The 72,089-nt window shown below is 41.2% G+C and overlaps 1 protein-coding gene across 1 annotated transcript; it reads left to right on the top strand.

The window, feature by feature from the left end:
- The first annotated feature begins 23,010 nt into the window (after positions 1-23,010).
- Positions 23,011-70,104, top strand: MMP14 (matrix metallopeptidase 14). Its single transcript, XM_077469035.1, has 10 exons — positions 23,011-23,358; positions 58,039-58,187; positions 58,809-58,931; positions 59,018-59,325; positions 59,434-59,601; positions 60,196-60,371; positions 60,450-60,588; positions 60,745-60,895; positions 62,885-63,000; positions 65,611-70,104. The coding sequence occupies exons 1-10, from the start codon at positions 23,278-23,280 to the stop codon at positions 65,940-65,942; spliced, it is 1,743 nt and encodes a 580-aa protein (XP_077325161.1). The 5' UTR covers positions 23,011-23,277; the 3' UTR covers positions 65,943-70,104.
- The last annotated feature ends 1,985 nt before the right edge of the window (positions 70,105-72,089 follow it).

The raw sequence follows: 72,089 nt of genomic DNA, 5'->3' as shown, positions 1-72,089 counted from the left end.
GCTGATCTCCATAGAAAAAAAAGGATTTACCCTTTCAGTGAGTCCCCCTCCCCACTTCAAGGGTTAACTGCTTGTTTTGCCTGGGTGACGATTGGTAAGTTATGTTATTACGTCATTCCTTGCTCCCACAAGCGTCTTCTGCTTCATGTGACCAGTGAAACCAATGAATGGCTGGGTTATATCATGAATCATGTTTTTTGAATATTATTTCACTTAACCAGGAGTGGGATGTAAGTGGGAAAAGTAAAACCAGAACAGTTAATGCGTCGGGACCACCAACCGGTGTCTGTCCCAGAGCTGTTGGAAGGTTGAGGCCCATGCAGTCCAACCAAAAAGCATTGAATGAGAAAATGGTGACAGCCCGACCACATTACAGATAGGGTCCTTTCACACGAGGCGGATCAGTTCTGATCCGCCCCGTGGATATCCGTTTGCTCAGCGGGGATCACTCCGCCGATCCCCGCTGAGCAGGGAGATGACAGCTCCGTCTCTGCACACTGCGCAGGGACGGATCTGTCACAGCGCCGCTCTCCCCTATGGGAGATCGGATGACGACGGACCGCAGTGCCCGTCGTCACCCGATCCGATCCGCAGACGGATGGAAAAATAGCTTTTTCCTCCGTTACACTTTTTCGGATCGGAGCGGGTCGGATGTCAGCGGACATGTCACCGCTGACATCCGACGCTCCATAGACCTCTATGGAGCACCCGTTCAGGTCCGCCTGAAAAACTGACAGGCGGGCCTGAACGGGACATCAGTGTGAAAGAGGCCATAGTAAGATAGTAAATAGGAGCACCAGCTGCCCAGCGAGAGTATATTTGGTAAATAAATCAACCTTTTTCATCATCATTTTCTAAGCAAAACATGCAGTTTAGAGTTTGGTTTTTCATTTTAAAACTGGAGAAAAGGAAGATTTACCCTTGCAGTTGGTCCCCCTCCTGACTACAAGGGTAACTCTTTTTTTTATCCAGAATGCAGCGTTAAAATTATAAAACCAGTCCTCGTGATATGGGGCAGACCCAACACAATGCCAGCTGTTACCTTTGTAAAGCCAGAAAGACCTATTCTGTATCCCTCTCTGATTTAGTTTCACTTTGCCAATGGAGCCTTACTTTCCTTAATTTTATGACTAAGCCCTACCAAATGTCTTTCCACATTTCAATGAAAGTGCCTCAGTTGCCAGGTATATAACCAGGGATGTAGGTGTACCCGGGTGCTGCCTTTCTTGCTCTGCTGCTCACTCGCTCGCCCCCACTTCCTCCTCTCCTCAGCAGTAAGGTCAATTGAAAAGGAAGAGGATTGGAGTGCAACTGCTCCTTCTCCCCTTCCCCGATGATGCAAGCAGGCAAAGGAGACTGAGACATGTAGTCGCCTCAGGAGCACTACTCATTGGAGACTATGGGCTCTGTACTACAGCTAACATAGAGCCCTGCCTAAAGAGGGAGAAAAGAACAGGATTTTCTCAAGCAAAAAAGTTCTTCGGGGGGTCAGTGCAGTGTGGGCAGAGGTAGTGAGAGGATCGGGCTCTCTAGACCATCCCAAAATAAAGAGAGACTGAACCACTGCAGAGCCATTGCTGTGTGGGGAAACCAGAGATCACAGAGCTGTGACCTGGGTGTGGAGGGACGGAGCCACTGCCAGAATACATATTTTTCTGTGCTACAGACCAGAGTCACCCCAGGCAACCCAGAGTGAGTGGACACCTAACCAGAGCGACCACTGCCACTGTGTCTCCAGGTTTAGTGAGAGGGCCTCGCTGCCATGACTTTTTGCTACCATTGGAGACTGAGCCCTTAGGAACTGACTACACAGCTATTTTATAGCTATATAGCTGCCTGCAGGCCTTAGTGACTGTAAGGGCAGTCTTTAGTCCTGACTCTTCAGCTGGCTAGCATTGGGGTCCAATAGCCCCGTTAATGCGCTTTATTTCCTACCATAGTCATTCCATGAGAGTGCACTCTAGCTCAGTTGTGGGGTTATTATTTACATTGCAGTTAACATTTTATGCACTGTTTATTGCTGAATTTACTGATTCATGTGTTGATTCCTGTTTAGTGGTACAGAACCCGATTCTAAGTTACTTTGGAATAGCTATTACTCTATCTAGCAGACTGTGTCCAAATTTACTTGTGTGTGTTAATTTATGTTCAACCCGCTTTTTTTTTTTTTGACCCGTATCAATATATTGAGTTCATCTACCACTAAACAGTCTTGTGTCTATTTTCTGGTAGTAACCCATAACCAGGTTAAAGATATATACAGTATAATGAATAAGAAAGGTAGTGGTGCGCTGTACACAAGGAGGATATATCTATTGATAAAAGCAGTATATAAAATTCGCAATGGGGGGATATCCAGTCAACAATACAGGTCTGGGTATGTCTATGTGACTAGTTTAAACAGCAACACTCATTTCTACTAATAGTCCACAACATAAATACATAAAATAGTGAAAATTCATATAAAATCCAAAGTGCAACGTGTTGCGATCCTGTAGTCGCATAAAAGTGCAAATATTCCAATGTGCCGCTGTGGCTGATAAAACAATAATGCTCGTTGCTATTAGTGTAAAATCTACAACATAAAACCGTGAAATAATAAAAAGAACAATAAAAAGAAGAAACAAAAAACAGAATATAACATTCAAAAAGTGCAGCGTGTTGCGATCCTAAAATCGCATAAAGTGCAGGTGTTCTGCTGTGGTGCACATAGGCAAACCTTCAAACATAAATGATAATTAAGTGACAAAAAATATAAGTGTATCAGACAAAAAGTCCGTTTTCAGTGCAAAGTGCTGCGATTATTCTCAAAATCGCATAGGATGTGACTTCTTTAACAAGATATACGATGTGGAGCTGTTGCAATGGGAAGGGCAGTGGTGCTGGTGGAAGGGGATATGGCCTTGGTGGTCCCGTATATACCAGTAATGGATGTCCCCTTACCTTACCGCTGTAAGGTAACAGTGTATATATAGAGAGCTTTTTGGGATCCTTTAGCGGAATTTTCCCTTTAATGTGGGGTGCCCAGGTCCTGACCAATGATATGGTCCGTTAAGGGGGTTTCCTCTGTGGTATTGCAGTCAGGGTTCCTCAGTGGTATGGCATATACATGGGTTTAAGCAGAGATGGAGGAAGAATACTCCATAGTGTAAAGTGCTTCAACAGGTTTATTGTTATTAAAACAGTTTAAAAATACTCACAAACAGACAGTCTGTAAAAGCAGTGTATAAACGAGCTGCGGGCTCGGTCTACGTCACTTCCTGGTCGCTGTGTCCCGACGCGTGTTCGTCACGGGTCACGTGACTTCATCAGGGGATAAACACAACAGTAGGAAGTGTCCTTAAATAGCTTAAACAGTGCTAGTATAAACTATAGTAACTAAAAAGCGGGATCAAAAAACTTACGAAAAGGAATGACCTTGTCATACGCCCAGCGGACAAAGGGGGTGGTATAGTCATACTATCTAAAGAACAATACCATCTAAGTATGAACAAGCTCCTGGAAGACCAAGAGACATACACACGGCTTCTTAGCAACCCAATGTTCAAGTGCAGGAAATCACTTGAGCAGGTTGTACATCTAGGTCTTAAAAAAGAGATCTTGAATAAAAAAGAGGCAAACTACCTTATACCACAAGCATGTAGAACCCCCATCATTTACTCTCTCCCAAAGATACATAAAGACAAAGAAAATCCACCTCCTAGGCCAATAGTAAATGGGATCGACTCGTTGACTTCATCAGGGGATAAACACAACAGTAGGAAGTGTCCTTAAATAGCTTAAACAGCGCTAGTATATGGCAGCCATTATTATGAAGACCCGGAAGTCGGCCGGCGGCCATTTTGTTGATAATGTCGCTGGAAAGGGCACCGCGGCCATTTTTTGGGTGTCTGGCATACTTATTGTGTTTTAAAACCCGGAAATGGATAGAAGGCACCCGCCCATCTATCCATTAAACAGGAAATGCGGCCGGCGCCATTGATATGGTTAGTTATATGTCACAGAATGGTTAGTGAACATACTGGATATAGAGGACCGTTTTACATATGTAAATATAAATAAAGAAATGTGAACACAGATAAAACAAGCAAGATTGCTAGTTAAGGGACGTATTGAGTTATGTGGCACTGAATAAACCATACACTGTTAAGATATGAAAAATATATAAATAAATATGTGTATGTATATACCAATAGGTATATATATAACTATAATGGAAAAATAAAAATAAAAATAAAAATACATTTAATATAATCGGAGGGGAAAGGAAAGAAATTATAAAAAATTCCTGGAGAAAATCTTTAAAATATTAGAGGAATTTTTTAAAATTAATAAAGCACTAGCGTAAAAGTCGCATAATTAATAAATATATAAAAAAAAATTAATATAGACGTACCCGGAAATGACGTATATCGCCGAGTGAATAAAACCATTCATCTAACAGTTATATTAAACCATGAGAAAGATAATGGACATAATAACAATCATTAATCATAAGAGGGGGAGGGGGAAGGGAAGATGACTATAAAAAGATGTGAAAAGCCTATCCATAGTGGGGGGAGTGCCCCGAATGTGCCTACGATTCTCCTATATTCAATAAACCACCTAAGGCAAAGTAGATTGATTTTTCTGTTATCCTGGAAAAAAACTTGCTGGTGCGATTTTAAAAGTCGCTAATAAAACAATTGAAGCCTATCCATAGTGGGGGGAGTGTCCCGAATGTGCCTACGATTCTCCTATATTCAATAAACCACCTAAGGAAGAGTAGATTGATTTTTTTTTTTTTCTGTTTTCCTGGAAAAAACTTGCTGGTGCGATTTAAAAGTCGCTAATAAAGCAATTGAGGTCAAACTCAATGTTCAATCCATTTGGCGTCAATGTATCTAATGTATATATCCATTTGGATTCGAGTTGGCTCAAGGTGCGGACCTTATGTCCACCACGCCAATGTTTCACGTAGGGCTCAATCCCCCAAAATTTTAGTTGTGACGGGTCTTTGTTGTGGTGGATTAAGAAATGTTTGGACACGTTGTGTTTGTTGAAGCCTTTTAATATGTTTTGCACGTGTTCTTTTATGCGTGTTCTTAGTGGTCTTTTAGTGCGCCCAATGTACTGTAGTCCACAACTGCACTCCAAGGCATACACGACACCCACTGTGTTGCAGCAGATGAATTCAGTGATGGTATAGGTATCACCAGTGCTTGTGGAAGTGAACTCCTTTTTCTTTTCGTTGGGGCGCTTAGTTTTTGTGCAGGCAAAACACCTCTTACAGGGGAAGAAACCCTTCCCTGTGAAAAAAGTAAGTCCTCTCCCTGGGGGATCTGGGATGCTCTTCACAATCTTGTCCCTAATGGTAGGAGCTCTTTTATAGATGAATTTAGGGCAAGTGGGTAAGATGTCGTTCAAGAGTTTATCGGCTTTTAGTATTTTCCAATTGCGCTTAATAATCCTTTCAATCTGTTTATGTTGGATGTTATAATCCAAGATAATTGGAATCGTATTCTGTGGTGTCACTTTGTTGGATTTCTCCTTTATCATGTTTTCACAACTTAGTTTTACTACTTCTGTAATCTTTTGGTCAATGAAATCTTTTTTATAGCCTTTTTCTATAAATCTTTGTCGCATGTGTGCGGCTTGGTCAAAGAAGTGGCTATCCTCAGTGCAATTGCGTCTTAACCGCATTAGTTGGCCTTTCGGGATATTGAACAGCCAGTTCTTATGATGGCAACTTTGTAGTGGGAGGTAGCTGTTCCTATCCACACTTTTGAAGTGTGTTTTAGATGAAAGTCTATTATTAATTTGTCCTATCTCCAAATCTAGGAAGGTGATCGATTCACTGCTAGTTTCCCAAGACAGTTTAATATTTCTATCGTTTCTATTCAGTTTTTCTAAGAAATCGTTGAGTTTGGTCTGTTCACCTTTCCACAGGATTATGACATCATCTATATATCTTTTATATACACGTAACTCCTCCGGGGGGTTGGTGAAAACGCTTTCTTCCTCCCACTGTGCCATAAACAGCCCTGCAACGCTGGGGGTGAATTTTGCTTCCATGGCGACGCCTGTTTTTTGGTGGTAATAATTGCGGTCGTACCAGAAGGCAAAAATCTGAGCATTTAACCAGGAATTTTCTCTGGATGCATGGTAACTTTGTGTGCTTCCTAAGTCCCCACTTTGTTGCTTCGCAGGCCTGATGGTGTCGTATTATTGTGTAAAGTGAAGCGACATCTGCCGTGGCTAGCCACCATGGCCCATCATCTATTGGTACATTGTCGATAATTTGTAGTACATGTTTTGTATCCCTAAGGTATGCCTGGGTTTCTTGTACCGCTGGTTGCAGGTAATAGTCAATATATTGGCCCATTCTTGGCGTCAACGAGTCGATCCCATTTACTATTGGCCTAGGAGGTGGATTTTCTTTGTCTTTATGTATCTTTGGGAGAGAGTAAATGCTGGGGGTTCTACATGCTTGTGGTATAAGGTAGTTTGCCTCTTTTTTATTCAAGATCTCTTTTTTAAGACCTAGATGTACAACCTGCTCAAGTGCTTTCCTGCACTTGAACATTGGGTTGCTAAGGAGCCGAGTGTATGTCTCTTGGTCTTCCAGGAGCTTGTTCATACTTAGATGGTATTGTTCTTTAGATAGTATGACTATACCACTACCTTTGTCCGCTGGGCGTATGACAAGGTCATTCCTTTTCGTAAGTTTTTTGATCCCGCTTTTTAGTTACTATAGTTTATACTAGCGCTGTTTAAGCTATTTAACTAGTAGCTGACCGCCGGCCGTCAAATGACGGCCAGGCGGCGCAGCTATTGTGGCGGGAGGCCGTCATATGACGGCCTGCCGTTTAAACAGGGAATGCGCGCGATCGTGCGCGCGCATCCCTGTTTCTTCGGTGGCGGCGTGTCACGGAGACACCGCTCGCCACCGAAGGGGGTGAACAGCCATTCGTTATGGCTGTTTACCACGTGATCGGCCGTGATGAAGTCACGGCCGATCACAGATGGTAACACCCCGAACATGCACGGCGCATGCGGGAACACTGCTCGTCACCGACGCTGGTAAACAGCCATTGGCCGGCTGTTTACCCACGTGATCGGCTGTGATCCTTTCACAGCCGATCACTCAAATGTAAACAAACCGCGGTAACGGAATGTTACCGGGTTCTCCTCCTCACACACCGATCGTGTGTGAGGAGGAGATTGCGGTAACATCTCGTTACCGCATACAGTGTACACCAAACATACTGATTGCCCCCCCCCCAATAAAGAGGACCTGTCACCACCCCTCATAGTACCTGTCAATCACAGTCCATCAGAGTACCTGTCACAGCCCATCAGAGTATTTGAGTACCTGTCACAGCCCATCAGAGTATTTGAGTACCTGTCACGGCCCATCAGAGTACCCGAGTACCTGTCCCGGCCCATCAGAGTACCCGAGTACCTGTCCCGGCCCATCAGAGTACCCGAGTACCTGTCCCGGCCCATCAGAGTACCCGAGTACCTGTCCCGGCCCATCAGAGTACCCGAGTACCCGTCCCGGCCCATCAGAGTACCCGAGTACCCGTCCCGGCCCATCAGAGTACCCGAGTACCCGTCCCGGCCCATCAGAGTACCCGAGTACCCGTCCCGGCACATCAGAGTACCCGAGTACCCGTCCCGGCACATCAGAGTACCCGAGTACCCGTCCCGGCACATCAGAGTACCCGAGTACCTGTCCCGGCACATCAGAGTATCCGAGTACCTGTCACTGCACATCAGGGTACCCGAGTACCTGTCACGGCACATCAGGGTACCCGAGTACCTGTCACGGCACATCAGGGTACCCGAGTACCTGTCACGGCACATCAGGGTACCCGAGTACCTGTCACGGCCCATCAGGGTACCCGAGTACCTGTCACAGTCCATTAGAGTACCCGAGTACCTGTCACAGTCCATTAGAGTACCAAGTACCTGTCACAGTCCATCAGGGTACCCGAGTACCTGTCACAGCCCATCTGAGTACCCGAGTACCTGTCACAGTCCATCAGGGTACCCGAGTACCTGTCACAGTCCATTAGAGTACCGAGTACCTGTCACAGTCCATTAGAGTACCGAGTACCGGTCACAGTCCATTAGAGTACCGAGTACCTGTCACAGTCCATTAGAGTACCGAGTACCTGTCACAGTCCATCAGGGTACCCGAGTACCTGTCACAGTCCATCAGGGTACCCGAGTACCTGTCACAGTCCATCTGAGTACCCGAGTACCTGTTCCAGTCCATCTGTGTACCAGAGTACCTGTCACAGTCCATCTGAGTACCCGAGTACCTGTCACAGTCCATCTGAGTACCCGAGTACCTGTCACAGTCCATATGAGTACCTGTCACCGCCCTTCAGAGTACCCAAATACCAGTCACCAAACCATCAGAGTACTTGTCACCAGGTCATCAGAGTACCTGAGTACTTGTCACCAGGCCATCAGAGTACCTGAGTACTTGTCACCAGGCCATCAGAGTACCTGAGTACTTGTCACCAGGCCATCAGAGTACCTGAGTACTTGTCACCAGGCCATCAGAGTACCCGAGTACCTGTCACCAGGCCATCAGAGTACGCGAGTACCTGTCACCAGGCCATCGGAGTACCCGTGTACCTATCACCAGGCCATCGGAGTACCCGAGTACCTATCACCAGGCCATCAGAGTACCCGAGTACCTGTCACCAGGCCATCAGAGTACCCGAGTACCTGTCACCAGGCCATCAGAGTACCCGAGTACCTGTCACCAGGCCATCAGAGTACCCGAGTACCTATCTCCAGCCCATCAGAGTACCCGAGTACCTATTTGCAGCCCATGTCTCATAGAATATACGTTGGGGTGTTTGCTTTCCAAAATGGGGTCATTTTGTGGGTAATTGCACTGTCCTGGTGGTCCAGGACCTTCAAAAGTGTGATGGGTAGGAATGAAATAAGATGTGTCATTTATGCTCCTAGAACGCCTGAACGTACTACTTCAATGTTCGGCCTCTCTATGTGGCCAGGCTGTGTAAAAGTCACACACATGTGGTATTGCCGTACTCGGGAGGAGTAGCAGAATGTATTTTGGGGTGTAATTTTTGCTATAGACATGCTATGTGTTAGAAATATCTTATAAATTGACAATTTTGTGTAAAAAAAAATGCGTTTTAATTTTTTTCCACATATTCCAAAAACTTCTGGAAAATAAATAACCATTCAAAAGACTCATTATGCCACACAGATTATACGTTGGGGTGTTTGCTTTCTAAAATGGGGTCATTTTATGGGAAATTCCATTGTCCTGGTACTCCAGGGCCTTCAAAAGTGTAATAGGTGGTTGAGAAACGAGATGCGTAATTTTTGCTCGTAGAACGTCTGAAGGTACTACATCAATGTTAGTGCTCTGTATGTGGCCAGGCTGTGTAAAAGTATCACACATGTGGTATTGCCGTACTCGGGAAGAGTAGCAGAATGTATTTTGGGATGTAATTTTTGCTATATACATGCTATGTGTTAGAAATATCTTATAAATTGACAAACTTGTGTAAAAAAAAAATGCGTTTTAATTTTTTTCCACATATTCCAAAAACTTCTGGAAAAAAATTAACCATTCAAAAGACTCATTATGCCTCACAGATTATACGTTGGGGTGTTTGCTTTCCAAAATGGGGTCATTTTTATGGGAAATTCCATTGTCCTGGTACTCCAGGGACTTCAAAAGTGTAATAGGTGGTTGAGAAATGAGATGCGTCATTTTTGCTCGTAGAACGTCTGAAGGTACTACATCAATGTTGGGCCTCTGTATGTGGCCAGGCTGTGTAAAAGTCTCACACATGTGGTATCGCCGTACTCGGGAAGAGTAGCGGAATGTATTTTGGGGTGTAATTTGTTGTATGCATATGCTGTGTGTGAGAAATAACCTGATAATATGACAATTTAGTAAAAAAAAAAAAAAAAAAAAAAAAAAATCTTCATTTTGCAAAGAATTGTGGGAAAAAATGACAACTTAAAAAAACTCACCATGCTACTTACTTAATACCTTGGGATGTCTACTTTGTAAAAAGGGGTCATTTAGGGGGTATTTGTACTTTCCTGACTTGTTAGTGTCTCAAGAAATGAGATACACCTGATGTACTGAAGGTCTGATCAGAAGTGATCAATTTTCAGTGATTGGCACCATAGTTTGTAGACTCTATAACTTTCACAAAGACCAAATAATATATACTAATGTGGGTTATTTGTAGCAAAGATATGTAGCAGTATAAATTTTGGCCAAAATTTATGAAGAAAAATTACTAATTAGCAATAATTTATGACAGAAACTAAGAAAAAGGCATTTTTTTCACAAAATTTACGTTTTATTTTATTTATAGCACAAAAAATAAAAACCCCACTAGTGATTAAATACCACTAAAAGAAAGCTCTATTTGTGTGGAAAAAAGGACGCAAGTTTCATATGGGTACAGTGTTACATGACTGAGTAATTGTCATTCAAACTGTGAGAGCGCTGAAAGCTGAAAATTGGTCTGGTCAGGAAGGGGGTGTAACTGCACTGTACTGAGGTGGTTAAGGACACTTCCTACTGTTGTGTTTATCCCCTGATGAAGTCACGTGACCCGTGACGAACACGCGTCGGGACACAGCGACCAGGAAGTGACGTAGACTGAGCCCGCAGCTCGTTTATACACTGCTTGTACAGACTGTCTGTTTGTGAGTATTTTTAAACTGTTTTAATAACAATAAACCTGTTGAAGCACTTTACACTATGGAGTATTCTTCCTCCATCTCTGCTTAAACCCATGTATATGCCATACCACTGAGGAACCCTGACTGCAATACCACAGAGGAAACCCCCTTAAAGGGACCATATCATTGGTCAGGACCTGGGCACCCCACATTAAAGGGAAAATTCCGCTAAAGGATCCCAAAAAGCTCTCTATATATACGCTGTTACCTTACAGCGGTAAGGTAAGGGGACATCCATTACTGGTATATACGGGACCACCAAGGCCATATCCCCTTCCACCAGCACCACTGCCCTTCCCATTGCAACAGCTCCACATCGTATATCTTGTTGAAGAAGTCACATCCTATGCGATTTTGAGAATAATCGCAGCACTTTGCACTGAAAACTGACTTTTTGTCTGATACACTTATATTTTTTGTCACTTAATTATCATTTATGTTTGAAGGTTTGCCTATGTGCACCACAGCAGAACACCTGCACTTTATGCGATTTTAGGATCGCAACACGCTGCACTTTTTGAATGTTATATTGTGTTTTTTCTTTCTTCTTGTTTTTATTATTTCACGGTTTTATGTTGTAGATTTTACACTAATAGCAACAAGCATTATTGTTTTATCAGCCACAGCGGCACATTGGAATATTTGCACTTTTATGCGACTACAGGATCGCAACACGTTACACTTTGGATTTTATATGAATTTTCCCTATTTTATGTATTTATGTTGTGGACTATTAGTAGAAATGAGTGTTGCTGTTTAAACTAGTCACATAGACATACCCAGACCTGTATTGTATACTGGATATCCCCCCATTGCGAATTTTATATACTGCTTTTATCAATAGATATATCCTCCTTGTCTACAGCGCACCACTACCCTTCTTACTCATTATTCCCCGGGGTTCAGATATTTCCCTTTCAGTGTGTGCAGCAGTACCCTATCTCCTTCTATTTCCCTGACGTGGCGCAGGAATACTTCTTTTCCACTGATATATACAGTATACTCATGTCCTTATATGTGTTTGCAGTGACTTTTATTCAACCAGGTGTGTCAGAGGGGCTGAGGTTGTTCTTGGAGTTGAGTTGAGGAGCAGAACAGAGAACTCAAAATTAACAAGCTGCTCCTTCACGGGTAGTGCTACACAGTTATAAAGTGGAACTAACGCAAAGGTGGAAAAAGAGGCTTTTCCAGCAAATTAATGTAACAGCTGGCTTCTTGTGGTATTGAAGTGTGGGAATACAACCGGGGCTGTAGCAACCAATACGCCTGATATTATTGTATATGTTTTCACAGATCTATTTATTGCTTACACAGTAAGTATACTTTATATGACTAAAAGCTTTTAGATTAGTGAAGGGTTAGAACCTCTGTCAGATTTTTATTGCTATCTGTGTCCTCAAAGGGGAGATTCATCCTCTGTTTGTCCTGCTGTCTTGTTCAGACTAGTAAAAGAAAAAAAATGCAACACGGCTACAAACGCGCCTTTTCTTTTTCACGTGTGTGCAAAAAGCCTTAGTACTCATTCAGATCATATCAGCACTTTTTTGTACCAGATAAACGCAGATTTATTTAATAAAATCTGGTACAGTTGTACATAGTAGTCAATCAGCTTCTAATTTCAGCTTGTTCAATTAAACTTTGGCAAAAAAAAAATGGAATGCACCAGATTTTGCACTCTCCAGTTTTAGAAAATCAACCCCATAGTGACACTTTATTCAGGTCATTGCACAGCAGCATGGTGTGCGGTGCGTGGTACCTCTGTGTGGCCATCCAGTGCCGTGTGGAAAAATGCTGGCATGCTGCATTTTTCTGCACTGCAATGTGTCTCCCTTGTGCCCCAGCAGTGAACTGCGTTTATCTAGTGCGGAAACGCTCAGGTCACCACAGATAGTGTAAACGAGCTCTTTACTTCTTTTCCCTGTTATGGATTTCCTCATGGAACGCTTTCAAAGCGCATCACATGACTTAGTTGAAGTCACTATTCGCCAAATATGGCAATCGATGGCTCCATAATCGCAATAGGCATCAGCTGCTCTGGGCCCTTTCACATCTCCACCATCTGAGTCTGTCAGCTGCATTTCCCTGCGATTTCGCTTGGAAAGAAAAGTCTGGCTTCAAGCCCTCCTCATCTGGCCATATACAATATGCGGTCAGCGTAGATGTGCACAGAAGACGGGAGAGAGAGGCTATAGGAAGGGCAAAGACGGAGACACAAAGAAAATGAAAGGGGGGATGAAAGTAAGGAGGGGTGTGGGAGGAAAAGTAGGCCGGAGTTTTCAGGAAATGGGGATCATAAGGAAGAAAGGTGGGGGGAGCAGAAATCACGGCTCAGCAAGAAACACACCCAGAGTTTGTGCTGAGACAGGATTTCTGGGGTTGAGCGGTGTGGGGAAGGCACCTTGCCAAGTGCTCGGTGGGGGCTAACATATCATGGGATGCCGTGGAGAAGAAATGGCGAAGGGGGGGAAGGGGGACTTTGTTGTGTAACCTCTTCTCTACCGAAAGGTGAAATGCACATTTTTTTTTCTTCTCATTCCCTGAAGGTCTGTTGGTCAGAGCTGCTGAGAGGAGGGATTTTTAAATGACCACTGCTGTCTACAAAGCACTTTTCCAACTTTAGTTTGCCACACAGAGGGATGCTTAGCACAGATATTTTAGAATTTGGACTGCCTCCTGTCTGTGCCCTTGCGTGACCCTGTAAAAGATTCCTTTATGTGTCATATGTTATTGTATTAATATTAACTCCATAGGTGTATCTGGCGTGTTGCTGAGTACAGGAAAATAAGAATCTCTCAGTTCAGCATTACTGGCAGCTGACCCTCATTTCCTATGTGCTGTTTGTCCCATAAAAATATTTTGCTGTGACAGGGTCATGATCCATTACCGATTACAATATGTTCTGTGTGCCGGATAACAATCTACATATCTTTTTTCTTTGACCTGCATCGTCAACCAGGCATTCTAAAACGAAAAAAAAGTCCATCCAAAACGCTATAGTTCTGAATAGATCAGGGAGACAGTCAGGTTTTAATTGCTATCTGTGTCCCTGTTAGGGGCCATCACTTCCTAAGTCCGGGTTCACACATATTTCGGCCGTGCGTTCGTGCTTGAGGTCTGATGCATTCCTGTACACTGGTTCAGGTGTGATTCAGGCCCAAATTTTAGCCTGAATTTGCACCTAAACCGGACTCAAAGACGCACCAGACCCTTTTTCAATCTGGACCACGGACGTCCCGGACATGTGTGAACGGCTCAATTGAGAGCCGGTCACACTTGCCTGTCATGCGACGGATGATGCAGGGAAACTTGCATCCAATTCGCATATCTGTGAACCCAGCCTTAGGATAGAACATAATGGGAAATCTCTCCAACGAGGGTCCAGACAAAAACAAAACTTTTGGTAGCACAAGGAACATCTAGGGCTCTTGCACACAGGTTTTTAGGAACACAGACCTTTTTTTAATGTATCTGAATGCAGCCCTTTGCTTTTAATAGACCTGTACACAGATGTACAGTAAAAATGCACCACATTTAGATCAGTAAAATAAAAATACAAAAATCTGTGTTACTGGTATGTATTTTTATGTAGCGATATGGGTTGTTACCAGAAAGCTTTGTACCTTTCAGTGTTCTGAACTTTGTTTGTCCCCGTGATTATTCGTACAGCCAATGACCTCATATCTGTGTGCCAACAGAGTGAGTTATGGGGCATGTAGTCCTCTTTGAATCCGCTGCTATGCATCCATGTAGCCTAAGACTACAAATCCCAGGCACCCTTACAGTGGCCTGAAGGTTGCTGGGAGAGATGATAAAAGGAGCTGAGAAGCCCGTGCATGGTCTCTTCCTCCTGGGCCTGACACAAGACCTCAATGTATGACAGAGAGAGAGAGGTCGAGGCCTACCACGCGGAACGCTACTCCCACCATGAGGCCTAAGAGGCCCACTCCTGTTACCCGCTGTTGGACATCCTGTTACTAGTATCACTTACAGTGCCTGCCCATCAGTGTGGATGTGTGGGGAAAGTCACTAGAGAAGGTCGAGACAGAGGATCCATTGCCGGAATGTTGCAATCTGTGTTCCTGTCTAGAAGACCTTGGATCGATTTGGGTCGTTGGTGAGAGAGCAAACTGCTCAATCTTTATCTATTCACTACCACCAGTACAGAACACAGTGCGCACACATCTCTACCCAAGAACACTTTACTGCATTTCTGGAACACTGTGCTCAGATGCCTTAGACCATCACCACTCAAAACCTATTGTTTCATCTACAACCAAATGGATTACAGTTAACAAGCTCCAACTAGCTAGCAAAGATTAACAGATCTGCAGCGTGAACTCCATTGCCATTACTTATAGGAAGCCTAAATATATATATATATATATATATATATATATATATATATATATATATATATATATAAAACACCAGTGGGAGATTAGCTCTCTCATTAGAATAGCATAGGCTGTCTAGATTACATCTAAGTGTGACCACATATGTAGTTAACAGAAACATCCACTAGGAGGTAACTTTGGGTCTGAATATAGTGTACACTTGTGTGTATAGCATTGTCCATCATTTATCCATTGGTGTGTCTTCAGGAGGAATCTGTTTGCTGAATTGGTGTTGTTATCCCAGCTCAGCGGATCTATTCCTTCCTTTTGTGAAATAACTTTTCCAGTTTGGGTTCAAGTAAAATATTTCAGAACCTTATACTACTGAGTTGTTTGATTCTTGCTTTATAGTGTTAACAGGATGTCTGAACCCAGAGTGTCAGGTGGGTTGGAAGGTTCACTTGGTCATGGCCATGCAGATGAACAGGTAATTCTCAGCAGTCCCCAAGGGAGTCATGCTAGGTTTATATATACACCAGTATATATGAATACTGTATGCGACAGTTCGCACGTGTGTATATCACGCCTCCCCCCTTCAATAATAGATTATATTATTTGAATATTTGGCGTGAATACATAGCAACAGCTCATCTCAGCCGACAGTGCATTAGTGTGAAAGCAGCCTTATAGGGGGATTAGGACAGTAAGGGCTTGTTTACATTTGCAGTTTGGGGGTGGTTAAACCCCAATATTTCATTGGGCCAGTGACCTGTTACCAAATCACTTATGCTCAGTTCACACCTAAACTGGGCGCGGATCGCACAGCAATGCTGTCCATCCCTGTTTTCTGTTTCAGGGAGGAATCAGGGCAAAATCTTTGCCTGAATTCGGCCCTAAAACAGAGGCAAAGAGAGCCGGTCATATTCTCCTGCTATGCAAATTGGATGCGGAGAAACCTGCATCCAATTTGCATAGGTGTGAACCCAGCCTTAAAGAGGAAGTAAACCCTGATGAGTTTACTTCCTCTTTCATTCCCTGCAAAGGTAAAGCATAATGGACTACTATGCATCACATAGTAGTCCATTATGTGTCACTTACCTGACACAGGAGCCAGCGAAGTCACCGCTGTCCCCTGTAGTCCGGCCCATCCATCTTCTCGGTGGGTCTCGTCGCTCCGCCGCTGTCATTCGGCAAAGCCGTGATGACGTCACTCCCGCGCATGTGCATGGGAGCCGCCACACGCGGCATATCGCCGTTGACGGCGGCGCGCTCAGTGCGCCTGCGTGCCGCTGTCTACAGCGCATGCACCATAGACAGTGGTGCCTGTCTTTCTGCAAATATCTCCTAAACCATGTAGGTTTAGGAGATATTTCTTGGACCTACAGGTTAGCCTTAATCTAGGCTTACCTGTAGGTCAAAGTGTGTTGTAAGGGTTTACAACCACTTTAAGTGGTCCTTGCTCTTCAAAAGGTTATGTGCACATAATCACCCTTGTTAAGGAGGCCTAATGCTTATACTGGTGCTAAAACTTTTTAGTAATTTTTTTAATTTGTAATACCTAATAAGGATTGTAAAGGATTTTTTTTGTAGCACCATACTGTGTTTATGTGTACACAAATAAAATGTACCCATTATACTATGTGTAACTTGTAAGCAGTGGTACCTTACAGCCCCGGGCAAAGACTAACTTTTAACTATACCTCCCTCCCAACCCCTCTAACCCATCCTCTTAGGGTAGGATACATGCGTCTAAATCTTCCTTTCCTCTGAAGCCCGATCAATGTTCGAATTGTGCTCCAGAGGCTATTGACAGGCAGTGAGGAAACGATACAGCGCCTCCTCACTGCCTGCCTTAACCCCATTTTTACCAACAAATGCACCACAACTGTATGCCTTGCACAAAGTTGTGGTGTGTTTACAGCCCATTTACTTGAATGTGTAGTATTAGGCGAGTAGCACTACATGTCAGGTAAACTTTGCTGAAATACTCACCTACTGCTGGTTTCTGGTGCAGGGGACTGCTGATCTAGGACTGCAATGGTCCCCCAAGGTAATCAGTCCCCTGCTGTTGCCCTGTTATAAAGTAGTCCTCTTCTCTCTTCTAATAGGACCCTGCTGGCGGCCATTCCACCTCTCTGCACCGATGAAGAACCCTTGCATAAAAGGAGAAGTTTCAGGCTGGCTGTGTCATGTGATCACGGCTTCTGGTGAGTTATGCAGGCCATACATGGTCGAATTTCGAACTAATTTCCTTTTCAAAATCAGAAAATTCGTTTTTTTTGTGATCCGATGATGCCACCATTGATTTTTGAAATTCGGCCGACCAAGCCTTCAATTTCACCTCATGTTGTTACCGAATTTTCTTGGCCGGGAATCTTCTTTCCTCTCCGTAAATTTTCTTTTATCTCCGTAAATTTTCTTTTCTTATTACATTTCTCGCACGATTCTCCCATCATTGATTAGAAAATCGTTTGTTTTTCAAAAAATTTCCAACATGTCCGATTCCTCAAATTTTTTTTTTACGCACGGAAATTGGCTGTTGCTGCAGCCCACTAATGGTGCGAAATTCATACGAAAATTCTTAGATATGATTTTCGAAAGAAAATTCTTTCGAAAATTCGAACCGTGTATGGCCGGGATTACAAAGGGCATTCAGATTTTTTTTCTATAGCGATCTCTTAGAGGAGTGTAGGAGGGGGTTCGTTTTAACTCAGAGAAGGGCTTTGAAGCCTAAAGCTGGATACACATTATGCAATTTTTGTTGGTCAATTTTCTTTAGTCTTACCTTAAACTATGTAGTGCAAGTTCTTTCCTGATTGCATACGATTTGAAAGTGTTTAGGTTTGACCTCATATTATATGGTTATGGTAAATCTAAAGTTGTACAAGAAAATTGTATAAAATTGTATAGTGTAAATTGCATAGTGTGTAGCCAGCTTAAAGTGGAGTTCCACCCAAAAGTGAAAGCGCCAGTTATTGGCTTCCTCCCCTCGCTCTGGTGCCTCATTTGACACCTATTGGGGGGAGCGGGTACCTGTCAAAAACAGGTACTCGCCTCCACTTCCGTATAAGGGTTCTGCGGGAACATTCAGAAAGTGCGGCGTGACTCGCGCATGCGCAGTAGGAAACAGGTTGTGAAGCCGCAAGATTTTACTTCCTGCTTCCCTTAGTAAGGATGCCGGTGCCTTCACCCGAATGCCGATGGACAGGTCGGCTTCGGGTGCCGACATCGCAGGCTCCCTGGACAGGTAAGTGTCCTTGTATTAAAAGTCAGCAGCTACAGTATATGTAGCTGCTAACATTTTTTTTTAATACAGGCTAGAACTCCTCTTTAACTCAAGTAAAATTAATAAATGGCTAATGAATGGCTAAATCCTCATTATGTCTATGGAGAGTGGAAGAGGGTTCTAGAGTTGGGTTTTTAAAAGTCGTATGAAGTTAACTTTTTATGCCATACCCAATACCCTGCATTTGAAAACGTTGCACCCCCTATGACGAAACGCGTCAAGTGACTCTCTGTTGAACGTCACTTCTGGCCAGGAGAATGGAACAGACGCTGAATTGCGGAACCACCACCACGTCTCCACTGACTAAAGGGGCCATTGAATGCACTAACTTATAGTAGTGGCATTGGTCTTACCATGATGGAAGTTATTTTATAGTTTGTGTGCGGCAGGGTTAAGAAGGGGTTAATTGAAGAGGGCAGGTACTTCCACTTCAGACTTTCTTATTGCCAGCTGAGTTGAAAATGTCAGAGAGGAGAAGTGTGTTTGGAGAGAGATGGCTGTTGAGCTATCAAAGCTGAGAGGAGCTTGAAGCTGGACGACTGACTTGATCCTGCTGGGTTAGCTCCTCTGAACTGGGACTTTGCTATGTTATATGCTGTGGCTGGGATGCTGAGCATTATTTAAAAGGACTGTCTTATACTGGTAAGAAGAGTTTATGTGTTGTTTGAACTGCCTATAAAAAACAAAGCTTGTCAATTTTGTTTTAATATTTAGGATTAGATTGCACCCTCAATTCCCAGGTTATCAATCATTAGAACATAATAATAACTAGGAAGAGCCAGCGCTGTTTTATTTATTTGATATGTACATACCCTACCTTGTGGGGATAATCTGGACAGCAGCAGGCCCACATATATAAGTTTATTTAAATCCAAGGCGCAAGTGTTTTACCAAATATATACCCAATACCTTGTCACTTATTAAATTGGAACTCCTGTAAATAATTTTTAATTCATTATGAATTGAGTGGAAATGGTTTGAAAATTTTGTCGGCTTTTATTTTACTTACTTTTATTTATTTTTATGTCCTAAATTAAATTTGTTGAAGTGGCCATCTTGGTAGAGGCAGGACTTCCCTTCCGCATATGAGAGCCTCTATAGCAAGCACGAAGTAAGCAGCACAGCAATGATATCCTCAAATCTCACTGCAGTTCTTATGAGACCAGCAGTCAGAGACAGCAGTGCCCTAGATCTCACACTGTTGTTCAACATCTATGAGGCTGTAGGTACTCCCATATATCAGGAAGGGCACTGGTATTCGTTAAGAATTCTAGACGAAGGGTACAGATTTCAGGGTGCTGCTAAAGCACAATTAATATTTCTAGATTTTCCCTATAACATAGCAAATGCTTACTATTTGAGTTCAGTTCTACTTTAAGGGCCCTTTCACACGGGGCTGTCCGCATTGAGCCTGTAAATAGCTCAGCGGGGATCGCTCCGTTGATCCCCGCTGAGCCGGCGGATGACAAGTCCACCTCTGCACTCTGTGCAGGGATGGGCCTGTCCGAGCCCCGCTCTCCCCTATGGGGGATCAGATGATTACGGACCGCCTCTCCATTTTCATCCGATCCAATCCACCAGACGGATGAAAAATAGGGTTTGCATCCGTCTGGTTTTAGCGGAGAAAATAGCCAATACAGGTCTGTTATACCTTTGTTATACTCATTACATAAGCACATTCTTCCCCCCTATGACAGCACGTAAAAGTAAACAAAGCTGCCTTTCCCAAAGTGAGAATCTCACCAAAATTCTATGTTCCGAAGTCTGGCAAATATGCATAGAAGCATAGTGCAAAACATTTGCAAATCCAGAAAGCCACTTGAATATTAAAAGATTCATTGTAACCAAAATGTAAAATTTTACCTTGAGATGTGTAGCCGTAGTAGGCGTTTTTTGGCCGTTAAAAAAAAAAACTAGTGGGTTCTCAGCGGAGTGGCATTTTTTGGCCGTTAAAAAAACTAAAAACTAGTTGGTTCACAGAGGAGTTTTTCAGCTGTAAAAACGCACTAATGTCAAAAAATGCATCAAAATGCAGATAACCGCTGAAAAACGTGGCTCACCAGTGTTTTTTAATATTTTTAAAGGCATTGAAAAAAACACTTAAAAACGCTAACACTAATGAACGCTAAAAAACGTTATTGCAAAAACGCTGAATAACGTTGGAAACTCAATGCAAAGCTACTGCCGTTTTTATACCGTTAGGCTCCATGCACACTGAAGCTCAAAAAAGCTATTTCTGGACGCCAGATTGCTGGCAGAAAACGCTGGTTGAAAAACCTGCTTTTAACAGCGTTTTATACTAGCGTTAATGAGCGTTAATGAGCGTTTTACAGCGTTAGCGTTAATGGGCGTTTTTTATAAAAATACACAGAGGACACTCCAAAAATCCCACAATGCATTGAAAAATAGAATGCCGAACACTAATGAACGAGCGTTAATGAGCGTTAATGAGCGTTAATGAGCGTTTGTCGTTTTTTGCCGCTGAAAAACGGCACTTTGAACGCGAATTTCTGGCGTTCAGAAAAAAGCCCATAAACTCCACTGCTCATTAAAGCTGAAAAACGTCCATGTGTGCATGGACACATAGGCTAACATAGAGTGGAGTTTATGGGCTTTTACAAAAAACGCCCAAACTCCAATAAACTGCAGTTTATCAGCTTCAGTGTGCATGGAGCCTTATTATAATGTCCAGTGTGCACGAGGCTTTATAGCCATCAATCAGAGATAAACCTTTTTATCTCTGATTGATGTGACTTTCAGTGACTTTGTAAGATGTTCTCTGCAGTGGATTATACCAAACTGAGATTAAAAGAGAAGTATGGGAATTTATTTTTTTAATCATACTCAGGTCTGAGGCTTAGAACTAAGTGATTAAACACTGCTGATTGCTTGTTTTTCAGAGCTCCCTAAGCAGAGAGCCCATGACTGTCAGTCACCATCTCTCTGCTCTGCCCCCACGCTCACTGGAGTGCTGGGCTGTGGAGGGGGTAGGAGCAGCCGGCTCAGGCCCCTAGCGGCTGGCTGAGAGGTTGAGCCGGGTGCCGGTACAGGCATGTGGGTGGATCCCGACCATATGGTCACGATCTTTCCCGAGCCTGGACTGGCTCTGGGATGTCAGCCGTCAGACACTTGCATCTGCCCCCTAATGATACATGCATGTCAGCAGGATGGGGTGGCTGCAAGAGCCCAGAAGAGACAGCAGTCCCCTGATGACGTAAGTAAAGAAGATGACAGCATGAGACCCGGCATGCAGTGGATCAGCAAATTGCAGAAGTACAATGCTGGATTTGCAGGGTCTCGAGGATAACCCAGCAAACAATGCCAGAGGGGATTAAAAAAAGATAAAATGGAGGGGATGGGTCAAGTTCCTCGTTAAAGATTCCTTCCAATGGGGAAATTTACTACTAAGTATGCTAGTTGAGCATATTGGCAGAGTAGGAAAGTCAGTTTTTCATTGCACTTCAGTCCCTCCTCCCTGCTTTTTTTCTTCCCTCTCACCTGTTATCACGGGTTGTCCTCAACTCAGATAATCACCTGCCCAGCAAATTCAGCACTGTCCTGTTGTTATCAAATTCAGCATTGTCCTGCTGTTATCTGCAGCCTGGGTCCTGTGCCACTGTCTTTCAATCCGACATCATCTGGAGCGCAGCTGCCCCTTCTGTGTTCAGGAGGCCAACCCCTGATGATGCGTGCCAGGCCCGCTTACTTGTCACTGCTCATGCAAAATCCTGGGATATCAAACGTGATAAAGCCAATGTGACAAAAGTGGCAGGGCCACAGTTAAAAAAAAAAAAAATGTAAAAAAAACTATTTAATTTTGCAGAAGGTGGTGGAGCAGGCTGCAGGGGGGAAAATTCCTTTTGGGACCAAAATTCTGCTTTACAGATCCTTATTAGTCAGGAGGTCCATTCTGCACACTGATTCACATTGGAGCGATTTGGCATGTGATTTGACATGTCAAATCGCATGCCAAATCGGCGGCAATTGCCAGCAATGGCATTTGCGGCACCGTACCGATTCCCAAAAGTAGTTTCTGTACTACTTTTGGGGACTTCGGGGTGGGATTAACATTGCAGCAATCCACACAGATGTCTCTAAAATCGCGTCGGAAGTCGGGACTGACATGTGGGAAATAAATCGTGCAAGTACAGCTGAACTCGTACAATTTCATTCCCGCTGTCAGTGTGAACCTGGGCTGAAGGTCAGACATGCTGCAAGTTTGAGAAGAGTTCCTCCTTAACTTAAACATCAGTTCTCTTTGTGGACAATGTCAGATATTTTATTTATTTTATAATAATGCTTTATTTTAGTTTTAAAGGTTTTTTTTTTTTTATTTGAAAAATATGTGTGATTATTTTTCATTAAACAATATCAGTTATCTTAAAACCTACAATACAAAAGCCCATCAAATCTTCCTTTAGTCTTTTCTTTGTTCTTTGGTTTACTTTGAAGAATGTAGGTGGGAAAGGTCTGTAGTTTGCTGAATAGCTTGTTTTTTGTGTTCCCCTCTAGAGGGCATAATGAAAGCATTGAAGAAAACCCTTCAATCTCCAGTGGTTGAACAGACCACGTCTGCAGTCTGGATAAAGAAGCAGAGGGGAGGGCACACAGGAGGCTTGGAAAGTGGGAGTTGGGAGGGAGTGAAGAAAAAAAAAAAATTGAGAGATACACAGAAGCTTTGGAGAGAGTGTGTGATAGAGGAGGGTAACAAAGAGTGGATGGAGGGGCAGAAGAAAAGTAAATGACAGTGAAAGTAGACCAAGCACACAATAGTTAAAGAAGGAAGAGGGTCAGGAGACGGTAACTGAAAAGGGTGGAGGTGGGAGAGCAAGGACTAAAGGTCCATAATTTTTTGAGGTTTCCAACTCCTCACCTCCAATAGTCTCAAAGACTTGTGTGCAGTCCCTGACCCTCAGGATGGACTCTCTGAGAATTGTCTGGATATGGCTCCTGCTCTGCACGGTATACAAATCCAGTATTGCAAAGTTCAGCCCAGAGGTAAGTAACCTTACTTATGTATCTGTCTATTTATCTATTGGTCGGTCTTTGTGTATAGGCATCCTTTATTACATCATTATCCCAGTTAAGAAGTCACCTATAGCAAAAATTTCTCTCTGCATTCTAACTTCACGAAACAGAAATCCAGTGCTATATTTTACCACTTTTTTTTCTGATTTGCTCTCTGTCCTGATTATTGTGTAAGTCCAATTGTATCAATATTTTCATGCACTCTTTTTCCCCTTGAAACCCTTTGCTCCTTTCCCTCCCTTCCTTTTTTTTTCCTGGAGAAGCCTTTCTGGGCTCTCCCTGGAATCTGAGGTCACACATGAATCCTGTTAAAATCTGGAATTGCTCTCTGGAAAAGATTCAGTGTTTAGAGTGAACGAAGAAGGAAAAGATCCAGCAAGAAAGTGTATTGGGGAGGAGGGGTTGGGTTAGGCGCTCACACTATTGTGAGAGCACACTTGAAGATTGCTATTTTCTCAGGAAAAAAAAGAGTTAAAAAAAAAAACTAGAGAGGGAGACTCAGTATGAAAGGCGAAATTGGGACTCCTTTATTAAAAAAAATAAAAATAAATTAGGTTCAAGAAAAAGAGACCACCAGCTAATGCCAATTTCAAACCTTTGGATGCTTTGGTTCATTTTGCAGAATTAGAGACTGTAAGTTAAAATTTGATTTTGTTTGATTGGACCTATTGGACCTATTTCCAATCATAATACTGCACTTACAACAACAAAATTAACTGTGCCAATTTTATAACTGATCCTCAAAGAGAAAATCATGAAACTGTACATAAATCTGTATTTATGGGATGTTAACATTTGTAGATGAGACCATTGTAGCCAATATCCTGTTTGACTTTCATCATAAAATACTCAGAACAATTTTTCTGGATGAAACTCACTTTGAGAGCGGTTGATGTCATATAGTAGTCCAGTCCAGAGGGTGACAGAAGGGTAGAGAGAGGGGAGGGATAACGGGCAGGCAGTACAGTGAGAGGCTTTGGAGGAAAGAAGCCATGCATCCTAAGTCAAAGCCTTAATTCTATTCCAAGTATATTTAAAAAATTGTTTCTTTTCTGCTTTATGACCCACAGTGTCATTGTATGGACTTGGCCTTGGTATCAAAGGGCTGAATTAAAAATTCTACAGAGAGGTTCTACCAGGGAAGAAAGGGTGCAGAGAAAAGGGAATGAGGAGAGCCATTGTGGGAGAAAAAGGAGGAGAGAGAGGCCACTTGGAGGATCTTCCATTTGGGCAGGCAGCTTCTCTTTGGTCTCCTTGTCCTAGCTAACCAGAGACATGAGGCTCAACAACAGGGCTATGTGTCTTGTAAATGCTGCATGGCGACTCCATTTACGTAGTTATTCATTGCATAATGGAATTCATTTTAAACTCATTTCATAGATGTTTTATAATTTTGCAGCAAGGGTTAGCTCCACGGTTTCGGTACTGGTCCAGGTATTTGGCCAAGTCATTCACAGCTGAATGTCTGGTTTGAACTGCTCCAGTAATAGTTTGAAATTCAGTGTGCAGTTGCAGTCTGTGCTTTAAAATTACCTATAGAAGCATCTGTTGCATTCTAAGTCATTGGATAAGAAACACATATGATTGTTTTCCATTTTCTTTATTCCATTGTTCTTGTCTGAAAGTTTTCATTTTAACATTGTACTCACCTAATTTGATTGCAGACAGCATTATACTTCAGTTTTTTCAGTATGTGCTTAACTTCTTCTGCATTTTCCTGGACCAGATACTCTTGGCAAAGGGCAGTGTTATAAATTAGATTTGTATGCTCTAACCACCCAATCTGTCTCCAACCATAACTGTCCTTAGCTATGTGCTACGTCGGCATAGGAAAGCATCTTGAAAGGGTTGTCATTAAAGCTTGAATTCATCGTAGCATTTGTAGCATAGATAGTATGCTACTAGCTAGACAGTTTTTTCATCTGGTGTATCTGTCACCCACATCCCCCTTTTAATTCCCCAATTTTTTTAAAGCCGCACCCCAATGCCTTGTTTTGCATGGAATGGTCAAGCAACCATACTTCTCAGAGCTCCTCAAATTCTGCATGCTGAAGCTTTACAGACAAAATGCAGTCTGTACTGCATACTGCTGGCTTATGATTGATCTCAGGGTTTAGCTGCATGCAGTGTACTTACTATTCTGCTTCCTGCCACAGGCATGAAGGAAGTATTAATAAACTTTGCCACGTGCCCATCCTACCATATAACACGTTTCTAGGAGATGAGGCTGCTTTAACTTAAAAAGGGGGAAAGAGGGGCCTTAAACTGAACCTATGGCCAGGTTATGGACATTCAAGTATTTTATTACTCTTAACATATAGTAAATGAGCTTCAAAACAACCCCTCACTGACCTCTATAGATGCAGACACTGGGAAGCAATTCATCCTCAAAGTTCACAGCAGAGACACTGCAATCCTTCAAGTTGTTCTCTCAGTAGTTCATCTTACCCTGCTAACCCTTCCAGCAGTGATTTGGCAGCCGTGCTGCCTCCTAATTTCTAATGTAAAGAGAACTGAAAAGAGGAGCAGGGGGAACACACAATTTACAACCATAAAAGAGGTCTATTGTCAAAGCAAACACCTTTATAACATGAGCATTGTAATATTTTAGCAATACAAACAATAGTTCTTATTGACAATCCCACATAAGCTTACCTGAAAAATCTCCTTTCATGTTGTGAGGTCTATCTACTGGCCATCTGCTTCCACAACTTCCTGGATTCTCTGCATGCTCTACAGTTCTCCTCTGCTGTTTGTTTTTGTTTACTAAGGACTACATATCCCATGGTACATTGCTGCCTACCAGCAGTGATTCCTAGACTGACTGTGCTTTATGAAACTCATCATTGCCTACTCACAGAGCAAGTAAGTTTACAGACAATGTGGAACTCAAATTAGATTTTTAATTTTGACCATAGATATGCTTTAATGCTTCTGCTGTAAACTTTGAGGTTACATTTCTGTACAGTGCCTACAGCTACAGAGATTAGTTTAAAAGCTTGTTAGCTGCTTGCAAAGGATATGTAAAAACATGAATGCCCACTTCCTTGCCACAAATTCACTTTAAACATTTTAACTTTGGACTTATATTACTTAAAGCTAACCTATTTGCTGCAGAAATTATAATTAACCACTGAAGGCTATTTAAACCAGGATGATACAATGTATAATGGTATAATACATTTAGGGTTCCAGTGGGTGTAAGGGCAAGTCGCCCCCATTCTGTACAATGGAACCGTTCTGAGAGGAGCGACTCGAGTCGCTCCGACTCAGAAAAAAGGTTCCTGTACTACTTTGGGGCGACTTCGGGGGCGACTTGCATTGACTTCTATACAGAAGTCCTCTGCAAGTCGCCGCTGAGGTCCGTGCAGGTCGCGGCGAGGCAAGTCGGAGACGCCTCGCCGCGCATCGCTGTGTGAACCGGCCCTAACCTGTACTAAACAAATTTTTATGATTTCTCATCAAGACATTACCAAATTTAGCAGTAATTCACACAAAGGCATGCTGCGATCCCTACTATTCAGTTGCCACTTGGTGCTGCTGTGCATACACTTGACTGCATATGGCCTGTATTTACCTCCATGGGTATGAGAGTGCGGGTCAGGTGACAGGACCTCTCCTTGAGCACATAAATGTAGATTTGTGCAAATTGGACATAATTTGTAATGCTGCAATTCCCTTTGTGTTTGATAGCCTTTATATACAATAGAGGTCAAAGCAGACTGTAGATACATACTAACATCATGACACTGATAGCCTCCGACAAAGGTATCCATCCACAAAGATGCATCTGTTTTGCCAGTATCTAATATACTTAAAGGGATCGGCAATCCAAAAGTCAAACCTGGCTCAAACTATGGCCAATTCCTGCTGAATCGGCCGAAAAGCAATCTATGGGTGGCCCTGTTGGCACCACCTGGCATGGAAAAAATTTTTTATTGACTTTTGTCGAAGGAGCCAAGTGGAAAAATATCAGCTGAACAGTGACTGCATCCAATCCAAAACAATAGCAAGCAAGGGAGGTTCTTTAAAGATGTTTAGCGTGGAAAGAGAATTCTATACCTGGGTGGCTACTAGCCTCAGTTAACTTATCTTACCTGTCAGTAGAAGGAGATCCCTCTAGGTTTACCCACTGGTCATGCCCATTTCCAGGAAGTCTTTCTAGCACTGTTTTCTTCATGTTCAGAGAGACTGCAGCAAGGGGAGTCTCATACTTCTTGCTACAGCCTCTGTGATGAGAATACAAAACATCAGAGTATAGAGATTTCATGTAAGGGAGAGGATTTCAGCAACAGAATTTTAGTTTTATGTGAACAGGTCCATTCTGTAGGATTTTTATTGTGGTAATGCCTAGCCAAACCATGGCTTGATATTCAATAGCAATGCAACCAACCCAGGCTGATGTTAAATGGCTAGAGCAGTGGTCAGCATACAGCTGCTAATATTCAAAGGCAGCAAGCATTCTATCATCATGAAGATTTCGGGACTTGACATGGGATTGTTTTCTTCTCTCCAAAGAAAAGGGAACAATTCATTCACTGCTGCCTGAGAGATCTGCTTGTGACCTGTCTTAGATAAGACCTGAGGTTCTCCCCTTCTCCCCTAGAAGAATAGGAGTCTCAATATTTTGCCCATTGAATACACTAGACCAGATGTTTTTTATTTTATGGCTTGTGGTCTAGGAAGTGGGTCACCATGCCATTTTGGGTGAGTCATACCAATCCTCTGGTTTAATAGTTCAAAATTTCTATCTACACTGCCATGCTCTGCCATGTGATGTAAAACTTGCTGATTTGACACAATCAATCCAAATACATTTCCAAATGTTATTTTTTAATGGCAGCCACAGTGGTTCATTAAATGTTTTCCATCCACCTCATTTATCAAGTGCATTGTAGTCTTCCCCCCACCAAGTTCTGTATCTGCCTTTTTATCAGAGGCGTGGCCTTGCCCTATCATTACTACTCCTTGGATCTGTCACGATGATAATGGGATTTGAGAAAGGACCACAAATCCAGCTGTCAGGTGTGAAACAGGGAATATAGCTAGACCACTCTTTCTCCACTTGTAGTTTACACAACCTTCAGTGAACTCTTTACAGGTTCAGGGGTACTTCATGGTAAATTATTTTCTCTAACCATTGCCAGTTTTGTAAAATACCTATATATTGGTTTAGTAGGCAGTGCCAGAAGACTGCACTTTCCCTCAGTCAGCTTCTCGATCATCTTGGCAGCCCCAAAGCCAAGGGAAGTCTTAAAATTGTAATAACGACTTGGCCTCACCTCCTTTTACCTTTAGTGACTCATAACTGACCAAACAGTGTGACGAGTGGCCTTTCATAGTAATCATGAGACCCAAAAGTAGGTCATGAAGAATGGTTCTGGTTGTGACCTTACCTGACCCATTTATGCAGACTGAAATGACTGAGACTTCTCATGCAATCTGTCTGGGCAGTTGATCATTGCCCTTGCCAAGTTCATGTTTGTAGTTAATTGAACTCTCAGTTTTAATATAGTCTGGAAAGCTTCAACAAACACTAATGCAATTGTAAGTTTCTAGGCCCAAATATGATCACTTATTACTGCTAAGATATTAATCAAAATGAGTTTACAGCTATAATTTCCTTTCATTTTTGGATATGTTTTATATATATATATATATATATATATATATATATATATATATACGTGTTTGGAGCTCACTGAAATTCAGATGATTGGAAATGACTGTACAAATCATGCAAAACCATCTCAAAATAAATGTTTGCCTAATTCTCTATATATGATAATTCCAATGATATTAGAACATCACACCTTTAAAGTGGAACTTCAATCTCTCTTTTTCAATAGTTTTTATAAAATTGTTCTTTGTTAAGTGACAAAAGAGGGAGAACAAATTCAAAGCAGGACAACAAAACAATTTTTATATAGCTGTGTAAACATGGTACAGTTGGTCCACAAAAATAAAATAAAAGGGATCATAACAACAGGGTTGAACCATCCAGGAGGTCCAGTATGGGTGCATACAAATAGAAAGATCAAACATGTAAATGAAAAACTCTACATTATAGTCCATAAGCATGGTAATAAATATAAGAGGTACATCTAGAGAAATAACTTAACAGGTTCAACCATGAAATATGCAAGGCCCATGAGACCTAAGGTGGAACTCTCTCAATCAACATTGACTATTTTAATCTTTATGCTGATGCATTAGTAAATAGATTATTATTATTATACAGGATTTATATACCGCCAACAGTTTATGCAGCGCTATACAATATAAAAGGGAGACAATACAGTTATAATACAATAAAATACAAGAGAATTAAGGGGGCCCTGCTCAGAAGAGCTTAGAGTCTAATAGGGTGGGGCAGGTGGTATAAAAGGTTGTAACTGTGGGGAATGAGCTGATGGAAGTGGTAAAAGATTAGTTGCAGGCGTGATAGGCTTTCCTGAAGAGATGAGTTTTCAGGGATCACCTGAAGGTAGAAGAGTAGGGGATAGCTGGACAGGTGGAGGTAGTGAGTTCCAGAGGATGGGAATAGATAGGAAAGTATATCAATTTAACTTGTTTTCAACTCTTTTTTATTTTTTTATTTCTTCAGTTACTTCCTGGTTTCCCGGCCTAGGCGAATGGTGTCATACATTCCAGGAGTCTTCAGGAGGGTAGAAGGGATTTTCTCAGCTAAGCACACATTCCATCCTAAATGCCAGAGTTAAGGGCAGATGGATTCCAGAAAGTAAATGCTACATGAATCATCTGCCCTTACTCAAGATGGCTTTAACCAGAAATGCTAGAGGGTGTTTTTTTAATTTCTTCAGTTACTTAGTGGTTTCCAGGCCTGTGCAAATGGTGTCATACATCCCAGGAGTCTTTAGGAGAGGAGAAGGGATTTTCTCAGCTAAGCACACCTTCCTTCCTAAATGCCTAAGCTAAGGGCAGATGGTTTCCAGTAAGTAAGTGCTACATGATTCATCTGCCCTTGCTCAAAATGGCTTTAGGCAGAAATGCTGGGGGGTGTTTTCTAAGTGATTTCTCAGCAAAATAAAGCCTGGAGACATGGAGGATGGGGGAGTTTGCTTTGAATATTAAAAATGAATTTAATAGTGTTTTTGATTGGTGGTGCTCAGATGCAGTGTAGTTCTGCTTTGATGAGTCTTTTCAAATGCAAGGCTAGCCTAAAACCACCTAAAGACATAACATGGTGCTGGCTAGAGCATTGGCTTTTCCTCTCTTTCTTCTGAGGTTTGGTGTGCAGGGAGAGGGAGTTAAAAATGCTAAGGGGAAAGCAGATTCTGGTGCTTATGTAAATTCTTTAATGAATGGATAACTGGTTTCAATTGTGTGGGTTTTTTTTTGATACTTGCCTGAAGTTCAGCTCAGCTGTTATGCTGGCCCCACACAGGCCAACCACCCAAACTCCCTCTGCATAGAAGTTATGTCTTCTTATTGACTGATTGGCAAGACAGCCTGGGTCACTTTCAGAGCTGAACTTGTCAAAAACTACAGCTGCTAACTGTCTTACTGTATTTTACAATTAGACTTTGAAAAACGTAGTGTTTGTCTACAGGAAAATGTATTTCTCTGCAGTAACCCAGTCAATCAAATAATGTGGTTAAAATATGTTTTTTAAAGGTCTGGTGGGACTACCGTATGTTACTACACGAAGGAGGTATTTTTCTTTCTTTAAGGGTCTCTCCAACTCCTTTTGATCTATGGCATAACGTGGCAAAAGGAGAATGGGCCATGCTTTATTAGGAAGAAGAGCAGATTAAAGGAGCCTGGGTGGTCAGTGATCTCCACTTATAAGGTGTTGACTGTAAAAAGATGGCTGGCTTGCCTCTAACAGGCTGTCTAGGTCCATGCACATATTCATCCTGGGCACCAGATAATCAGTGGTGTAGAATGAGTCATTGTTAACAGATAGTAGGTTAGACACTGACCATGTACGCACATAGCTTTGTTCTTTTTACCACAAGTGACCTGTATAGAACTCTGCGTCATGTTGAGTCTTGATCCCCTTTTTTCTTTTTTTTTTAAGACCTGATGACCGTGATATACTGAGAAATATTCTTTCACTGAGTCATACACTTTAAAAGGTTCAGTGAATGTTAGTGCACTAAAGGCACACATTATTTACATTACAAATTTCCCTTTTTATTACATTCTATATTAGGCAAGCGTCGGGATTCCTCTGTTTTCATGAGAACTCTTTGTACAGCCTTAATATAGAATCTCCCCTGTTCTATAGCAAAGTTTAATAACTAAATAAAAAATGTGCGTTTGTATATTAAAGGGTCTACTCCTACATAATGTAATGGTACAATATAATACATATCTTGAAACAAGTACCTGAATGGCAATCCTGACATATATAGTATTTCAGACATTTGTATGTAAGACTGGTTACTAAAAAAATAATACAAGTTCTGTTTAAATCTTAGCAGCCCACCAGAGCACACTAGAGCCCACCACATCTAGATTGACAAAAGTTGATTTCTCAAATGACTTTTGTTAAAGGAGCTGTGTAGAAAATTGTCAGCTGATCAGATGCAGGCACTGTTTGGGTATTCTGACAGCTGGCAGTGCCAACTGGCAGAATACTATAGCCCAGAGCGGAAGATTTGTCCATCTGCACTGTAAGTGTGGATAGAAAAATCTGTTTGAAATCTATATATGTGTAGCCATCTTGACGTTGTTTCTCTTTCATGCTGTAACCTGTAAGTGACAGGCAAATCATTTTGTTTAACTGTAGAGAGTACCTTAAATAAAATGCAAACATTGCAGCTGTAAAAAATCAGTCAACATAAAGCACATTTTGCCAAGTACAGACATACGCCACTTTTAAGTACACAATGGTGTTTATTTACGAAAGTTGGAAAGTGCAAAATCAGACTCACTTCTGCATAGAAACCAATGAGTTTCCAGGTTTTATTACAAAAGCTTCATTGAACAAGCTGGGGTTAGAAGCTCATTGGTTTCTATGCAGAAGTGAGACTGATTTTGCACTTTCTAGCTTTAGTAAATAAACCCCATTGTGTGTTTAAAAGTGGGGTATGCCTGTACTGTATTTCTTGAAATATAGATATTTATTATTATTATTATACAGGATTTATATAGCGCCAACTGTTTGCGCAGTGCTTTACAGTGTTAGGGTAGACAGTACAATTACAATACAATTTAGTACAGGAGTAATCAGAGGGCCCTGCTCATTAGAGCTTACAATCTAGGAGGGAGGGTTAAGTGAAACAAAAGGGTAAAAAACTGTGGGGGATTATCTAATGAATACAATGAAAGTACAGTTGTTACGTGGAGGCAGGATAGGCTTCTCTGAAGAGAAACGTTTTCTGGGATCTCCTATAAGTGGATAGATTTGGACATAATCTGACAGATTGGGGTAGGGAATGGGAGAAGCTCGGGAGAAGTCCTGGAGGCGAGTATGGGAGAAGATGATGAGGGAGCTAGAGAGCAGGGGGTCTTGGGAGGAACAAAGAGGACGGTTTGGTTGGTATTTTGAGACTAGGCTAGTGATGTAGTAGCTGGGGGCAGAGTTGTGGATAATAGATATGACTAAATATTTGAAAGGAACAAGAAAGAATTATTGTTGAATTACCTTTTCAGTGTTCTGCTGCTTCTTCATTGTCCAATCAGCAAGCTGGGCAGTCTGGCTAGAGTTCTTGACCAGGCTGTCCTGAGCACAGTACTCCAAAAAGTGAGGCAGGTATAGCAAATCTTCTTATGTTGATTACCTGGGTTTAGGCTTTGAATATGTATTCACTAATACACAGACATGGAGTAGTGTTTAATATACAGTATTATTGAACGAAAGTCATGAAACTGATGCAGACCAAAATGCAATGGTCAGCTTGCCAGCATTATCTTTACTGGATTTGTCAAACAGGATGAACTTGAAAACAGGAGAGAAATAGTTTAAAAACTGGATGTGTCCTATTGTTTCCTTCCCAATTTCAAAGTATATCCTTGCCTTTGTGACTTTTTCCTTGTTCTTTACAATATCAATAAAAATAATTCATAATTCATTCATAATAAAAAATATTCATAAGCATAGTTATACATGTTTTCGCTTTTCTAACAACTATTTCTGCCTAGTGGTATCAGCTAGTGATTGAAAACTTGCTATTAAAAATTTTTGTTTGATTTGAAAATTTTTTCTAGGTATCAGCTGAATTTTGGTAATTGCATTGGTTGTGGTTTACATGTAAGACTATTTTATAAGTGCTTTATGCAGAAGTCAGCTGGTTGATAAAAATCTGCCAGCCCCAGGTCATAGAATGAATTGCACACAATGTATAGATTTTCAAATGCCCCATGGCCTGGTCTTTTTCCTGCTTCATCATAGTGCTATCCCACAGAAAATATATAAACGCTTGCTTTTGATTCACCTCGTAAATGCTGCTAGAGCTTACATCCTGACACTTTGGCATAGGTAGGAACCCCCCTCCCCAACCTATCACAATGCAATAGTTTGCTGGACTCATGATATTAAACTTCCTTTCCTATCCTTTCTGCTTCTACTCTTGATGTACATCCTTAACCACTTCAGCGCCGGAACATTTGGCTGCTCAATGATCAGGCCATTTTTTGTGATTCGGCGCTGCGGCGCTTTACCTGACAATTGCACGGTCGGGCAGCGCTGTACCCAAACAAAATTGACGTCCATTTTTTTCCCCACAAATAGAGCTTTCTTTTGGTGGTATTTGATCACCTCTGCAGTTTTTATTTTTTGCGCTATAAACAAAAGAAAGCAACAATTTTGAAAAAAACACAGTGGGGGTTATTTACTAAAGGAAAATCCACTTTGCACTGCAAGTGCACTTGGAAGTGCAGTCACTGTAGATCCGAGGGGGACATGCAAGGAAAATAAAAAACAGCATTTTAGCTTGCACATGATTGGATGATTGAATGATAAAATCAGCAGAGCTTCCCCTCATTTTAGATCCACCCCTCAGATTTACAGTGACTGCACTTCCAAGTGCACTTGCAGTGCAAAGCGGATTTGCCTTTCATAAATAACCTCCAATATCTTTTACTTTTTGCTATAATAAATACCTCACATTTCAAAAAAACAATGTTTTTCCTCAGTTTAGGCCGATATGTATTATTCTACATATTATTGGTAAATAAAATTGCAATAAGCCTATATTGATTGGTTTGCGCAAAATGTATAGCATCTACAAAATAGGGGATAGATTTATGTCATTTTTATTATTATTATTTTTTTTTTTACTAGTAATGACGGCGATATTGTGATTTTTATCGGGACTGCGATATTGCAGTGGACAAATTGGACACTTTTGACACATTTTTGGGACCATTGACAATTATACAGTTATCAGTGCTATAAAAATGCACTGATTACTGTATAAATGTCACTGGTAGGGAAGGGGTTAACACTAGGGGGCGATCAAGGGGTTAACTGTGTTCTAACTGCAGGGGGGATGGGACTGGGGAAGAGAGAGATCGTTGTTCATACTTAGTATGAACACATAATCTGTCTCCTCTCCCCTGAGAGAACCGGGATCTGTGTGTTTAAACACACAGATCCCGGTTCTCGCTCTGTCATGAGCGAACGCGGAAGGGCACTTGCATTGGCTCCGGGCACATGCTGTGGGCAGGCCTCTAGTGGCCAAAAGGTGAGGCGGCGTAAGGTAATGTTGATTTGCCCAGCTGAGCCAACCTGCCATAGTAAAACTGGCGGCTGGTCCGGAAGTTGTTAAAGTGATTGTAAAGTCTTGTGGTTCTTTAGTTAAAAATAACAAACATGTCATAACTACCTGCTCTGTGCAGTGGATGTGCACAGAGCAGCGTGGATCCTCCTCTTCTTGGGTCTCTCTTAAGTGCTCCTGGCCCCTTCCTCCTGTTGAGTGCTCCCTCAGCAGCAGCTTGCTATGGGGGCATCCAAACCAAGCCACATTATCTATTCAGACACTCTGCCTCGGATTGGCCCTCCCCTTTCTATCCTCATTGGCTGACTGACTTTGATTGACAGCAGTGGGAGCTAATGGTGCCATGCTGTTGTCTCAGCCCATGAGGAGGGGAGTCCCGGGCAGCTGAGACAATCATACAACATCGCTGGATCTAGATGGGGCTCAGGTAAGTATTAGGGGGCTCAGGGGGGCTGCTGCACACAGAAGGCTTTTTATCTTAATGCATAGAATGCATTAAGATAAAAAATATTCTGCATTTACAATCACTTTAAATTCAGCATCTCTTTTCCCACATTCTTCAATTTTCTATGTTTAAATAGCCAATACATGGCAGGGTTCACAACCGCTGCACATGATAAAGTTTAAAGCCGGCCAGACATGGGTCCAATTCTTTTCTGTAGCAACATGAGTTTAAATTGAAAGCTCAGTTGCCTTAATTTTCCTAAACAAGGGTGGCACAATCAGATCACAAAACGCACTAAATTTCAGATTTTCGAATGAAAATTTGTTCAGAATTCGACCCATATATGGCCTGCAATAGTCACGTTTTTACCTTGTTCTACAAATAGTAAAATGTTTGGCACACTAAAGCTGGATACATATTACACAATTTTTGTTGTTCAATTTCCTTTAGAGTTACTTTCATCTATGTAGAGCAAGGGCCTGTTTTATTGCATACAATTTGAAAGTGTTTAATTTTGACCTCATATTATATGGTTTTGTTAAATCTAAAGGAAAGTTGTACAAGAAAATTGTATAAAAATTGTATGGTGTGTAGCCAACTTAAGGAAGATCCTTAACCACTTGGGATCCGCGCTATTGCCGAATGACGGCATTAGCGCGGACCTAGATTTCCGGGACTACGTCTATTGACGTCGTCCCGGTTACGAGCGGCCTGCGCGCCCCCTGAGGGGGGCGCGCGGCGCGCTCTGTGATCGGGGAGTCCGTGAGACTCGCCTGATCACCGATCCGTGTAAGGGGTCGATCCCGACCCCTTATCACGTGATCAGCTGTCAGCCAATGACAGCTGATCATGTGATAGAACGGAGCCGGTAATCGGCTATTATTCCTCCTCGCGCTGACAGCGCGAGGAGAAAAAAAAAAAGCCGATCACCGGCGGCCGTGATCGGGACATCAGTCCCGATCACGGCCAGCAATGCAAGGCACCACATGCCACCTGCCAGTGCCCACCTGCCTCCCGCAGTGCAATCCTCAAGTAGAACTAAAAGTAAAAGTAAGTGCCCCCCGTCTGTGCCCATAGTGCCCACAGTGCCACCCACAGTGCCACCCACAGTGCCACCCCACAGTGCCACCCACAGTGCCACCCACAGTGCCACCCACAGTGCCACCCAATCTGCCTCAAAGGTGCTGCACCCCAGTGCCGCCCATCAGTGCCCAGCAGTGCCGCCCATCAGTGCCCAGCAGTGCCGCCCATCAGTGCCCAGCAGTGCCACCTATCAGAGCCACCTATCAGTGCCACCTATCAGTGCCCATCAGTCCCATCTATCTGTGGTACCTATCAGTGCCCATCCGTGCCACCCATCCGTGCCACTTATCTGTGCCACCCATCCGTGCCATCTTATCTGTGCCCATCTTTGCCCATCAGTGCCGCCTTATCTGTGCCCATCGGTGCCGCCTTATCTGTGCCTATTAGTGCCGCCTTAACTATGCCTATCAGTGCCCACCAGTGCAGCCTATCAGTGCCCACCAATGCAGCCTATCAGTGCCCACCAATGCAGCCCATCAGTGCCCACCAATGCAGCCTATCAGTGCCGCCTTATCAGCGCACTTCAATGAAGGAGAAAAATGACCCGTTTGCAAAATTTTATAACAAACTATTAAAACATGATTTTTTTTTTTTTTTTTTTGCATCTTTTTTTGTTTGTTTAGCAAAAAATAAAACTCCGAGCTGTAACTAAATACCACCAAAAGAAAGCTCTATTTGTGGGAAAAAAATGATAAAAATTTAATTTGGGTACAGTGTTGTATGACCGCGCAATTGTCATTCAAAGTGCATCAGCGCTGAAAGCTGAAAATTGGTCTGGGCAGGAGGGGGGTTTAAGTGCCCAGTAAGCAAGTGGTTAATGGTGTAATATTATACTTGTCAGATAGGTCCTAGGAGCTCCTTGGCTCTTGGCACATGGCATTCCTTGTTTCTGGTATTTCTGTTTATCTATTTCCCTCTTTTTTATATGTTCTTATTGGAAAATTTTTGGCACTGTAATCTAATCTTGCCTAAAATTTGCGCTGACGTTACTGTATACAGTGTATTGTCACCTAACCAGATATAATGGCGCAGTGCTCATAAGTAATCTTGTATTGTACTAATGATTTACTCTGCCATGTATTTATTCTTTTGCTCTTCCAGAGACTGCCAGATATTTTACTTGAGATATACAACACACAACAATTTACAATTTTCCGTCATCTGATAATTGTTACTACTATGCAAAATTTTTAAATATTGTTCAAAAAAAAAAAAAACTTGAAAAGACTAAAGTGCCTTGTGTCCAACTTTATATTTTCCCCACAATAAGTCAAAGATAACACCTTGAGAAGTGAAATGCTAGCCTGCCACAACATTCTTTGGGGGATCATCTTCAACCTCCCACAGAGGAATGTTAAGCTGGCCATACATGGAATAAAATGTTTCTGGTTCAGTGAGAACTTGATGAATTTCGATCCAGGTGTAGCCCTCTCTGGGCAACAGAAGCCAGTCATTAGACCTGCTTCTGTTGTACGGTCTTGCTGAAAAACCAGCATTTGATCAGCACATGCAGCCAATGGGCTGCAGCACTGATCAGTGTATTCTGATGACGAGCGAGGTCTTGCTGTCAGAATGCAAAGACACAGCGGGGAGGATTTCCCCATCCACCTTGAATATGTGGATGGGAAAATCGATTCAGTTTTTTTTGTTCAGCCAGCTGGCTGAGCAAACAAAAATGAGCCTTGTATGGCCAGCTTTACACTAATTATTGTAAACAGAGACAGCATGTGATCTGCTTAATGTACAGAACTACTCTTTAAGTGTAGAGACCACCAAACAAGAGATAGATTTATGTTTTCTGAACTATATAAAGCAGGGATCCTCAAACTACGGCCCTCCAGCTGTTGCAAAACTACACATTCCATGAGGCATTGTGAAACTCTGACATTCACAGACATGACTAGGCATGATGGGAATTGTAGTTCCTGAACAACTGGAGGGCCATAGTTTGAAGACCCCTAATATAAAGCCTACTGAATGCTCTCCATAATGCAGGCCATGGATGATGCGATTTTCTATCCTTCCCCCATTAATACAGTCAGTGTTAATGGGGGAATCCTTTTCTGTGGAGCTATGTGTTCTCCCGGCAGGGGGGAGCAGGAAGCCATCCTTGCCGGGAGCACACAGTGATTATTACTAGCGGCTATAGCAGCTGGCAGTAATCACATGTAAAACTCTCAACTGGTTAGTTTTTAAGCTCAGTGCTGCCCCTCTTTAACCATGTAGCCCTAAGCACTGACCCATGAGTGTCATTGTTGTACATATAGCCCTGCCTACCCTCCGTTCACCTGCTGTCTATGGTCCCTTTACAAAAATCTCCCTCAAAAGTAGACCAGAACAGTAATAAAAACCCAAGAGGTTCTAAACCTCCCTGTTTTATTTAATACAAAACATTTTAGCTGTAGTTAGGATTTGAGGGGGATCAAAATACTATGTACAATTTAGCAAATCTAAATTTGTGCTACTTCAGTGTATCAGCACGCGAACAATGTAATATATAGGTCGAAAATCCTTATGGTAACCAGTTTGGTATTGTTTTTCATTTTCTAAACTGTACTAGAAAAATTATCACTGGATGTTTTTGGCATGAAATATATTTTTGGTTGCCTTTTTTTCTCCCTGTAATGTTGGTAAAACATTTTTCTTATCTTTATATGCTTCTGGCATACCTTCAGGGGGATGAAAATAGTAATAGATAGCATCTGCTCTGACATAGTACAGCCGCACCTTATATCGTCATGAGAAAAATGAAATACTGGGAGAGTTACTCACTAGGGACTTGAACATATCTTCATCGGCACACCTTTCCATTACTATTTACTGGAATGCATGTGGTAAAATCACTGTGATATCAAGTGCAGCTGTAAGGAATTTAATGGCAAATGTTGCCTCTTTATGTACATCAAAAAATAGTTGTTATAGGATATAACTCAGGTTTCTATGGATTATTTATATGACAACATCCCTACAAACTATTGTACACAGCCCTATACAGTATCACAGCACCATGCCCCTTCCTGTAGTTACTAGTTTCCTAGCTGTAATCCAGTGGCATCAGTGCATTCTAAGCAATGGACCTAGAACAAGTAAATGCTGATATTTCCAATTTGCTTGCTTGTTCCCGGACCTGTGATTTATAAAGTCCTTAAACCAGAGCAAGCAACTAGAGTTTTCTGGAGGTCAACAATGGCATCCTCCATAGATGTCTCAGTATAGGTTTTCTTAAACATATTTCTTCCACTTCAGTTTTTCTGAAGTTATAGTATTTGCTGTACCATATAGACTGCCCTATAACCATACAGAGATGCCATTATTAGAGGTACTGGATGAGTGTAGGAATATCTCCCAACTGTCCCTGACTTGGAGGGACTGTCCCCCTTTTGGAACCAAATCCCTTTGTCCTTCATTCCTCCTCAGTTGTCCTCTTTGTGGTGTAAAGTACATATCTGTATGAAATTATACTAGGGCTGAAAACAATCTGCGGTGGGTCACTCTTCAAAGGACTGTATAGCAGCAGCTTCTAGGTGTCCAGGAGATGCTACTGCTGCCTTCTTTTTTTTATACTTTTCTTCTTTTTTTAATTCTCCAACTGCAATTTTACATTGCAGAACTAAGCTGCAACTGTGAGCTAAGTATGCCTTATGCTGTGTACACACAAGCGTTTTTACCGTCGGAATAAACTCTGAAGGTTTCTCAGATGGAATTCCACTCAAGCTGTCTTGCATATACACGGTCACACCAAAGTCCGACCGTCAAGAACTCTGTGACGTACAACACGTATGTCGGGACTAGAAAAAGGAAGTTCAATAGCCAGTAGCCAATAGCTTCTGTTTCGTACTTGCTTCAGAGCATGCATCGTTTTTGGTACGTCGGAACAGCATACAGATGATTGGTTTTCCTGATAGGAATTTGTTCCGGCGGAAAAATTTAGAACATTTTCTCTTTCTAGGTCCGTCAGAATTTTCAACGTAAAAGTCTGAGGCCGCGTACACACGCGCGGACTGTTCGCCCAACCTTGTCCGCTGAACAGTGTTTGGGCGGACAGTCCGCTCGTGTGTGGGGCTTCAGCGGACAGTTTCAGCGGACAGTTGGCCGAACAAGGTCTTACGGAAATTCCGAAAAACTGTCCGCTGAAACAAGGTTTCAGCGGACTGTTCGCTCGTGTGTAGGCTTGTTCGGCCAACTAAGTCTCGCGCATGCTCAGAAAGGATTTCCACGTCGGAAGGTTGCATTGCAGTGTATAGGACGTCGTATTTTTCGTCCCGTCGTACGTGCCGTTCACGTCATCGCGCACGGTTTCAGCAAACTGTTCGTCCGTCGTGTGTGGCCATGTCCGTCCATGCTAAGTTTGAGCGGACTGTTCGCTCAAACTGTTGGACGGACAAAGTTGGGCCAACAGTCCGCGCGTGTGTACGCGGCCTGATGGGGGCATACACACGATCGGAATATTTGATGAAAAGCTCCTGTGACTTTTTCTGTCGGAAATTCCGCTTGTGTGTACATAGCATTACTCGCATTTGTGGTGTAGTGTGCTGCCTATCAAACTCTGCATCCTGAATAAAAATTGCATTGAATGTGTTTTACATTCACATCATTGCTTACTAGGACAAAGGCCGCACGCGTTCTAGAAGTCAATGAATCACACTAAGTTTTTGGGGGCTGGTACCTGACGGGGAACTCTGAGAGACTAGTTCCCCTTCAGGTCTGTTTTGCCTGGGATTGACAGTGAACGACACTGTGCAGATTCCATATTTCTATTTTTTTTTTCCTATTTAGTTCAATAGTGGCCTTGGAATCCATCCACTGCCACCCACTGTTTAGTTCAATATTTAGTTCAATAGGCTTTAGAATCTGCCTACTGCGCTGTCAATCAGCGCAAGGTGGACCTGATGGGGAACTAATCTCAGAGTTTCCCATCAGGCGTCGTCCACCCAACAACTAATATTCACAGCTGCTGCGCTTGTTGGGTGGGCAGAGCCTGATGGGGAACCCGGAGACTAGTACAACATCAGTTTTGCCTTGTTTGTGATTGATAGCACAGTTGGCAGATTGGACTAAATATCGGCTATCAATTCACCTACTGCTATGTGCTGTCAAATAAAAGTAAGGAGGATCTGATAGGGGGCTAGTCCCTATCAGACTCTGCCCACCCCTACTACAAATCTGCTCCTCCATCTGGCTATCAGTGTGCAGTGGCCAGGGAGGGAGTGCACTATGGAACAAGTGTACTGTATGGACTCTCCTTCTTCCACAGTTGAAATATACAGTATCATGGCGAGTACCAAATGGAAGCCTTTTTTTCATCAGCGCTCACAGATTCAATCTCAATTAATGACAATAAACAAGTAAAAATAATTCCCCGGCCAGTAAAAACCATAGCAACTGCTGCATGGCCCATTTTCCCTATATTGTCTTTTTTGAAGTTTTATCCCTAGAAATATCTTTGTTCTAGTATTTAGATATTGCAGATTGTCTAGATTATTTCTAAAGTGAAAACCTTGCTTTTCATTTAGAGTAGGGAGTGATTAGGGCCCCATTGGCATTGTTGTGATGCGGTAATGCACTATGGATGTTAGTATGATGCTATGGCATTCATTCTGAATGAAACTCCAAGACACTTTCTAAATGCATTTGCATTGTCGCGCATAAGACACAGCAATGGACTAACATGCATTGCTGTGTGTTGTGCTGCTGAAAATGCTGCATGCTCCTTTTTTTATGTGTTTTAGTGCATTAATGCAACCCATGTTAACACATGACATAATACACGTGCACCGCAGACAGCGTGACAGTGTGATGTCAGCCTAAAATGTGTCAGGTGTCATCTGTATGCCATTGTGGTCATTTTCTCGTCACTTCACCTGGAAATCTCTCTAACCTGAGGGAAATGACCTCATAGTTGTCATCATATCAGGTGTCACCATTAAAAGATTTACCCTCTTTCATAGCTCTGGTGACAATTAAACATTTTAGATTTTCCCCACTTTCTGTCCTGATGATAATGACCTCCAGAAGAAATACTAGAGCAAATAGAGAGGGTGTATCTCCATAATGAGGACACAGCCGGTGATAAAAACCCAGCAAAGCTTCAATGCCTTCATTGCTCTTTCGTTAAAAAAAAAAAAAAGAGAGTGCTTTAGATACATTTAAATATCATAGTATGTAGTTATGAGAAGAAATAATGTTGATGCAATATTTTTATTTTATTTTTTTGTTTCACAAAATGCAATATTTTTACCTTGATTTTTTTCTGTTCAAAACTCAGTGAAGTTTACATGTACAGGTTTATTCAATAAAAAATAGTGCAAGGACAAGCAGCAAAGTGCCAAGTGCCAAGCATCCAATCAACCTTGGCCTAAAGCCAGCCATATACGAAGCAAAGCCAAATCTCTTGATTCCCCCATCAACACAGTCAGTAATGATGGGGAAATCCCTCCCGCAGAGCTATTGTGTTTTCTCAGTGGGGGGGGAAGCTGTCCCCGCGGGGAGAACACAGTGATTACTAGTAGCGGCTATAATAGCCGCTAACAATAATTGCATGTAAAATCCAACAGGCTGATTGTACCCAAGTTGATCGATCAATCAACTTGGGTACCTTCAGCCCGCTTATACATTTTATACCGGCTTTTCAAAATAACAAATGCAGTAATATAGAGGTTGGATGACAGGTGTAGAGATCTATTTCTAAAAAAAACAAATGCACATCTGTTGCATTTCCTGTCGGATCATTTCCTGTCAGATCCCCATAATGTGTTTGTTATGTTTATTTTCTGTGATTGTCAGTTCCATTTAGTGGCCATAATGCAATATTTTTCTGATTGAGGTATTTTGGAAAAATGCCACATTATATCCACTAGTAAATCATAAGAAATAAACATACTAGAAACATTACGGGGATTATTCGCAAAGTCTGGGCAAATGCTGAGACAATCACATACATTTTATTTATAAAAAGACCCTCTTGGTGTAGTTTTACTCATTGGGTATTTAAAGGATGAGTGCACTTTAAGACAAATTTCACTTATTCTTTGTCTTCTTTCCCTGGCCTAACCTATCCTGGATGTGCATTACAACTCCATAAACTTCTATGAGGGTCAAGGCTGTAGTGTAGACAAAGAAAGGCAGTCGTATAGAATTCTATGGGGCTGTAATGCGCAACTGCCGCCAACATGTATGAGAACACCAAAGGCTACGGTTATCAGATCAAGTTAAGTATACATCTGTGAAGGGGGAGGGTGGGTTTGGTTAGGTCAGGGTATAAAGGATAATTGCAGTTTGTGTTATTTACGTATCCTTTAAATAGCGCATTACTGTTATAGAGGTTTATAAACCAAACGAAAAGGAGGGACATCTGAGGAGGAAAGATGGACAGAAATAATTTGGTTCTAAAAGAGGGACAGTCCCTCCAAATCAGGGACAATTTGGAGCTATGGTGTATGGCTAGCTTAAATAAAGTGAATTGTGTTTGGTAGTGATAGGTAAGGCAGCCCATACATGAGCCAGTTTTGTTCTTGTTCAACCTGCAGGTTGAAGGAAAAATACTGACCCAATTCCCCCATCCACGCACTTGATGTGGATGCAGGAGTCTTCTGCGCTGTGTTTTTGTATTCTGACAGCAAGGAGACTTCTCTATAATCTGCCGTGCCGATCGAGCAAAAATGTTCTAAAAAGGCAGTTGAACGGAAGTTTATTGATAGATTGACTTCTGTTCAACCACAGTGCCCACGCATGGATCAAAATTCGACCAGTCCCTGTTGAACCAGCTGAGTTTTAATCCATGTATGAGCAGCTTAAGACCCAATATGTAAAGTTTTCTATTAGTTCAAAAATGCCGATGGATTGTAAGGTGATAGGACAGTAGTATGTGGAAATAGTGCTATAGGGTAAATGTATAAGAAAAAATCACAGGTCTCTGGCCGGTGTGTAGTTTCTGCAGTCTAAACTCAGACTTCACTTATTATTTGTGGCTTGTCAGGATCTGCACTCCTGCAGGTCGAAACCTGCACTTCATTGTGAGCCAGCATAAAACACGAAGAGCTGAGTGGAATCTGAATTACTGGGGGTAGTAAAAACACACATGCATAGAAAGCAGATTGAGAGTCTGGTTTTCGTTAGCCACTGCCCTGAAGGAAGCACTGGAAGTAACAATAATTCATTCTTTATATTTTGTGCTTGCTAAATTGTTGTAGGCTTTTTTTTTCTATCAGGAATAGATTACAAAATACAAAAGGATGTTGCCTTTTCCATGCGTCATGGTAGTTTGTAATTGAGCAACAGTTCTGCAATTATTTACTCTAATGCTGTGTATATGTCTATCCAAAACTTTTTGGTTTTGGTTCATTAGTCTGTGTCCTGTTGGGGAGATTTACTTTGACTTCCTGTCCAGTGAAATTTTTGATTATACAAGCACTTTAAAATAGAAGTATGAACTTAGAAAAAAACAAACATACTCACCTAGGTGGATGCAGCATTGATCGGATGCTACATCTGTCCTCCACCGCCTCTGCAGTGAGAACTGAGTGATCCAACCTCGCTGATTGCTTAGTTCTTCCCCTCCACTCTGACCATATGGTCGGCATCTTTCCAGAGCCTGGACCGAGTAACGTCAGTTGAAAGAAGACTTTAACCCACTGTCAGCTGGAAAAGGGTCACAGGAGTGCAGAACAAACTGCACTCCTGTGACCTGCAGGAGATATATAGCCAAAAAAGCTTTGGCTATTCTTCTCCTTTAAAAGCTCAACCCAAGCTAAAACTTTAAATTTCTTATATCCCTGTTTTCTGTTTATGCAACATCAAATGGACAGGAAATGATGGGAAATCTTTCCAGTGGAGACACGCTTTTTTCAGAAGATTAGTGAATGGCTAGGAATAAGGATGAGATTGTGTTCAGTCCAAACTCATGTTCAGCTGAACCCATAAGGAAGCTAACCATTTCCTGCCCCACAGCTGCATGTGCACAAAGGGGTGAGGATGCTGATGACAACATTGACCTGATTTGATCTCATGGCCACATAATGTCAATTTACATTGGCCGAATAAGGTCATGATTCCAAAATAGGTCAATAATGCCACATATATCCCTGGCCCCTCTGTATATGTGCAGCTGAGGAGCCGGAAATACATCCACCACAGCCGATTAAGCCAAAACTGAAAGCTTACTTACAGGTGTGGACCAAACCCAAGCTCATCCCTAGTTAGGAACTCTCTGAGGCTGCTATTGCTGTCAGTGCCCTCCTCTTCCTCCCATTTCTTGTCCTGAGGTCAGGGGGATAACATTTGGGAAAAACCTTTCTAGTGGAATCACGGAGAGCAATAAAAAAATACAGAGGTTCTAATCCTTTCCAACTCTATTTAAAGAAACTCTGTCTCAAAAATGAAAGTCTCAATGATCAATGTGCATGGGAAGAAAAATTGTGAGTATTTACCACTGCTGCCACTGAATGCCACTGTGATAAAGACAAATCGGTGATCAAAGGATCTTATAAACTGACACTTCCGTAAAAGTTAAACAGGTGTCCCCTGTTGCACTCAGTGATTTCTTCCATTATCTAGAATTGAGAAAATGTTATAAATACACTCATAAAACAGTGTAAAGTAGCATTTTATTATTATTTTATTATAGTGTAAATTACAAGACTTCCTTTAAATATATATACAAACCTTGAAAAAAAAAAATAGTCAGATTTGGACTCAAGAAATATAACGCAGGCCCTTTAGGATAAGCTATTTGTAATAATTCCCTTGTTTTATGGACAAAAATGTCATTGATTAATTCCTCTGAATTTGGAAACATTATATACAGCAGGGATATGCAATTACCACCAGCTGTTGCAAAACTACAAGTCCCATCGTGCCTCTGTCTTTGGGTGCCATGCTTGTGGCTGTCAGAGTCTTGCTATGCCTCATCGGACTTGTAGTTCTGCAACAGCTGGAGGTCCGCTAATTGCAAATCCCTGATATACCGAATAAGCATGGAGAATCTGCTGCAGTTTCCAATAACTAAACACAGCCTGGCTGGAGCATACATATGGCAGAGATAGGCAAAAGAATTGTCAAGGTGGGGAGCAGAGTGGAAATAGCATTAAAAGGGGCAGCAACCTCTTAATTAGCATTATTGTCTCAGCCAAGCAGTGGGTAGTGTTCTGTGGTGTTGTGGCTGTACATAATAAGCTATGTTGGTTCTTGATTTGTGTCTGGATGTCTGCTGAGATGTGGAAACGTCTATGCATATAATTCTTTCTCTAAGCAATTGGAGATTCTTTCTCTCTTTACAGGAAACTATACAGGTGCTCAACTTGCTAACCCAGTGTTTCTCAACTCCAGTCCTCAAGGCGCCCCAATGGGTCATGGCTTCAGGATTTCCCTCAGATGAAATGGCCGTGGTAATTACTAAGGCAGTGAAACTGATCAAATCACCTGTGCAAAACAATGGAAATCCTGAAAACATGAACTGTTGGGGTGCCTTGAGGACTGGAGTTGAGAAACACTGTGCTAACCCATGGCTATGTAGCCAGGTCTGTGGACATGGAATCATTTTATACTCAAATGCAATTACTATACTATCTTGTGCATTTTTGTTTATTATCAGTAATATGGTGTATTTCTTCAAGAATGTAACCCGAGAGAGATTAGGCTGGGTAGAAATTCTTCTTCTGCACCCCCTTCTATAAAACAGGAGCAGAAGCCCTGGGTAATAAACGGAGACAAGCAAAAAATTAGCAAACCTTTCAAGCATGCAAAATCCCTTGTAATATAGACAGGCATTTCTAAATCTATTGACTGCTCATGCATGTCACCAAAATTTACACAAGCCAAAAAAGAAGTGATCAGATGCATTGGTGGTTTCTACAATGATGGACAAATATCTAGCTATCTACCCATCTATATTTTTCTATGGTAGCTGTACGTGGCTATATGCCTTTATATGCAAGTATTTGCATAATTATTTGTATGAGTATGAGTGTACAACTATCCACAAATACAGGAAAAAACAGCAAAGCAGTAACCAACTTTTTCAGACCCAATGGTTCTTTTTTAGAGATCAGTTATAAAATAGGTAATAGACTTTAATAGGTGGAGCTTAGATAGACATGCATAATAAAAATATATATAAAGAACAAATGGGGATGGCAAAGCGTTTTTATCCTTTGTATTCCCCACTTGAGTATCAAAGGTAATTCTCATATGCTTCCATTTTTTTTGTAACTGATGGAATCACCTGTAGGTCTGGCGCTGAGGCTCAGTGGCATATACTGTACATTACTACTATGTTTGTATAAATGTAAAGCTTTAGGTGGCCACTAATGTTATTTATAAGTTGGCTCCCATGGCACCGTAGGCACTGCAAGTGCTTAAAGTGATTGTCAATGATAACCTTGTAAAACAGCCCATTCCGTTTAAAATAGAAATTAAAGGCAAAACATTTTTGTATAGATATAAAATAAAAATAACTTAAATACCTTTTTTACAGTTTTTATAATTGATCACATTCCCTCTGTTCTCAGCTGCATAAGGGCTTATATGAGGAGGTGAAGCAGCAGTACACTGAGATCCCCAGTGAATGGCTGTGCAGCGGGGGCGTGTCAGGACAAGTCTGATCATTGGAGAAGAGCACGCTAAATTCCCGGCATAGCTAGAGAACTGACCACAGTGTGCTCTCCTACTTAGTGTGATCAGCTTTTAATTAGAAAGCAGAGGGACTGGCAGAAACACCAGGGATTTCACATAAAGGAAGCAATACAAAGAGATCAGGATATGTTCTCATACAAGTTGATGGAACAGCAGGCATATCTAAGGAATGTGAAGTGTTGGGGTAACAAACGCTTTAAGTTTATAATGTATGCTAATATACCATTTACACTATACTATGCAAATGGGCAGTTCACAGAATAATAACAATTTTAGTAATATTTATCTGGGATTCAGATGGGGTTTTCTATAAGTTTCTATAAGTACTTGTATGTTTTGATTGTTGATAGAAAGGTTGTTGAGTCAAAAAAATGCAGAAAATACAACTTAATGGAACCATAGAAATAATAACCATCGTGGCAGCTTAAGCCAGCTATAGATAGTTAGAATCTCATCAAGCTCAGCAGGGATCGGCTGGGATTTGAACCATCTATGGGCAAGCTGAATGTCCCCAAGTTGATTCATCCAGCATGCTGGACATTTCTATGCTATTATTTCCAGCGGCTATAGCTGCTAGCAATAATCACTGTATTTTCCCATCAGGGACAGCTCCCAATGCACCCCTCCCCTTACCCCCTTCCTGGAGAAAAAAATAGCTCTGTCGGAGGGATTCCCCCATCAACACTGACTGTATTGACGGGGGAATCAAGCGATCTATGGCCAGCTTTGGGCCAGCCATACATGGAGCGAATTTGTTTCCTGAAACCACAGGTAGCAGGAAAGAAATTTGCTAAATTTCCCCATCAACACAGACAGTGTTAATGTAGAAATCTCTGCTGCCAGTGCCATTTTCTTCTCCCTGGCGGGGGGGGGGGGGGGAGCAGGCAGGGTAGGGGAAGCCATCTGCACTGGGAGAAGACACTGATTATTGCCAGCGGCGATAATCGCAAGAGAATCCAGCTTATCCAACAGGCTGGTTGTACCCAAGTTGATCCATCAATCAACTTGGTACATTCAGCTTGCTTATTAATGGTGCGAGTTTCGGCTGGTCCCTGCTGAACTGCCTGAGATTTGAACCATGTATGGCCATTTGTTATAGGCTTGTACCTCTGGGCAATAGCTTATAGGGAACAATGGGACATGAATAGTGAGGAGGATAGATGCAATCACTTGATGACATCATGTGTATAATTGTGAGCGAGTGATTGTTGGTCTTGTTAGGGAAAGCTGGGCACTCCTATCGTTGAAGGAAGGAAACGTACAAGATTGTCTCAGGAGGTGCCAAGGGTCAAACACCAGAGGAGGAAGTCGTCTAAGAGCGGGGGGTAACATGTTACCAAGACAACAATATCACACAAATAGAGACTGAAAGAAAGACAACCAGAAGTTGTGTCATCAGAAAAGGCCTCCGTGTTGGGGGTGGTGGCAGGACATGAGAATGCCTAGTCTTTGTCAGAGCTCCCGGTGATGGAATTGTGAATTTCACACTCCCAGGATGTGTCCCCTCACTGGTGACATGCCAGAGACAGATAGATAATAAAACAAAGGGACTGTGAAAGCTTTATCCCATCCACTGATAAGCTTTACTGGATAAAGCATAATACAAGCTGAACCTAGCAATGGTCAAACTTGAAGCCAACTAATGCAGGACTTCACTGCATCTGAACACTGCAAACCAACAAAGCGAGTCAATTCATTTTTAACATTGAAAGGGAACTCACCCATTCATTCATGTCACCATGCTTTATTTTTCTAAAAATCACTTGGAAAAACACCCCCTTAGCATTTCTAGCCGTGGCCATCTTGAGTAACGGCTGATGATTCATGTAGTATTTACTTCCTGGAATCCACCTGCCCGGGCATGCAATTAGAAGGGTGTGCTTAGCTGACAAGAACCCCTCCACTCCTCTTGTAGACTCTTGGGATAAATTACATCATTTCCGTAGGCCTGAAAACCAGGAAGTAACTTAAGAAATGTTAAAAAAAATGTTTCAAAACAGGTAAATATGATATACAGTATCCCACAAAAGTGAATACACCCCTCACCTTTTTGTAAATATTTTATTATATCTTTGCTTTTCTTTTTTGAAGAAATTACACTTAGCTACAATGTAAAGTAGCGAGTGTACAGCTTGTATAACAGTGTAAATGTGCTGTCCACTCAAAATAATTCACACAGCCATTAATGTCTAAACCTCTTGCAACAAAAAAGAGTACACCCCTAAGTAAAAATGTTCAAATTGGGACCAAACTGTCAATATTTTTTGTGGCCAACATTATTTTCCAGCACTGCCTTAACCTTCTTGGGCATGGAGTTCACCAGAGCCATTGGAGTCCTCTTCCACTCCTCCATGATGACATCATGGAGCTGGTGAATGTTGGAGACCTTGTGCTCCTCCACCTCCAGTTTGGTCCCAATTCGGACATTTTCCCTTAGGGGTGTACTCACTTTTGTTGCCAGCGGTTTAGACATTATTGGCTGTGTGTTGAGTTGTTTTGAGCTGTACACTCACTACTTTACATTGAAGCAAAGTATCTTTCTTCAGTGTTGTCACATAAAAAGATATCATAAAATATTTACAAAAATGTAAGGGGTGTGCTCACTTTTGTGAGATACTCTACCTTCCTATTGATTTACTAGTGTTAGCAGCATAAGGATTAAAAATTGTCAAAGTTGAGAGTGAAATTCCACTTTAAAACACTGTAGATGTTAACAGAGGGAATAATACAGAGAAGGAATCAGAGGTGCAAAAGCAGGTGAGCCAGGGAGATAACTCAAGGTTAAGGAAAGAGGGGATCAACAGAGAACAGAGCAAACACCACAATCGCCCAAACTGAGAGCACAGTAGAGACAGAAACCAAGCATTACCACATGAAATTAAAGGAGTTCCCTCCTACCCTTCACAGCCAAGGTAGCTGCCATCTTAGCTTTTGTTTGATCTGCAGTTACCATGGTGCTGCACATGTGGTCAGATTTGACACCAGTCATTTGATGGCTTGACAGTTTGGTTGTGAGCACAAGCAACTGTGACAGTTATCATGCATGGCATTCCTTGAACGTAACTGTTTTGGGAAACAGTTTCATTGACATTTTTAGTTCCACTTTAACTATAACAAAGCAAAGCAGATACTTAGGGTGTAAACTTCAATAAAGATTCCTATTTGCATCCCATTTGGTCCGTTAAATATAGTATATAATGGGGGTTATTTTCTAAAGGAAAATCCACTTTGCACTGCAAGTGCACTTGAAAGTACACTGAAAGTGCATTGGAAGTAAAGTCACTGTAGATCCGAGGGGGACATGCAAGGAGAATAAAAAACAGCATTTTAGCTTGCACATGATTGGATGATAAAATCTGCAGAGCTTCCACTCATTTCAGATCTACCCCTTAGATTTAGAGCGACTGCACTTCCAAGTGCACTGGGTCCTCCAGGGACAATATCTTCATCGAGTAAGTTTGTCCTACAGTGTCTATGCATGTAATAGGAACATTAGATCATAAGTTCCTTTAGGGGCAAAGTGTAAATAGCTATATACATTCATTAAAGAATGACATAATGTATTGGCGCCATATAAATAAACAGCTAATTGTGTCGGGATGGGATAAGAGTCAACTATTTTCTTGTTGCATTGCACATATTGTACTTTAATTTATAATGAAGTGGAAGTAGATGAAAGTGTGGGGGTGTGGGGTGATTGCGCAAAAGCTTAAATTGTACAGCTTGTGCAACTGTTCATGTGACAGTATCTTCACTAGTCTCAACAACAACTCCTTTCCCTTTACTACCGGCCCCTTCTCTCCTGTCCTGCATCTGTATAAGGTTTTCCTGTAACTTTAAACGGCTTCCTTTATGCCCAGTACCATAACATCCCTCCCCCACACACACTTTGAAGTTTCACATCCATTATATGTAGCCCCAGGGGAGATATATACACAGCATCAGGAACATCCCCCAACAACCTCTCTTTGAAGAGGCAATAACATTGCTGTTAACCCCTTGCCTGCCAATGGACTGCCAAACCTAAAACTGTTCCCTTTGAATTCATCTGTTTGTGCCTACATAATATTATGTTGCCTAATACTACTTATTACCTGTCTAGGTGTAATGATTTCACATTTGATGGTCTTTATTTTGTTTTTGTTCGTGATATTCCATTTGATGAAGGGTAGCTCAACTAACAGCAACTAAATAGAGCTAGTCACTTTAGACAAGGGTCTAGCAGGGTTTTACTTTTTATTGTTACAGTCTTTCTTAATAGTTTTAAATAGGAACGCACTGATGCCAGGCATTTGAGGGGGTATCGGTACTCGCCCAAATGCTCTTGATACCAATACTTTTGGATCGATGGACGTCCCCACAGTGGAGCTCCTGGCATTTCCCCAGGTCGGTGGTGACGAGCCGTGACCGCAGCCGTCATTTCTGGGTGCGCCGGCCATAGCCGGCTATGTCCGTTGAATTGGCATCCATTTGGCTCACTGCTTGCCCCCAGGAGCTCTAGGGTTAGAGGCAGCTATTCATTCCACCAAGCTCAGCAGAGTCAACTATGGAACCTGTGAGACACAGTGGGGGTTATTTACGAAAAGGCAAATCCACTTTGTACTGCAAGTGCACTTGGAAGTGCAGTCGCTCTAAATCTAAGGGGCAGATCTGAAATGAGTGGAAGCTCTGCTGATTTTATCATCCAATCATGTGCAAGCTAAAATGCTGTTTTTTATTTTCCTTGCATGTCCCCTTCGGATCTACAGTGACTTTACTTGCAAGTGCACTTTTAGTGCATGGATTTGCCTTTAGTAAATAACCTCCAGAGCCTCGCTGGCACGCTACCATCTCCCTGCATGGGCTTGTGATCAAATTACCTAATGTTCTCAGTCTGTTCAGAGTTCTAAACTGCCCGCCAAATGGCGCTTCTATATAAACACGGAAAATGCATGCGATTCTTTGAAGTGCAATTTGCTTTTATTTTTATTGTATTGACGTAAATGACACCGCAAAGTATTGGTACTCAATATCGATAAAATATCGGTACTTGTACTCGCTGTTAAAAAAAATGGTATCGGTGCAACCCTAGTTTTAAGATTATTTTAAGTAAAAAAAAAAAAAACAACTTCAGAAAAATATGAAGGCTGCCATTATTGACCTTCTTTTGAAAATTCTATTTTTAAAAATAGTCTAAAAGGTCTGTAAACCAAAAAAGAATCAATACAACACATGCAAATATCAATAAACATACAATTAAAAGCAACAAAACAAAGGCAAAAAAAAGAAACTTTTTTTCATTATTATTTGTTTTGCTGCTTTGTATGTGTATTGGTATTTGTATGTGTTGTATTGATTCTTTTTGGTTGACAGACTTTTTAGAGAACTTTCATGTTTATAGGGAATGAGAGTCACTCATTGGTTTCAGCTGATTTTTCAGTATTTAAGTGGACCTATGAGGGGTGTGCTCTTGCTATGATTAAGTGCAGATTGTGTGAAACGCGTTAAAAGCTGTTCCCTATCCATCTGGAGTTGTGATGTTGCTTTGACATGTTATATACTCAATAAAGTTTGCAAGATTGTTTTGTTTGGACAATTTGCCTCTGTGGACCAGACCAGCACCCGAGTATATAGACAGTGGGCAGATTCTAAATGCTACAGAGAGCCATGCTGCGTAATGGCATGCCACTGCTCTATGCATAATTCTCTTGGAAGTCCAGGGTGGTGGGCAGAGCCTTCACAACCTCAGCTCACAGGAAGTGGGTTGAATGATGATAGGTGTCATTCGACCCAAAAGAGGAGGGGCACCACCTTGCAGGATCGGTGAGTCTACCAGGGACAGCACTGAAAATCAGGTAAGGATAATAACTGTAGTTGCTTTGTTATTTTTTTAAGCTGCCAAGGAGTATTTTTTACATTTAGTGCTCAAACTGAAGATTACTTTAATACTTAAGATCTTATGTGCATACTTTTACTTGGTCAAAGTATCAAGCCAGAAGGTCAGGGAGACGGCCAGGGAGCGAAAAATTTTCAGGTGCAGTTACTGTATATCCTCAGTAGTTTTCTTATTTCATGTTTATACTAGTCACTCTATTACCACTATTCAAAACAACAGGGGTTCTTAATCCTCTTATCATCCACCTTATCAGGGAGGACCCAGTTCTACTTTGCACAAAACTGCCAAGAGTATGTTTTCCATATAGGTCATCGTTTTCCATGTCCTGCCTGTGGACTTATCATTCAGACTTATAAATGACCCCTAGAAATGTTACTGGGAGTGGTGATCTTGTGTTTTTGTATTTCCAGAATAGGACTGCAGCTCTAATAAACACATCACATACAATGCTTATGTAGAATTTCATGCTTTATTGTTCTCATTGTTCACCTTTTTTCCAGACATATCTATTTTTTATTTTATTTTTTTTATATTTCCCAAGTAGAGGAGATTTATATTTTCCCATGAGCCACTTTTGAACCCATGTTCCTTTATGGTTATTATGGTTATTATCCTTAGATAATGTTGGGGGTTTCCTGTTTTGTGGGATCTGTAGAACTAGTTTGCCGATGAAGCTTCAAGGAATATTAGAGATAATTTTCCTTTCACAAGAAGCTGCTGGCCTTGAAGAGAGATGACGTAAAGGCTCATTAGTCTAGATCCATTAACTCTTGTACAGTGAACTGCTGAAAATTTATGTCACCCTTTTAGTCAAATTGTAGTCTTCACAGTTGTTCAGGGTAGCTGGTAAAAGGTTTTATTTATTTATTTTTTACAACTTTGCTATACATATTGGTATTCATCAATGACATTAGCCAATATATCTACTATAGAACCTAAAGTGACCTGGCCTCCATTACTGCCATTTTCTTGGAAATTCACCTAGACACATTACCTTTCTTGGATCAAGTTGTATTTTACAGATTCCGCTCCCTGGGAAAACAGATAATGACAATTGATAATATTGCACTATGAACAAGAATTGCTAAATGCATTATCACTGCATTGGTTATTAACATGTAGATGTTTTGAAAACTATTTTCCAAGTTTCTGAACTTTAAGTGTCATTGTTACTTTGTGTATAAAATTAAGGAATTAAAATGGTCAGCATTGTAGTGAATAAAATTGATTCTGGTGTTAGTTTTTGTCATATTGATATGTGAGCTCAGGATTGAATATAACAGCTGTTACATTTTTTCAATTGTGTGCTCATATTGTATTACAATTAGGTTAATTTTTCCTGCCTCGCCCGCTTTGCCTAAAATGAAAAAAAAAAAAAAATTCAACAAAGAAATGTGGTTTCAACTTATAGCACCACCTAGCGACTCTATTAGCCTATTATGAAATGTAGTTGAATAAAGACTCAGCTGCCACCATTAGATGACTAATAATTATACTGCATTAAGTAAGAATATTACAGGTATACGAGCCAAGTAAAATCTGCGTATACAGAATAACATTGACTCAAAGTGGAGCTAAGAAGGATCTGACATCCATTTCCCATCCTTCTCTGACGTCTTTCACATCTTCAGATTGTTTTCTCCACTCTTCCGGTACTCTCCCGATGTTAAATAAGGCGAACTGTACTCTGTAATGACAGCTCCACTTACCATTGTGCAACTTATGTTAGGACTGTTATATGTTTTTTAGCAATTTTCCTTTTTTAGAATGATATTGAAGCCATCAAGAACGATAAATGCATTTTTGAACCCAAACAAGTTGCATCGCTTTTAAGCTGCTCCTTTTGCAGACAAAACATTAGATGATCACAACAGCAAGTACAGAATTATCAATGTTCCCACTGCAAATAAGAGAGAGCCTCCACATCTAATGTTTCTCATTATATGTGCATTAAAGACTGAAGAACATGGTTTAATAAGGCAGCTTTTCTCACTTCCCAGAGCCGGATCACATAGTTTGAATCAAGTCTCACGCACATGCTCATACCTCATGGTATGAACATAAAGGATTGAAGCCCTGTCACATTTCGCTGATTTTAGGTTTGCATCAGTAACCATGTCGTAGGTGGAAGGGAACAGAAAAGTGGGCTCAATAATAACATTGCTTGGTATGAAGGGGTGTTATTACTCAAGTGAGGATATGCATACAAAAATTGTAATTCCAATACAGTTTGCAGGCCCACTGGTACTCTATCCCTGCTATGGAACAATGCTTTTGGATTTTGTTTATCCCGCGCATAAGCCTGCTAATGCCTCTTCACTCTAAACCTGGGTCTGGGTAGTGTGGGCACTATGTGGTATATTAGGTTGTGCCGTCAACAACCAGCAGCACAGCCAAGCCTTTGGTGAGGAGAGACGATCAAGGAGATCAGATGGTTGAGGAGATCAACTGTAGGCCACACAGATTTGACTTGGCACTTGGGTATGTACTGTTGCCAATGGGATGCATTTCTATGGGCCATGTATTCCCACTGAGGGTGACCCCACACACACACACACCAAGCTATTGCCCAAGACACTGGCCCACAGGTTTCCAGTTTACAAATACGGCCATGCATATCTAGAGTTACGCTAGCTGACAGAGTACGTTGGAGTTATTCCTTAAAAAGAATACTGGCTACAAGTTGACCATGCTAGTCTTATGGCAAAAAATGGATTGGCTATACAGAGGGAGTTGGCAAAATGAGGGTGTCTGAACTGCTGTAGGTCATCTCTATGTTTCTAATAAATACACTATTCTCTTTGTTTACATTTTATGTGCTTTCTGGGAATTTTTCCAATTAGTTAAACTAGATGGAAATCAGAAACAGAACAAAGAACCAGGAGCTGATTGGGTGTGCTGTTTTTTTTTCCTTATTCATACACACCCTCTTCCAGATTTGTAAGGCGGGAGTGAGCTCACTGACCTCACATTAACAGCTGTGCAGCAGTTTTTTTTTTCCTGCCTGTGGAGTCCATATAGCACTCCCTGCCAAACAGAAAAAAAAAATTCCTTTGGCTCGCCAAAAAGTGTTCCATTCTTTCATTGCTGCATATCTGCATCCAAGAGAATCAGCTTCAAGCCCCATGGCTTTAGTGAGCTTGGATTTAAATGCATGGTTGTGATAAACAAAGAAGCATGTCCTTGCACAGCACTATTTTCACCAAACACACAACAGAGAGTTAAATGTTCTAATATGTTACAGGTGGCAATTTAATCCCTTTTCTGTTAATTATGAGGAATCATACAAAAAAATATGTTGGTCAACACAGTGGCCTATTGGTTAGCCATTCTACCTTGCAGCACTGGAGTCCCCTATCTATGTGGAATTTTTGTTCTCCCTGTGCTTGCATAGGTTTATTCCAGGTACTTGTGGGTTTTCTCCACGTACTCCACGTTTCCTTCCACATTCCAAAGACATGCTGGTTGGTTAATCAGCTCTTGTCTAAATTGGCACTAATATGTGTGAGCGCGTATGCATGGATGTGAGATAGGAATCTATCTTGTAAGTTCACTGAGGGCAAGGACTGATGTGAATGCACTGTATGTAAAGCGTTGCATAAATTGTCAGAGCTATATACATATAAATATATATAAATTATATATATATTATTATTATAATATATATATATATATATATATATATATATATATATATATATATATATATATATATATATATATATATATAAAAAATTATATATTATATATAAAATATATAATATGTTTGCCCACATTAAGATCTCATAGGTCAGAAATAAGTCAGTAGTAATAATCATTGTTTATTTGGGTGCTACATAATAAGATTATTACAATTATGTATGTTGTATATATATTTAAGTGTGTGATATCATATTCTGATTTGGATTCACATTTTTCTGTATCCACAGGGCTGGCTTCAGCAGTATGGCTATCTGCCTCCAGGTGACCTCAGAACACACACATTACGCTCCCCACAGTCTATGTCTGAAGCCATTTCTGCTATGCAAAGGTTCTATGGGTTGCCAGTGACAGGGAAGATGGACAGTGACACAGAAAGGTATGGTATCTTTCTCTAAATTAATTTTTTTTGGCCTGAACAAAAGTAACCGGAGCAGCATAACAAATTGTTAAAAAAGTATAAATAAATAAATATTAGAGTTAACCACAAACATGCAGATAGTGGGAATCCGATGCTATAATTTCATTTATCTAGTTTACATTATCAATCATGCAAAATGTGTCTCATACCAGCATTCCAAAAGCAAAATTTACACGTTTATCAATGTGTATATATGACCGGTACAACTTGTACTGGTTACTGGACCATCATAACATTTTCCCCAGGTTTATATTGTTAGCATTGTATTATGATTACTAGTGCTATATTTGAAGATGTAAGACTGTCCAGATCACTGGATTAGCTTTAGATGTTGATAATAAATTTAAAGCATAATAAAGCATAATATATATATATCATTTGTGTATGATGTATTTGTTATAGAGACACATGTTTGGCATGCCTCAAACATAAATTATTTCAGTCTTGTGCTTCTCACATGGTGGCAGTGTATATCAAACATCTAGAAGCATTCAATTGTGCATAATGACACATAAATATATATAGATATATTCGCTATGTTATATTTATTCTTACATACTAATACCTGGTTATCTTTAGGGCTATGAAAAGGCCACGCTGCGGTGTCCCAGATAAATTTGGTGCTGAAATCAAAGCCAATGTGAGGAGGAAAAGATATGCCATCCAAGGTCTAAAATGGCAGCACAAGGACATCACTTTCTGGTATAGCAAAAAAATATATTTAGAAGGACAATTTGTTTATATTACCTTTTAGCCTTACTTTTAGTATAACGCTTGTTTTCTTCCAGCATACAGAACTACACACCTAAAGTTGGCGAATATGAGACATATCAAGCCATCCGGAGAGCCTTTTCTGTTTGGCAAGCAGTAACTCCACTGCGTTTCAGTGAGGTTCGATACGTGGACATTCAAGATGGACATGCAAAGCATGCTGACATCATGATCTTCTTTGCTGAGGGGTTTCATGGGGACAGTACCCCTTTTGATGGAGAAGGGGGCTTTCTGGCACATGCATACTTTCCTGGGCCAGGTATTGGAGGAGACACTCACTTTGATTCTGCAGAGCCATGGACATCCAGAAATGATGATTTAGATGGTAAGGACAAAGTCACACTCAGATTGAGCAATGTTTATACAACATAAACAGATTAAAAAGGAATCAGTGATATCAGTAATGCAAATGTTAATACTTCTGTTTACTTAGGCAATGATCTGTTTCTTGTGGCTGTTCATGAACTTGGACACGCGCTGGGATTAGAACATTCCAATGATCCATCAGCAATCATGGCCCCATTTTATCAGTGGATGGACACCCAGAACTTTCAGCTACCAGATGATGACCGTAGAGGAGTTCAGCAGATATATGGAAGTGGTAAGAGGCTGGAGACAGCACAGTTAAATTAAATACTACAAGCCATGTAAAAAGGAGATATATTAGTTGAATAGCGTTTTAGGAATCCATATGCTGTATATAAACAATATGTGAATCTTTACAATTGCGCATAAATCAATAGAACATGTACATAATTTAAAGATTGTTTACTCCTATGTTTTGTCCGAAAGTTAATGTGGCCATAGTTGGTTAGTTGTTTTTGGTTCAGCCAGGGGGCTGAACTGAAAAACATGAACAGATTCTTACATCCACCCAAACCAGGTGGGTGGAAAAATGCCTAATCCCCCCCTCCCCCCCCCCCCCCCTCATTGGGACATTGCATTCAGACAGCAGGACCCAACCCTGTCAGAATATGCTGATCAACAAACATTTTCCAACTTGCTCATTGAGCAGAAGTCAATCTACTTATCGCCTTCTGTAAAACAGGGATGACCACAAACTAATCAAAATTTGGCAGGTCCCTGCTGGCCAAGTTCAAGTGTCTATGGCCAGCCTTAAAGAAAGTCACTTTCTATATAGGTAACTGGGGGATAACTAAGCTTACTAAGTTACTGACTTTGCATTTATTCTTAGGCCATGGAGACGAACCACCAACACGCGCACCACGTCCCACACGTGCACCTCAGCCTACTCCACGATACCGTCCAGATGTCCCTGATGACCCAAATGTTCCTCCATATGGACCAGATATCTGTCAAGGCAATTTTGACACCATTGCTGTGTTGAGAGGGGAGATGTTTGTGTTTAAGGTTTGTGGTTAGCAATCTTTCTTCATTTAAAGAATAGGTTAACATCTATCTCTTGATTTAAACAAAATATCTCTGCAGGATAAATGGTTCTGGCGTGTGCGCAATAATCGTGTAATGGATGGTTACCCACTGCCCATTGGACACTTCTGGCGTGGGCTCCCAAACTCAATAAATTCGGCATATGAACGAAAAGATGGAAAATTTGTCTTCTTCAAGGGTAATTAGTCAATAGTGTGGATTTTTCAGTGTTTAATTAAAAAAATTATTAACTATCAATTAATAATAAAAACAAGACACATATGTTGTTATAATCATTTTGAGATATTTGTATTTATCATTATTTTTTATGTCTTTTTTTTGTGTGTGTGTTCAGGGGATAAATACTGGGTATTTGATGAAGCAATCCTTGAGCCTGGATACCCCAGAACATTGAAAGAAATGGGTCGAGGATTACCAACTGATAGGATTGATGCTGCCCTGTACTGGATGCCAAATGGAAAGACCTATTTCTTCAGAGGAAACAAGTAAGTGATTTTGTGCATTGAAGGGAGGAGATATAGGGCATTTCTGTATCTAATGTCTAAATTAAAAAGACAACTGCCAAACAGGTAATTCCATACAAGAAAAACATGTAGAAGCTCTTTTACATGCCAATGCCAATAGATTTCTAAAGAAATGATCATGTTTTATGACCAGTTATGACGGATGGATAACATACTCAAGGTGACTGCACTTTTTAGAGCCTATACTGTAACTGTGCAGGCTTCTTTTGACTTTAACTGAATACTACTATGTTGTTGATGCCCACACTAAGCTCACTCTCACCTGTAAGCCTTTCAAACTTCCCACTGCTGTTTATCAGCTTACACAGCAGGCATTTCCACTGTAAGCCTACATACCAAATATTAGTTGACAATTCATTATAAAGACAGCGTTTATGATATTACACCAGCTGACTTTTTAAAATAATTTGTAGGTTAACTTATTATTGCATAATGAGTTATTATTTAAACGAGAAGTATGGCCAAAGCTTTTTTGGTCTTACTTCTCTTGTGGGCTATGAAAGGATATTGCCAGGTTTCATCCGGCTGCCTGATTGACAGCTGGTTGCGGCTCTCAGCATGCAGCTGAGAGCCAAGGCCAGCTGTGCCTGTCTTTTTCTTACCTGGCACTCCAGTGAGAACTGGAGGAGCAGAGTGGAGGGTGACAGTCACTGCTCTACGCTTCAAGAAGACCAAGAACTGAATGATCAGTGGTCATATGATCGCTCAGTTCTTGGTTTTAGAGCTGATGTGGGAGAGCTGCAGCAACACAATGAAGCTGCAGCATTGAGGTAGATATGTATGTTTTTCTTTTTTGTATAACCCTTTAAGTTAAAGTGGTTGTAAAGCCTCCCGCACAACTTTGTCCCATGTAAATCAGCATAAAAAAACCATAATGAACATTGCTTGTAGATATCTCCTTACTTGCTTAATATTGTTGTAATCCTTGGCGTTCTATAGAATGAAGTCACTGAGCATGCCCAGATCTCCCCTGATTTACGGCACACTCTATATGTGCTTATCTATCTGTTATCAGGACTTCCTATGGCACACCACTGAACTCTGCTAATCACTCAGAGCTTCCTCCTACGCACCATATGACCATGTAACCTCACATACAGTCTAAACTTGGCCATTACTGCAGTCTTATCAGCTGAAGCGGATAAGTTTGACAAAGGCAAACATTAGACATTGGCACAAGTACTATGAAATAAACAAGTAAGCTATGAAAAGGGAAGCAGGGTTGCCATAGAAACATTGTATTGAGAAGGAGGCTTGGTTAACAGTACAGGAAGTGCTCAATGTAAGGGCGGAAATATACTCCACTGTGGACTCAGAAAACAATACTTAAGATGGAGCTGCCTAACCCCTGGAAACAAGTTTTTTAAAGTTTCTTTAAACAGTAATTAATATGCGATTTGGGCTGGATTACAGTGGCTATGGTCTGATAATTACTTATTATAATGGACTAAATGAAAAGAAGCATCAGAGTGGGAGAGTTTACTTCCTCTTTAAAACCTGCGCTTTAACCATGCAGGGCAAAGCAACAAATTTGTTTTACTGCCCCTTCAGGCCATCAGCATATACCATTTCTTTGCTTCTCCACCCCTCTGTTCAGTTTCTGGGAATGAAACCCATCTCGGTGTAAGCTCCACATTGCTGCAATTACAGCTATACCAGGGCTGAGGACTCTACCTATTCACATTTGACAGTGCTGACTCAATCAACAACCACAAGTACTGGTATAGCTCTAATGGCAGTAACATAGAGTTAGTCAAACGCTACCCCATACTCAGAAGTTTCAGGTATTTTTCCCTAAAAAAAAAAGCAATGGATAAGTTAAAAAAGGGTGAGTATACAGTATGCTGCTTTGGTGGAAGGGAATTAAAGCTCTGCATAGACAAAGCACAGCTTTGTTTTTAGAAATATTTTGAGATATTATTCACATATTTTGTCTCCTGTTTCTTTCAGGTACTATCGGTTTAATGATGAGATGAGGGCTGTAGATTCTGATTACCCAAAGAATATCAAAGTATGGGAAGGGATCCCTGATTCTGTTCGAGGAGCATTTATGGGAAGTGATGGAGGTAAGGAAAACATTCTTAAAAGTTATGAGGAATTAATTTGTCATGTATTCGCACATATGTACAAAACCATTTGCATACACCATGTTAAAATGGTGGTTTATCCTGAGAGTTTTGAACATACTATGTTCTCTAATGTTTAAGAGCCCTGACCGACTTTGTAACATTGTTGAACTCACTACATCTGCCTATAGACTAGAGGGCAGGATCTGCAGAGCACTCCATAAACATGTAAGTTCAGGTTTGTTTGACTCAAGGGGGAGTGGGAAGGAGAGGCTGCAAGACACAAGTGGCATCAAAATTTGAAGGCAAGTTTTCGAACCCATCTGCCCATACACACAATATTGTAGCTCAATCCAACAATTTCTGGGTTACATTTAATGTCAGTTATTACTTTTAATATCTTTTAATTTCTATAACTAGTGCCAGGGTCAGTGCCAGTAATAGTTGAGACAGGGTATGAACATTTTTTCAGATGGATATTGTTTACTCCTTGATAAGCCACGTCCAAGGTATCTAAAACAAAAAGTAAAGCTGGGTAACACAGCACATGCCTCTTGTTGTTTCCAAAAGTTTTTTTTTTATTTCAATAATGTTTATTGAGAGGATTACAGATAACAGAGGTCATACAACATAAGAACAATTGTATACATTATCAGACATTGAGATCCCATAATGAGCGAGGCACATGGTTAGATACAATTGGTACAATAGGGTGTAGGTATATATGAACGGACATTTTAAACAGAGTGTACCATATTAACAGTCGGAAACTAGGTTAGGCGTATAGTCTGGTCTCCCTCTACACCCCAACTGGGTTTAAACAGTGTCGGGGAGGGATACCATACCTTCCACCTTCTTTTCCTTCCCAAAGGTACTAAATCTGGTTAAAACCTTCTTGTATCACATCTTCAGTGTTGATATTTCAATCAGCGTGCAGCTAGACCTCCTGTCCTATAACCGTCTTTGCTGATTGTACAGTGTGTTTATGGTGAAAAGGTTCAGTTTGGAGGTATCTACCGATATGTCTCCTTGACTCTAAAGATAACGTATCTTGTTTCTAAAAGTTTTTTGTCTATTAAGCCTAAACCAAGGGATACCATAAGATAGGTAAATCTTGAATCTTCTGTCTCCTGTACCACATAAGACTTGCTGATGTCTGAACCCCCTCGCTAGTGGGATCTGGTTTGCTCTCCTGCCGGGAGTGTGGTTTGATGAGGTGGAGGTCTCCTTATACTTGGTTGATCTCTCAGTCAAGGAGGCAATATTATCCTTCACAGATTCTGATAAAGTTGATCTAATAATCCATGAAACATGTTGTATTCGCCAGAACTACACCATTTGACCAGCATTACACTACAATTATTACCTAAAGCTTTGTTAGAGATGAATACAAGATGCTGAAGAGTGAGGGTAATCAGTGTACGTTGTGAAGGAATAGATGTATCTGTTGTCTGATAGTCTCTTTATTGTGGATGGTGAAAACTGTATTATCAACAGCCTTAAAGAGGCTTGTAAATGTGTGTTTTAAGGATTAATGAACTAGTTTTAATAGACTTATAAAAGGTTAAAATAATTTTATGTTGTTTCATATATCTTAACTGGCACCTCATGGAAAGAACCAGAAATGCTTGCTGTGTATGCCTCCCCCCATCTCTCAATAGCCATAAACATGTGATCGTTTATGTTAAGGGAAGTGCTGGCTGGCACGGATGGCTGGAAGTGCTGGCTGGCACAGATGCCCATGGTTTGGGTTTTCCTGTACATTCAACCACCCTCTAGTATCTTTGGTTAGTTTAGTTCTAACTTACAAGTCGTCATATGTGATGGCCAAATTCATTTTTAGCCCTTTTGTCCTTTACTTTCATCTTCTAATAACAAACTTCATCCCATTATGTCTACACTTATTTCTCCACTGTAAGAGTGGAGGATGCCATGGTTGTCACAAGGGCTGGACTTTTAATCTCACAGGAAGTGACAACTTTAGTGCATTTACTCTACTTTTTGAAAATGTTATATGCATGACAAGGGAAAACAAATATAGCCAGCAAACCTAAGGACTGGTAAGCTGCTATATACTGAAGTGGAATTCCAGCCTAAACCTAACTATTCTTAAAAAGACTCCCTCCACCCCTTCTAACATCTATGCTGACTAACTTGAGTAAGAAAGAAATGCACACATACCTATTTTCAGCCTGCTTTGGCTACCTTGTGTCATGTCAGTCAGCGATGACTGCAGGGGAGAGGAGGGACTGCCAACAATGGGTGGGCCATGGCAGTCTTCTGGTAACACCACCACTCCCAAGGCATTCCCATCTACTGTCAAGTGCTCTCTGCTCTCCCCTGCAGTCATTGCTGGCTGACACAGAGGATCACATGACCGGATCGGAACAGGTTGCAAATAGGTAAGTATATACATCTTTTTTTACACAAGTTAGCATAGGTGCTAGGAGGGGAATGGGAGCATTTTTAAAACTAGGTAGATTTTTACTTTAAATAGTTTTGGGGTTTAGATATGCTTTAAGACGAGGGTCTGGGTGGGTTTCATTAATCTTTTTATTTTACTGTAGCATGTCTTAATTCTTAAGTTCTCTTTCCTTTTATGTGTTGCAGCCTTTACCTATTTCTACAAGGGTAACAAGTACTGGAAGTTTAATAACCAGCAGTTGAAGACAGAATCTGGTTTTCCAAAGTCTGTTCTGCAAGACTGGATGGGTTGCAGGGCCGTCAAGCAACCTGAAGATAATGATGTTAATGATGACAGAGAAGTAGTAATCATTGAAGTCGATGAAGCCAGCGGAGGAATAAGCATGGCAGCTGTTGTAGTTCCAGTGCTCCTTTTGCTTTGTGTCCTGTTCCTTGGACTGGCCGTCTTTATCTTCAGGCAGTATGGCACTCCCAAAAGGCTTCTATACTGGCAGCGATCCCTGCTGGACAAAGTGTGAGACTTCACATATCTGGACCCTCCCCCCCATTGCTGTCTCTCTGGCCCTCCCATGCCTCCCTCACACAGATTTCATGGGGAGCAGTAATAGCCTCCTGGGGAGGGAGGAAGGGAGAGAGGCAGTTTGCACCATCTTTGCCGCTATTTATGTGGCACACATCATTGCATTTAACCCCTCCATTGCCAGACTGGAGCCATGTCTTCCATAATGGTTATTGCACGGGTACAAGTTGTAGTTTTTCATTAGTAATTGGTTGGGAAGTGCTCTCAGTATAGCCACCACTTGCAGGAGTCAGAGCAGAGATGGACACCCTTTTAAAGGGTCTGGAGACATTACCTTAAGTTGTGTGTTCATTCTTTTCAGAACACTACAGTCCCTTGCTAAGATGAATAGTTTTATGCTAAGAGCACCCAGCGTGAACCTTAGTCATGACTGGGGTACATGGAATTGCAAGTGGGGGAAGACCACCCTGTCTGGCCATGTGAGCTTTTGTCCAAAGGTTGTTTCCTCTGTGCCATGCTGCCAAAAGCACAGCTAGCTTTACTAAGTGTCAACAGAAGGACATTGTTAGTCAGTAAGAAGATATTGACTTCTACATATAACCTGGGTCGCAGCTGTGTAATGGGGTACAATGTTCCAGACTTTGGTGACAAAAGCATTTATAATAATTTGGTAAAATATAAGGGCCTAAGGTCCAATTTAAGTTGAAAAAAAATAGGAAAAAATATGTTTTCATAGTAACCAAACATGTGTGACAAGGACAATAATGGTTTGTCCTTTGGATTTTCAAGTACTGTTTGTGATATATGATCTAGAGGAAGCTGACATAGGTAAGTGTATTTTTGCAGAGCAGGAATCTGTACCTGGAGAAAAAAGAGGGACAAGTTTAAGGTCAGTGCCACCCAACTCCCAGAGTGCCTTGAAAAATGCCCTGTAAACCCATCCATTGTACTTCTACGATGCCTATATGCTCTATTCTTATGAGTATAGAAGGAAAAGTATTCAATCTCAGGGTCTTCTCCTGGTATCTGACTTAGATGATGTAGATAGATACTTATATATACTTGGTTTAGTCACTACTTTCAGGTCCTGGCAGAGGCAGCATTGTGTTGGCTTTCTGTGATGTAAGGGGTTGATCACTGCTCTGAAAGATTCTTGCAGTTCTCTTGTCAGAGAAAGGACTGGGCTCACAATGTTTCAGTCCAAAATAAATGTTAACAATTGCTCTGCAGGTCTCTGGCTGTGGTGGGGTTAATCATGGTTGCTTAGTGCCCCTGTAATTGACGAAAAGAAACATCAGTGCTCTGTGAATCTCATGTGCAGGGAAGGAGTTATTCACAGCTCTGCAGGTTTCTGTCGGGGTGAGGTTAAGAAGGGCAATCACATGGTACGGTCAGGGGGTGGGGGTCACATTTCCTGTCTTGTTTCCCATCTTCTTATTTTTTTTGTTTATATTTGATTATTATAATTATTATTATTTGATATTAAGGCAGCTCCTGCAGGTCAGGCCGCTTTGCATCTCCCACCTGTCCACTGCCAGAAGGATCATTCTTGTTCCACTGGTCCCTCTAGCAGTGAGTGGGTAACCTCTTCACCCCTCCCCTCCAAGCATGGGGCTTGGGGTCAGGGCTTGCACAAGATTATGGGGGCAAAGAGAAGCATGTGCCCTTTCTAACCTAACCCCCAAGTGCCTTATATCACCTGTAACCTCAAACCTAAAATGTGCAACATTCCCTTATTTTAATATGTGCGTGGAGGGGTGTGGGAGATCTACCAAATGGAATTAATTAAAGCTTCTCTCATGTGGACAAAGTTGTGTTTTTTATTTTATTATTTCCTGAAGTCTTTTTTAAAAAAAATCTACCAGAAATTATTTGTTATGGACCTATGTTTTTTTTAATATTAGAAATATAAAAAATATAAAAACAGAGCTTTATCTGTGTTCATTTATCTCACATACACTAAGTAGTACATTTTAACCAAGCGTGGAACTTCATAAGCTTCAACATTTAGTTGAGTGACCATCATACCTTTATACATTTTATATTTTCCTGAATTGTGCTTTTTGTGTTTCCTTCCCTTATAATTTTTGGTAATCTTCTAATCCAATTTTAACGCCACACATTTCCCACATTTTGCATCACAAAGCATATACGCATATGGCCTTTTACTGGCAAAGAAAGACTGTGTTTTTCCATGTTTTTTACTGTTACTGCTAAGTGATCAATGCAGTAAAGTGATTCACATTTTTTAAAATGTATAAAGGAACTATGGGATAAACATACATAATTAATGAATCAGAATTGTCATCTAGCGTGCATTTTTGTCTGGGCAGGTTTTTTCAGGAAAAAATGGGAAAAAATAGATTTGTGCATTGTACTATAATTTGAAATGTGTATTGTATTCTGCTGTGCTTTAAGGCTATATGCAAAAATGTTTGAACTTAATAACGATGCTGAAGGTAGAGGAGAGAAAACGAATAGATGAATATCTTACATTCTGTCTAAAAATGATGTCAGTCTCCTCTGAGACCTTAAGACTTGGGCTTAGTGTTGCGAAGAAAGCAATCTTTCCAGGAATTCTTTCCCTGTACTATATGGAAAATCCATTTAAGTTATAGCTCTGACTTTCTGTACTTCTGGTGTGCAATATCACACTGAGCTGAAAGGCACTGCAGTAGCTTACCGTGAAGCTGTTTGTCCAATTTTCGGCATGCGCCTTTGTGAAGAGCCTCTTTTGTGGAAGTGGTAGACTATTTCCAAAATGACACTTCACTTTCACTCCCCTAGCAATTATAAGCGCAGTGCGGAGGCTACAACAACAAACAAGCTATAAACCCACGCAATATACAGCGGTTACAAGGATTGAGACAGAATATTATTTTGGGTAAAACGAGTTAGGAATAGCTTCATGAGGAGGATGCAGCATGCTGATCGCCCATCTCAGATGGCTGGTAAATGTTTCTATACATTCATAACTCATGAAAACTGTATTACTAATCTGCAAGTGTCAATAGGCCCTTAGAAGGATTTATGAGGGATGTGGGGTTAAGTATGCATAATATGACTTAATTACCAAACACTGTTTGGCCCTTTATCATGGGTTAAAGCTTTAAAATGCCACTTTGTTAACACTCAATAGGAAAGTGTTTAATCGCTACAGAGGAGGACAGTGAGGAAGCACACATATATATAGCAGTACAGATGACAGAACCCACGCTTGTATATGCATAAAGCCTCCACAGGGTTTAAAACTTTGCAGTGGCACAATGGAAGAGAATTTACATATACCCAAAATGTGTTCACTGCATTTTATGACTGAAATCTGGGTGACTATTATTTATTTATGCTTAAAGCTTATGCAGCTTTCCAGAGAATAAAACAGCCCATAGATGAGTCAAATTGATTAAACAAGAAAAAAAAAAACATAATTCCCCAATTCACACAATCGTTGTGGATTGGGGAATCTTCCCCGTTGATCTATTGGATTCTGACGGCAGGGGATTTCCCTGCCGTCAGAATACACTGACCAGCATTGCAGGCATTTATGGCAATCCATGTATGGCTGGCTTAAGCTAGTTGGAGCAGCCAGGCTGTCGGCCCAGCACTCTACAAGATATTAGGAATCTACATAGGTGCTTGTCTATCCATTTGCATTTCTATACGCAAAGGTTTGAAGCTTCCCTAGGACAGAAAGTCAACTGGATACATACTGCAAATACAGCCACAAAGCTTGGTATAAGATTGGTAAACCTAACACCAGCCACAGGTAAATATCTGAATAGATTTTTTTATTTTTTTATTTCAAGAATAACAATAACGGTAACATGTTACAATTTTGAAGAAATGGGATGTATAGATAAAGAAAACAAAAGAAATAAAGTATGGATAAATACTCAAACGTCCATCTCTAAAACATTAGGACCAGCTACTACAGTGTGATTAAAAGAAAAAAAAATGAATTGTGATAACTGCAATAAAATCTACAGCGTGATTCTGAAGTGTTGGTGGTGCACATCATCATCGACCCTTTGAAAGTGGCTGCAAGTATAGCTTTGTCTCCATGTAAGACATCTTATTTTCCAGTGCTGTAAATTTGATCTCCTGCATTATTGAATGAAAAAAAAATTAAAACATTCTATTAAAGAGAAATGTATAAGTGATTTGGATGGATTTTTTTATTAACAAAATGGGACATGGAAGGACAGATGTTTCAGGATATTGCCTATCCCCTCTACCACCTGTAGAATTACCTCGGAGCACATTCTTTTGATGGCCATGTTTATTCTGATTTATCGGGTTATCAGTCAAGTAGATAGTGTAGAGGGTTATCACTAATTGCAACTTACAATCATATTCTCAAATGAACTTACAATCATATTCTCAAATGATGTTAACTTACAGTAGGTGCCACCAGTAATTATTTATATGACAAAAACCATGTCATGTAAGGGGAACCTAAGGACCTAGACTAAGAAATAGAGAAGAGGAAAGCACTATAGAAAGACAAGTGTGACAATATCTATAAATAATGGTCTCTTCTTTATAAAAATGTCTCCAAAAACACATTCAATAGTGAAAAAACGGATCCATGGAATTCTTGTGGTCAGGAAGGACACGTGCCTTTACACGCACATGAACTTTAATGGCATCCCAGTCTTAGTCCGTAGGGTTCAATAGTGAGTTGGCCCACCCTTTGCAGCTATAACAGCTTCAACTCTTCTGGGAAGGCTGTCAACAAGGTTTAGGAGTGTGTCTATGGGAATGTTTGACCATTGTTCCAGAAGTGCATTTGTGAGGTCAGGCACTGATGTGGACAAGAAGGCCTGGCTCGAAGTCTCCACACTAAATAATCCCAAAGGCATTCTATCGGGTTGAGGTGAGGACTCTGCGCAGACCAGTCAAGTTCCTCCACCCCAAACTCTCTCATCCATGTCTTTATGCAACTTGGTTTGTGCACTGGTCCAAATCATTTGGTGGAGGGGGGATTATGGGGTGGGGTTGTTTTTCAGAGGTTGGGTTTGGCCCCTTAGTTCCAGTGAAGGGAACGCTTAAGATGTCAGCATCCAGACATTTTGGACAATTTCATGCTCCCAACTTTGTGGTAGCAGTTTGGGGATGGCCCCTTCCTGTTTCAACGTGACTGTGCACCAGTGCACAAAGCAAGGTCCATAAAGACATGGATGAGTGAGAATTAGAGCGGAGACTGTGAGCCAGGCCTTCTCACTCACATCACTGCCTGACCTCACAAATGTGCTTCTGGAAGAATGGTCAAACATTTCCATAAACACACTCCTAAACCTTGTGGACAGCCTTCCCAGAAGAGTTGAATCTGTTATAGTTGCAAAGAGTGAGCCAACTCAATATTGAACCCTACAGACGAAGACTGGGATGCCATTAAAGTTCATGTGCGTGTAAAGGCAGGTGTCCCAATACTCTTGGTAATATAGTCTATTTGTCAGAATTGTAGTTCACATGCCAAAATGATTGCCAGGAAAGGTTTCTTACTGATTGGAGCTCCCAATATTGTTTGAGAGGACTGGACCGTGATACAAGTCCATGTTGGTTAAATAACTATGTATTATATTCACAATTGTGCATTGTATATACTGTACATTTGTGAAAATTTCACATAATTGCATTTTTAGGTTGATCCAAATTGCTCACAATGTTTTTTTTTTAGCCCTGCTTGTCGTTAATAGTCATTCATCTTTGACAACATAATGCAGATGGTATGTATCCTCCTTTGTCATCAAAACTTCATAAGCACAACGGAATGAACAGCTAAAGTGGGACACTTAGTACAATTTTCCCTAAGTTTGCTGAAAAATAAAAGGGTGTTAAAATGTTATTGTGTTAGACTGAATACAAATGACATAGACACGTTTTGGATAGGATTAGCATAATGAATATAGCCACTGATCCTTTTTGATTGGAAATCCAATCCAAACGTATTATTGCTAATTTTTCAAATGTATTTTGTACAGATAATTTATCAAAAACTTTAGGCTACACCCAGTGTGTCATACCATTTGAGCTGAACTACTGGAAAAAAAAAGCTAAAATACAGGTGAAATACAGATACGGGGGTTGTTTTAACTGTCATAGGATTTACATTTCTATCCATCCAGTTCCGAGTTCTATGCAG

The sequence above is a fragment of the Lithobates pipiens genome, unplaced genomic scaffold (genome assembly GCF_037356315.1).
Source record: "Lithobates pipiens isolate NorthernLeopardFrog02 unplaced genomic scaffold, aLitPip1_a1.2 Scaffold_11, whole genome shotgun sequence".
NCBI classification, from domain to species: Eukaryota; Metazoa; Chordata; class Amphibia; order Anura; family Ranidae; genus Lithobates; species Lithobates pipiens.
The sequence above is the reverse complement of the archived record's forward strand: the minus strand, read 5'-3'. Positions and strand labels throughout refer to the sequence as shown.

Bases quoted from the DNA above. Each gene is read 5' to 3' on its own strand.
- MMP14 (XM_077469035.1), top strand. From the start codon at position 23,278: ATGGACTCTCTGAGAATTGTCTGGATATGGCTCCTGCTCTGCACGGTA. The intron at 58,188-58,808 runs GTATGGTATCTT...GGTTATCTTTAG, and splicing joins ATGGACAGTGACACAGAAAG to GGCTATGAAAAGGCCACGCT. The intron at 60,372-60,449 runs GTTTGTGGTTAG...ATATCTCTGCAG, and splicing joins GGGAGATGTTTGTGTTTAAG to GATAAATGGTTCTGGCGTGT.